General features: G+C 33.9%; 1 protein-coding gene and 1 long non-coding RNA gene across 2 annotated transcripts; both read left to right on the forward strand.

Moving 5' to 3' along the window:
* Nucleotides 1-25,069: 25,069 nt before the first annotated feature.
* LOC143228513 (general transcription factor II-I repeat domain-containing protein 2B-like) lies at nucleotides 25,070-36,255 on the forward strand. Its single transcript, XM_076459759.1, has 2 exons — nucleotides 25,070-25,111; nucleotides 35,623-36,255. The coding sequence occupies exons 1-2, from the start codon at nucleotides 25,070-25,072 to the stop codon at nucleotides 36,253-36,255; spliced, it is 675 nt and encodes a 224-aa protein (XP_076315874.1).
* A 13,146-nt stretch (nucleotides 36,256-49,401) lies between these two features.
* Nucleotides 49,402-52,617, forward strand: LOC143230383 (uncharacterized). Its single transcript, XR_013016425.1, has 3 exons — nucleotides 49,402-49,521; nucleotides 50,127-50,233; nucleotides 52,485-52,617. It is a non-coding gene; the product is annotated as an uncharacterized LOC143230383 (long non-coding RNA).
* Nucleotides 52,618-60,948: the final 8,331 nt, after the last annotated feature.

Below are 60,948 nucleotides of genomic sequence, written 5' to 3' on the forward strand. Positions count from 1 at the left end.
GTGGACTTCTATTCAACAAGTTTACGAAAATTTCAGTTACTTTATTGGTTTTCTGTTTTGCTTCACCTCTGAGCGTGACATCAAGTTTCAACTTGTGAAAATCTTTAATAATTATTCATGCAAACAATTACTGAACATTTATTTGACAAGAAATTCTGAAGTACCTATTACAAAATATGACACTGTAACGTTTTCTTGTTGAACCTAAAATTTTTATATTTCATATATTACGCACTTAAACAATAAAGCAACCAAATAACTTCTATCATTTACATCGTTAATACATATGTGCTTTCGTCATGAAAGAAAAATGAAAAAAGAAAAAAATTACTGTTATCATAACTTTTATATGCAGTATCTCAGCCAATTATATCGAACTACAACAAAGGAATTGTCAAGAGCACAAGAAAAACTAATATTTACAGATCGCTATTACTATTTGTCCGATAAATCTATATGGAAAGTTTAACTGTAAAGATATCACATTATAAAGTCGAATCCGTATCATTACTTCAAAAAGCACAAAGATTATCTATAGGATAGAAAAACGAATAAACCTCTGGTTCCAGTTAATGCACTACATGAATAGGTTTCAACATACGTTATAAATAGTCTTATAACGTTGTCTTTCATCTGTTTTACGTTTGTTATCATTTAATCCTGACAGAATGACTGCTAATACCGAATCAAACTTTCTCCTCTTTAACCGTATGATGGTACATTTTGGTCTACATCTTTTTACGCCTCAAGATTATGAAAATACTTATCGTTGTTGCAAAATAACTCTACTTAAAAAAATGTTAGTGTTATTCTATATTAATATTCTGGTTCCGCGACATGTTAGCAAAGCAGCTTTCCACATGTTTAAAAAAAACCACGGCATCTTCTGGAGAAGCATTTCAGATTGTTTGATATCTATGGCTGCAGCTATTACTTTGAACATTTTTGTGTCTCGTGAAAAAGAAATTATTGAACTCTTGAAAACTACTAAACAGGTCCTGGGAATCCATTGTCAGAAGGTTATAAAATCCTTGGGTAAAACATACAAATTTATAACTGTAGTCTTTTTCATTTATCTTCTCACTTTTCTTGCGATAGTCAGTTATCAAGTTTTAGTTGCTAAAGACATTAAAGATGTGTTTTACAATAATTATTATTCAAAACCTAACGAATTACCAGATGTTCTAATATATATATTTGTTACTTTCAACTATAACATGTACGTGGGCAGCAGGTATTGTGTACTAATGGTTATTATAGGGGTCTATCTTTCAGTGGTGATGATACTGGAACAGAGACTGGAAGTATGGTATGATGAGTTGACTTATTCTTTCGATCATTTTGTTTGTTCGGAAAAGTTTATGATACAAATGAAATACCATATCAAGATGTACAGTGACATAGCAACATTAGTGTCTCGGTTAAATTGTGTGTTCAGTCCAATGATGTTCATTTGGATTGTTTGGTTTGTACTTCTTGCTCTTTCAGAAATAACTTTCCGAGTGTTTACTGAACTAAAAGGTGTTTCGTGGGTTTTGTCTGCTGTTATTTCGTTAATAGCTCTCGCTATCCCAGTTGTGTTACTTATCTTTTTCTCATGTGTTGGTACCAGCTTCACAGAACGTCACGAGAAGTATCTACAAAGCTTAAGATTCTTGTTCATAAAACAAGGTGATGAGTTAGGATTAAAAAACCAGCTGCGAGTCAAAGCTTTAATCCTGAAAATGTTGGGAACTGACATCAGTTTAAGTGCATGGGGATTTTTTACGCTAGGAAAACCACTTCTACTTACTGTAGGAAGCAGCTTGTTCTCATATGGTATTACTTTGTATCAGTTGGCTGAGGCTGGCAAGTAGAAATGTTACCAAATTAGATGTTTTGTCTTGAATTTATAGTTGTGTGCTCTATATTAATAGCCCTAAGAAAAGAGGAATTAATGTAAAGTACACAGTGCTGTATGTATTAGTTAAATTAAAGAGTAAAAAAAACATTTTGAGACAAAATATACGTACAAAGAACAAGAAACTACCTCGAACATGCCCCCCAGTGGCTCAGCGGTATGTCTGCGGACTTACAACGCTAGAAACCGCGTTTCGATACCCGTGGTGGGCAAAGCACAGATAGCCCATTGTGTAGCTTTGTGCTTAATTCAAAACAACAAGAACAGGAAACTACTTCCGACATTTTCACATACAGGGTCAAAGAAGTCTGCATGTTCGCAGATCTCCAGGTGAGAAACTTCGAGAATCTCACATCAATCAGTTCGTAAAACATCCCTTGAAGAAAATGTTTTGGGGCTTTTTCAGCTACTATGGCTTACAAATCTTAGAAGGTATGATGCGAGGATCACAGTACATCAAAGCTTTGCAGAGAAGAGTCGTTCCATAATTGAAAAAGAGGTTTCCAGATGGATCTGACATTTTTCAGCAAGATTTGGCTCCGTGCCACACATCGAAACTTGTGAAAAAGTTTATGACTACAACACGAATAAAGCTGCTGGACTGGCGTGGAAACTCTCCGGAAAATCTTCCTTCGGGAAAATGACTGTACTACGAAAGATAAGCTAATTGAGGCCATTTTGTTTGTTTGTTTGTTTGGAAATTTCGCACAAAGCTACTCGAGGGCTATCTGTGCTAGCCGTCCCTAATTTAGCAGTGTAAGACTAGAGGGAAGGCAGCTAGTCATCACCACCCACCGCCAACTTCTACTCTTTACCAACGAATAGTGGGATTGACTGTCACATTATACACCCTCACGGCTGGGAGGGCGAGCATGTTTATGCGGGCGCGAACCCACGACCCTCGGATTACGAGTCGCACGCCTTACGCGCTAGGCCATTGAGGCCATAATTGAGGTGTGGTACCGCGATCCAAAAATTAGTAAAGATTGCAGTCAACTCGTGGGCTCGATGCCAAAGCGGATTAATGATCTTCTGAAAAATAACGGCGGTCATATCATGTGTTAATGTATGAGTAATTTTTGGATTCTCAGAAATAAAACGCAAAAATTGAAAAAATCGTAATTTTCCGTCTTGTTTCAATTAATTTGCACAAGGGTGTAACTATTACTATTCCGAATTGTGCATGTGAAGATAAGTAGTTGATAATCATATAATCTCCCGACTTGATTTATTCCCCCGAAATTTCTAAATTCTGTTAATAAACAATCATTACTTCACGATCACGTCTTTTTCTACAGAAAAATATTTGCTGGCGAGCTCAAAATGAACAGTAGAACACTAAAACTCACTTCTCCAGGCCACGATGATACCCACAACATTACACTTAAAAACATATCAATCAATCTACTATCACATCTACTCAACATCATGAATTTATCTTTCTTGTCAGACTATTACCAAGATTCCTGCTAGAAAAAACAATACTTACATTAATTTATAAATCAAATACCAATAGCTTCAATCCCGACAACTTTAGACCGATCAGTCTCATTAGCTGTCTGGGTAAACTTTTTAACGAATTATATCAAACAGCCTTCTTCTATATTGTGAAAACAACAATCTAATTCCTAACATCTAAAATTCATTCCGTAAAATCAGATAAACCAACATAATTAATCTACAGCGCATTTAAAAACAACTGAAGGATATTCAACTTTCCTCGTGATCGAAGGAGGATATTATTATCCCTGAACATTCCAGTTTAGAAAAATATAATTTTTTTCCTTTAAAAGCTAAATACATGCCACAATATTTTAACAAGTTAGCATCAAATAAGATTAAGTAAGAAAGAGATTTTAAAGGCCAAGTATTCTTGCCAAGAAAGCCATATAAATCATAGAATTTGATTCAATATGTAATTTATTGGTCACTTCTCTCTAAATAACATGCAACTTTATTAAAATTTTACTGAGATGTCACATTTTATAAACACAAGGTTTTATTTCTTACTCTCTTAAAACCGCTTCCATTGTTAATCATGAAAAGGTAAAGGGCATGATTACGTACTATCTATAGGATTTTGAGTCCGTCCTACTTCACCACATAGTAATGTAATTTATTTAGGTATGTGAATAATGTTATGTCATTTCGTTGAATTCATTATTCGATATTATACGGCGGACCATCTGTTTAATGATTCCATATACCTGTTAAGAATTTCTTTTCTTTTTCAACTGGGCCTGGCATGACCTAGCGCGTTAAGGCGTGCACTTCGTAATCTGAGGGTCGCGGGTTCGCGCCCGAGTCGCGCCAAAACATGCTCGCCGTGGGGGCGTTATAATGTGACAGTCAATCCCACTTTTCGTTGGTAAAAGAGTAGTTGGCGGTGGGGGGTGATGATTAGCTTCCTTCCCTCTAGTCTTACACTACTAAATTAGGGACGGCTAGCACAGATAGCCCTCGAGTAGCTTTGTGCGAAATTCCAAAACAAACAAACAAACGTTTTCAACTGAGGTTAGATTGAAAAAAGAATCTGTGACGTAAAGGTCTAATGCACTCTTTGATAAGTCGTACTCTCTGCTGTGGAATGTAGTTTGGCGTTGGTTCATCTTGGTACACTGAAATACTGTAAAAACGTATTGAAATATACAAAGAAAATGCTACAATTTATTTACATACATCAAAATTCTTCACCAAGTGTTTTATATTTAATATACTGTTGAAGGACAAGTTGCAGTTTGCAAATGTTATTGTGAGTTACTTGAACAGGATTTTTGAATGAACTAATAGTATGGTGTAATCATGATTCTAATTTTAGTGTGTTTTGTTTAGACGTCTACGGATAGTTAAAAATTGGCATCATTTATTCGGTGTTAAATTAAACAACTATTTCATTTAAATTTAAAATGAAAATTGTGATTAGATAGTTATAAAGCGCGATTATTAAATTAATTATTTTTAAAAGCGATAGTTACTGGAAGTTTGCTTACATAACTGTTTACGAATCATTTATTGTGTCGTTCAGTTGTAAATTTTCGTCATTTTTACTCAAACCTTCATTTTGCTCATTTCTTTAAGTGAGTATTGTTATTTCATACGTAGTTTCTAGAAACTTCTAGGCCTCAGTCGAGCAATATATAACAGACAATAAAGCTCGTGCAACTAAGTACGTTAGTGAAAGTGAGAGTAAAACAAAGTTAGTGAAAAATTGTGTTTTTGCGTTTAGCTGCAAAGAAAGCATAATAGTATTTTTCAAAGTGTAATAATCGCAGATTGTGTTGTTATAACACAGTAGAGAAAAATATTTTTTGTCAATTGGGTTCTAGAGTAACTGAACCAGTTCGAGTGGATTTATGAAGTAAAAGAGACGATTATTTAAAGCCCTTGATACAACAGAGATGATCAACTGTGTAACGAACATTTATATATATGTTTAACTTGTTTCAATTATATTATGTGTTCGTACTTCACTGCATGAAGAAGTATGTCTTCGAAGCTTCCCTTCCACCTATAATTTTTCTTATAACATTAATATTGGCAACTCTCAAAAATAAGTTGATATTTTATTTTCTCCTACCATGTATTCGTTAGAATCTTCAGGTAACTCCCATTTAGAGCTTACTAAAACATTTTAACAACAAGGATTTACACATAAGTTATTTATTTATGAAATAGCTACTGACTCTTTCAAAGTTTTGTAAATACATTATCAACATGGTGTCTTGTACTAATGTACAATGAATACTTGAGATAAAGGTTTAGTAACATTACAAGTTGACCAACTAGAAGAATAGAGAAAGGAATGGACTACACTTTATTTAATACTGAATTCCCAAATAGTGACTTACCTTCTATCCACCACTTATAATATCATTCAACACCTATAATCGATTAAAATGTGTACCATACATCGTAACTGTACACAGCAAATGATCAAAATATAGCAGTACCAAGAAATAAGCCAACAAACAGATAAACCTATTCAGTTCAAGTTATTTATTTAAATATTTGTTGGTAGCCTTTAAGGTATTGTAGCTTTCCGTGGAATTTCGCACTTACATTATACATATCTTCGACCTAAACTATCAGTTTCTGGCGAAAATTTGTCACCAATGAAGATTTTACTTTATGTAGATATCAGCACCGATGTATTGGTCAAACACCATGACTTACATTGAGCATCCTGCTTTCAAACCTTCTTATAAATTCTCTCTGATGTTTGGCCCCTCAGTGATACAGCGGAATGTCTGCGGAATGATACTACTATAATCCGGGTTTTGATACTCATGGGAAGCAAAGCATAGATAGACTTTTGTGTAGCTTTGTGCTTGGTAACAAACAACAGCAAAAACTCTATTAATTGAACTGTTCGATATTTGAAAACTTTTGAATCAAATATATAACTGCTAAACGTTTCTCCTGTAGTCCACTGCCATTCTTCTAGTTATGTAAATTGTTTTTGAATAGTGCAAATAACCTGTACAAATTACTTGATAATAACATCGTTGAAAACCTGTGACTAAGTGTAAGGTACACATTTGATTATCACCACAAATTCCTATCTAATATTGTATCTGTTTACTTCCCTTTTATTAACGCTCTGACCATGAATAATAATTTGAAATATTCTAACAAATACTTTTAACACGGCGAATAATGTGAAATATTCTAACACATACTTTGATAACAGCGAATAATTTGAAATATTCTAACAAATACTTTGAACACAGCGGATAGTATGTTTCATAATAAAATTGTGTGGAGCTTCTAAGTCGCTGTTTCTAATAACCGTCCTTGGGTCTTTACTTTCAACGTTTTTTGACAATCAGTAGTAAAAAATCAAAAGTTTCGGCGTGACCTTTCATTTCAGATACAACTGCAATATTTAAATTAAAACTGAAGATTCTCATGAGAATCTACTCCGCCAGTAGCACAGCGGAATGTCTGTTCAACTTACAACACTAGAAATCTGTTTTCGATGCACGTGGTGGGTTGTGCACAAATAGCACATTGTGGAGCTTAGGCTTAAAAAACTACAAACATATCTTATGAGAAAAAATATTTTAATCAGAGACGCTTGTTTGTTTGTTTTGAATTTTCGCGCAAAGCTACTCGAGGGCTATCTGTGCTAGCCGTCCCTAATTTAGCAGTGTAAGACTAGAGGGAAGGCAGCTAGTCATCACCACCCACCGCCAACTCTTGGGCTACTCTTTTACCAACGAATAGTGGGATTGACCGCACATTATAACGCCCCCACGGCTGAAAGGGCGAGCATGTTTGTAGTGACCAGGATTCGAACCCTCGACCTTCGGATTACGAGTCGAACGCCTTAACACACTTGGCCATGCCGGGCCAATCAGAGACGCAATCACGCATATATGTGAGTATTTTGTATTAGCAGCCATATTAATAACATTACTAGTTTAAATATTTGATTCCATGAGGATATTGTTTTAATATGTTTTCTTTCTACAGGTTCTGTGAATACCACACTATAACAGAGATCATCTGAAAGACTATATTATGCTGAGGTTGGATCGTCTAACAAATAACGCATAAGAATAAAAGACAAACCGAAAGACATTAAATACCGTTTAACAATGAATCATATGACATACCCTCTAGCAATGAAGAGCATAATAACACCGCTCTTAAACAAATAGGCCTGAAATGATGTTTAGGGCGCTTGACTTCCAATCTGAGGGTCGCAGGCTCGAATATCCCTCACACCAAACATGTTGCCCTTTTAGCCGAGAAGGCTTATAATGCGTCGGCTAATTCCACTATTAATTGCTACGAGAGTAGCCGAAGAGTTAGGAGGTGGCTGCCTTTCTTCTGGGCTTACACTGCAGTAAAAAAAAAACAAAAAAAACACGAGAATGCTGATTAAACACATGAAACAAAATTTAACTTACTTAATAATATATATATATATATGTGAGCGTGTGTGTGTGTGTAGCCGGAGTACCCGTTATGAAGTTATGATTAATGAAACGTAATCTCAGGACGTGAAAAGTTGCTTCCTTTATATGTAGTTGTAAAAACACCAAAATGACCATAAAAACTGCAAAACATAAAATCTGAGACCACGAATTTGTATATATCTCCCATAGACCAAATGAACATCCATGTCAAGTTTGTTGAAGAAGATACATCCACACCTTGCGAAGTAGTTACATGGTCATAAAACAGATAACTAACAGTACTATCACACAACCACATATATTTAGGCAATATAAACTAACATAAAACCGTTGAAACAAAACCTTAACCTAAACTGTATATATAAAAATGGAAACGTAAATATAATGAAATATATAAAAATATATGTATGTACTGTACTAATCATGAAATCATAATTATACAGCAATAGCTAGAGTGACACTCAATGGAGTGCATATTTCCACCACGCATTGATCATAATTAGTCTTCAAAACAAAAGAAATTATGTCCATTGTTATCATTGAACACAAGTCAATTTTGACAGCATAATGAGGAATAATATTCTTCATGTGTCCACCAAGTTGTATCAAAATCCGATAATGTTTCTAGAGTTATAGATTAAAAACATAGTGTAAAAAATTTGCCCCTGTGTCAACAGACCTTTTTTCCGATTTTTTAACTTTGCTGTGACTTTGATGTAGTGTCACAATATGCTTCTAGCTCTTGGACATTAAATCTACCAGTTCCATCTTTGGAGCCCGCATTTCATTTGCTTCACTGGACAATGTATCCTCATTTATTTGTTTTGATAACATGAAGATCATGTCAGACATGAAAGCAGAACTGAAAGCTCAACAGCATCTTTAAAAAAATGTTTTTATCTCTGGCTTCTTCCATGACTTCCTTGCGATCTTCACGAAGAAAGTGATGTCACCAGTTTCAGAGAAGGCCCGGCATGGCCAAGCGTGTTAAGGCGTGCGATTCGTAATCTGAGGGTCGCGGGTTCGCATCCCCGTCGCGCCAAATATGCTCGCCCTTTCAGCCGTAAGGGCGTTACAATGTGACGGTCAATCCCACTATTCGTTTGGTAAAAGAGTAGCCCAAGAGTTGGCGGTGGGTGGTGATGACTAGCTGCCTTCCCTCTAGTCTTACACTGCTAAATTAGGGACGGCTAGCACAGATAGCTCTTGAGTAGCTTTGTGCGAAATTCAAAAACAAACAAGTTTTAGAGAAACACCATTACTATTATGGGTATGTTTTGACATCTCATGGATTATCAGTAGAGCAGAGAATTACGCTTCTTAAGTAAAGTAGTTTTGGAATCTCGGATTTTATGGCGTGTTTTCGTTTATCTTGCAACTGTTTAAATACCACAAAAGGAAAAAAGAAAAGACATTAGAGTTCAAATAAAAATAACAAATGCTTAATTAGACAAAAGCTCAAATTAAAATGCATCTCAATTCACCACAAAGCTATATATGTATATATACAATAAGGCAAATGACCTGTGCTTGTATTGAACTGATCAAGTGATGATGACTTTAGTGAAAATCAGCATTTGTCAGTTCATGCGTTTACACTTTATAATTTAAAATGAAAACAAAATGCTTAAATATGTCGAAATCAAATTTAATATAAACTAATATAAAAACAAAACTTAACTCATCAATCTGGAATAGAAGTCCTTACCTCAAATTTCTTATATTTTGATGCTCTTATTAAGACGTTTCGCATATCTCTATTAAAAATAACATAAAACAACCTTTCGTGGGCTCCTGCATAAGAATTTTAATAACCCATAGTTCGGATAAAGCTGTTTAGAAAATAGTGCATGATTGCTTTCTTTAGATACAATAAAGTTCAAGTCTATTCATACTTTAATTGTGTATAAAAACCACGTATTTTATATACTATGTGTGAATTTTTTTCTTATAATAAAGCCACCTCGGAATAACTGTTGTGTTCACCGAAAGGGGAACCGAACCTTTGATTTTAATATTGTAAATTTCGAAACTTACCGCTGTCCCAAAGGAGAACATTATATACTTTATATATGCAGACTTTATTTACAGGAAAACTTCGTGAATAAAAGTTTTGTCAAAATAATATATTGAAAACAAAACAAAACTATTCCTACTTTGGAGGTAAAAATATAATATACCATAATTAGATATCTTACCTGTTTTTAACTAATAAAAGTAAATAATGTGAATTATGTAAATTTTTTTTCATTAGTCTCATGTAAGAAAAAAGTTTTAAAAATAATATACTCAATGTACTTGGGATATTAAACACGTTCATTGTTACACATCTTATGAAAGCTTCGAAAAATCATTTTTGAAACTTTTAACCTTAACATTTACACAGCCCATAATGGCTAAGCAGTGTGAAATTATGCAATGATTTATTGATGACGAGAAACCAACTTGAAATAAAAAGTGTATCTCAGAACGGCTGGTATGGGTATTAACATTTTTATTGATAAGTAGAAAACAACGTTTCTACCTTCCTAGGTCATATTTTCAATAAAAGTGTTAGTACCCATACCAGCCGTTCTGAGATGCATTTTTATTTTTTATTTTACAGGTTAATCTGAAGATGATCTATGAAAATCGAAACGTTGTTCTTTGCTTATCAATAAAAGTGTCAATACCCACACCAGTCATTCTCAGATATATATGCATTGATTTATCTGCACTGTACTAACTTCCGGTATGGAATCCAGAATTTTTACATTATAAGTCCTCATCAAACGTGCCGTTGAACCGCCAAAGGAAGTCCATTGTACATCTTTATGTTAAAACCAAACCAAATAAACATTTAATTAGAAAGTAATTATGAGCATGATAAAAGTTAAATAAAAAGTGAGGTAACAGAAAGCACTCAACATTATTGGAGAAAGAAATTGATAAGTAGTGGTTTTCTAACTCCTTTCTCGTTACAATCACACATTTCTGCTGAAAGACCTAAGAGAAAAAAGAAGACAAAATCTATACAGAACCTTTAACGTTATAAAATGTGTATTTGTTTCAGTTGAGTAATTAGAGGTAGGTCCAACATTGCATTAGAAATGCTACATCCATCAAATACAGCCTCTATTTATAAGTCTCACAAATTACATGTAAAGGATTTTATGGTTTATAAACAAATATCGATGCTTAAGCCAAAAACCTTTTAAAGTTTTCTTGTATATCACACTCTGTGTCCAGACTTACTGCTCAGTCACAAAGGACAGTTCATAAAAAAATGAACAGATATTTTATTAAGTTCTTTTTCTGGATTTTTCATTCTGAAAACTGAAGCCAAGTCTCGTTATACCTTATTTCCACATGCAGCAAAATATCAAATTTATTTGACAAAGGACCACTTTCACCCACATAGTTCAATGTCTCTTAATTGTAAAACATTTCTTTACTAGAAGTAAACAATAAATCTGAAACAGCGTTGGTTCTAGTAGCTTCTCTCACCAACTGTTCAAGATAGGTATCATGAGTAGTTTTTTTATGAACTGTCTCCTTTGTGTTTTGTCTCTAAAACTGTCCAATGTACATGCCTAAAAGAATAATATCTCACAATTATAATCTCGTTAATTGTTAAATTTTTACCTCATTGCAGAGTTCTTTCCTCAGGTCCATTATTTTCTTCTGGTGATGGAAGCACATTCTAACCAAATGACCTCTATCCTTATAACCACTAACACATTCGCCTTCATATCCTCAACTTGTATAGACTCATATTACATATAAAGCTACTTCTACACCTTCTGTTTCTAGTACAGTATCCCTATTAAACTGTACATGATATTGCATTCCAAAGAAATTCCTATTTAATGCTTTTACATTTAGTCAGGTTTTAGTTATTCCCATTAAATCAAATTCCTCTGTTTGAAGCAAAGTTTTAAATTCACTCATTTTGTTTCTTATCTCGAGCATTATAATAATAATAATTTAGACTAGCATTTAGGCTACTTCATCCCTTGTCCTCAAGTTATATCCATCTCTATCAAACTTCTACTGCAAACTTTTGAAAAGTTTTAATACAATAAATGAAAAATAACTTAAGCAGTTTGTTAAAATTACAATCTTAAAATCCTGTGTGACCAACCATCTAGTAACCCAAAATGAAAACACATGTACGGAAAGGGAGAGAAAAATGCTTTTAGCGTCATCTCTTATCGGTATTCACAATCATTTCATCAACAATTGGTGGTAGTTTATCCATACTGTTGTTTGTTGAATTTATTATATTCAAATAAGTTTTTTAGTACATACGTATATAGAAATATTGAATAGTTTATCATTTTTGATATGTCGTTTTACTTAGAAATATTAACATCTTGAAACGAGTTGATAATTGTTAAAAATAATTAAATAAAAATATTGAAACATAATAGCATTATCTAATTTCAGCAAAATCATTAATTTTTTTTAATACGTTGATTGTTAATAGGTAAAACATATTGGTGAAATTATCTGATTCGGAGACCATGAGTCTTAAATCCTTTCTAGGAACTTCATGGGTTTTAAATGAAATCTCTTTTTGGTAGTCCAGTCGCGTTTAGAAAGTATTATATCTCATGTTATTTAAATGTGTATGTAATTTCACAGCGGTTTAAACATATCGAAATTTATGGAATGCAGTCGAGAAACACTTTATGTCCTATTGACTTTTTTTTTTTTTATCTGATTTGACCCAAACAACGAACTACAGATGATGTTTCCATTATAAAATGAAACAAGGCATAACATAGGCAGCAGGAATGATATTATTATATTCAGTTTCTGTCACACTTTCAATGCGTATTCTACATACTATAGTTCAACCGATACGGTTAAACATAACATAGGCAGCAGGAATGATATTATTATATTCAGTTTCTGTCACACTTTCAATGCGTATTCTACATACTATAGTTCAACCGATACGGTTAAACATAACATAGGCAGCAGGAATGATATTATTATATTCAGTTTCTGTCACACTTTCAATGCGTATTCTACATACTATAGTTCAACCGATACGGTTAAACATAACATAGGCAGCAGGAATGATATTATTATATTCAGTTTCTGTCATACTTTCAATGCGTATTCTACATACTATAGTTTAACCAATACGATTAAAGTTTATTTTAAATAAATTCAAGTACAGGGTTTTAAAAAGAGAAATAGTATCATATATTTTCTGCCCTACATTTCTCTGTGCTAGGACGACAATGCTAATGAAAGTTTGTTTCGTTTTGACCCAAACCTACATCCACAACTGAATACTTGTGCTCTGTCCAACGCGGGAAATCGAAAGGCGAATTTTAGTTTGTAAGTCTATAAACTTATCACTGATCCATCTGGGCACACTTTGGTAGCGGCTTCGTAAAGACGGCTGTATTTCTTCAGCTTATGATAAAACATAGGTATCGGCAACAACAGGTCACCAAATTGGCTGCAGAAAAAATTATAGAAGACCATGTCAATCTTCTCAGCAAGATTATTCACAAAAGCTGTTGATAGCCTTTTGTCATCTCCTTTAAATATATATATATATTGGGAAGTTTTTGTTTACTTCTGTAATTGTAATATTTCCTTCTTTAAAGAATTATAATTTAATTATTTTATTTTCTGTGCTTTGAGTTCAATTTAGCCAAGTCATACTTTACTTAGGAGTTGATTTTATTGTACATGTTGATGTTAGCCTTTAGTTTAAGCTATAGTCATACATACAATCTTCATCTCCAGTTTCTTGTTGCTACTTACAAGTGATTTTAGGTATTACGAAAAGTTTTGTACTTCTGTTCTCATTTTCTTTTAGTGTAAAAAAATATTAAAATAACCATGAGAGCATTCCATGATGTTTAAACAAAGTCCGTTTCTGTAAGCGACACTACACATTGCTAAATATATCATATATTGGAGCCATTCATATAAAACTGTGCATGTATAATTGTCCACAAGACACATGAACTTTCAGCTGTTTGTATACAAATGTACATATAAAACGTTCATTTGTTCTTTATGGTATCCTTTATTCTGGATTTGTAAACTGTATTTTATTTTTGCACATTACCTAATTTAAGTCCTGTATTTATATGCATAGATTTTTATTTATGTTTTTAATCTGATTATTGTTATTAATTATTTAATTTCTTACTTAAATCCTATTACAATTATTTTAAGTTTAAACTGATTATTGAAGTTTGATTTGGATTATATTCAGTGGGTTACACTTAATGTAAAATTTACTTATTTAGCATCTTATCTAGTTTTGTATTGCATTTGTTAATATTTTTCAGCCAAGTTAATATTTACTTTCAATTTACTTAGCTGTTAAAGCCTTTATGTAAATAAAGTATTATTCTGTTTGTCCATGAGAAAATATTATGTACCCTCTGTATTTCTAAGAGATAATTATTAAAACCATTTATATATTAGACACTTAAATTTGGCATTTAAAGTTAACTATAAAAGTTTAAGCTTTAGCAATTCTTTCAATAAAGATGACATGAGCAGCAGATGACAATTCAAAATTTCCAGACTTTATTCTTCTCTAACACAAACATAAAATACATTTAATTAGAATTTTTCAACATTTTCAATGCAAATGTTCTACATTAACAGAAGGTATGTACTGTACACCAACTTAACATACAAAATAGGAGGTAGGTAAATAGTAACTTGTTGTTATCACCACCTTAAATCAAGAATACACTCTAAAGTGAGTTAAAGTAATATTATACTTACTGTGCCAATTTCAATTGTGCTACTTCCCTAAAATGTGGGCCACATTCACGTAAAAGGATAGTTTAGACATTTGTAAAAATTGAAAGTTATTCTCTCTTTGAATGTGTACTGGTCACCAAATTCAGTAACCAAGAATATGAGATATCATGTCTTCAATTAAAATCAGCATCATTTAGTATTCATCCTGTGAAAAGTTTTGCCCTCTTTCTGGTCAAGCATGTCACATTTTGAGCAATAATCCCACCACTAGTTAAAGCTTATAGTTGTATGAAAGAATGGATATTGCATAATGAACAATAAATATTTTATCTTTTAAATTACATTTGTCCATTTTACTTGTTATCCATTGCAACCATTTTGTTTTAGCCTCACATAACTGCAAAATCTAATATTTGCTCATGAGCCACAGTTTTACTTCTGAATACCACATACCAAAATAAAACATTTATTGGGTCTGTACATTGTCTTTCACAGCAAATACTGAACTTCCTAACTATATCTTTCAACATTAAATTTACTTATTTTCCCATTATTTTCTTTTTTTTACAAAACATTTCAAAATAAACTGGCTACTACTTGTAAACTTTAAAACTATTACACAACTTTCTGAAAAACAAAACTAACCCACAAAAAACCTGTATCATTTCAAATTTTCATTCTTGTCCATCCCCTTTTTTTGTAGTTGGTGGGGTGGAGTAACCTCATTCAAAATAAAATTCAGAAATTTATTTGTTTTTTTTAATCTACAATTAAACTACAAATTATTTTTCATTCTTTTGGATCATGTCATGTTTTGAACTAAAGAATTTTTGCCTACTTCTGTATCTTGATATCTTGATAGGTTGTCTGCCAATATAGAGCTGTTGAACACAAGGTCACCTATATCAATAAAACAATATACTAATTACATGTGCACTTTTATAAACCTATGGATTTCTAAAGTAGAATTGGTTTAAATCCTTATACATTTATCTGTATCACACTATAAAAAAGGTAATCTTCCTATTTCCATACATAATTTCAAAATGTAACCTTTCGGTCACCCACCCATGAGTTACAAGATATTTGATTGAGAACTCAAACAAGGTTTGTTCCTTTCAGCCATCTTCATTTTATTATATCCAATCATTTTTATTTTTATGCATAATTCTATTCACATTAATTCTCGGGAACGTAAAGAAATTGTGGGTACAGGTGTCACAGATAATACAAATGCCAGTTAGACAATAAACTGAAGTCCAATAGGGACAATATACACTGATAAATCAAAATGAAACAATTTACAATATAATATCCTTAAAATGATCTGATAGTTTGTTTCGAATAGTAGACTCAGAAACAGTACGTGGAAATATGTATACTTGCAGAGAGAATCTTATTTAAAATTGGACATATTTTTATTTATTTGTGGACTTCTATTCAACAAGTTTACGAAAATTTCAGTTACTTTATTGGTTTTCTGTTTTGCTTCACCTCTGAGCGTGACATCAAGTTTCAACTTGTGAAAATCTTTAATAATTATTCATGCAAACAATTACTGAACATTTATTTGACAAGAAATTCTGAAGTACCTATTACAAAATATGACACTGTAACGTTTTCTTGTTGAACCTAAAATTTTTATATTTCATATATTACGCACTTAAACAATAAAGCAACCAAATAACTTCTATCATTTACATCGTTAATACACATGTGCTTTCGTCATGAAAGAAAAATGAAAAAAGAAAAAAATTACTGTTATCATAACTTTTATATGCAGTATCTCAGCCAATTATATCGAACTACAACAAAGGAATTGTCAAGAGCACAAGAAAAACTAATATTTACAGATCGCTATTACTATTTGCCCGATAAATCTATATGGAAAGTTTAACTGTAAAGATATCACATTATAAAGTCAAATCCGTATCATTACTTCAAAAAGCACAAAGATTATCTATAGGATAGAAAAACGAATAAACCTCTGGTTCCAGTTAATGCACTACATGAATAGGTTTCAACATACGTTATAAATAGTCTTATAACGTTGTCTCTCATCAAATTGAGGCCCGGCATGGCCAAGCGTGTTAAGGCGTGCGACTCGTAATCTGAGAGTCGCGGGTTCACATCCCCGTCGCGCCAAACGTGCTCGCCCTCCCAGTCGTGGGGGCGTTATATGTGATTGTCAATCCCACTTTTCGTTGGTAAAAGAGTAGCCCAAGAGTTGGCGGTGGGTGGTGATGACTAGCTGCCTTCTCTCTAGTCTTACACTGCTAAATTAGGGACAGCTAGCACAGATAGCTTTGTGCGAAATTAAAAACAAACAGACTTTCATCTATTTTACGTTTGTTCTCATTTCATCCTGACGGAATGACTTCTAATATCGAATCAAACTTTCTCCTCTTTAACTGTATGATGGTACATTTCGGTCTACATCATTTTACGCCTCAAGATTATGAAAATACTTATCGTTGTTGCAAAAACCACGGCATCTTCTGGAGAAGCATTTCAGATTGTTTGATATCTGTGGCTGCAGCTATTACTTTGAACATTTTTGTGTCTCGTGAAAAAGAAATTATTGAACTCTTGAAAACTACTAAACAGGTCCTGGGAATCCATTGTCAGAAGGTTATAAAATCTTTGGGTAAAATACACAAGTTTATAACTGTAGTCTTTTTCATTTTTCTTCTCACTTTTCTCGTGAGGGTTACGAACTTAAGAAGAATCGGTATGATTACAATTCAGAAGACAGATGATGAATAAAAAACTATTAACACTACGATAGTACAAAGTTTATGAAATATAATGCTGCAAAAGGACCAAACATCTTCTTATCATCTGGTTTTCCTGCCACTAACAACTCTACATCTAATCTGAGTTGTGTAGGCTTTCTATAGGTATTTACATGCAATTTTCATAATTAAAAAAAAATGATTTTTTTTAAGGTAAACCAAAGCATAAGTCATTTCCATTAACATTATGAGAATGTATGACATGATTATTAATCAACCATAATGGAATTAATACTTCATACAGTCCTATCACAAGTGACAAGTTATTCAGTGATTGAAGACTAGTAATGAAAAATTTGAAGCAGAATTTATGAAAACACATAACTATTAATCAGCATATTGCATGTAAGAGTTGAAGAACACTTTTTTAACATGAAAAATGGATACCACACTAAATGTGTATGTCCCAAGTTTACTTTATCAAGTGGATATATTAACTTATATCACCCACTTTTTTCAGTGGCTTGATTATCAAAGTCTTCATAGAAATAGTTTGTTCCTCTAAGATTGTATAAATATACTATTCCAATACAAGTCAAAACAAAACTGCTTATAAATCTCAAATATCCAATCCATTGGATACTTTTTTTTAAGGTGGAAATATTCTTGATACTCTGATTAAGTTTGTAGACATGTTTATTACTTAGATCAATCAGTTAGAAAAAAAACCAATTAACTTAGATCTTCTTTATCTAAATCAACTGACTTTGCAGTGAAAGAATGTCCAGTGTCATTCACTGTTATTTCTTATCACCATTTTCCAATAGATTATTCAGTCCTTCTATGGAATGACATAGTCTCACATTCATCTAACTCTCATTCCCAACTGTTTCAGTGACTTTAGTGATGACAACAAAATAAACGAAGTAGACAGAGTAAAGTTTTGAGGAAACAATGTAAATAATGTGAAATAACTGTAAGCTAACTTTATATTCTAATATACCATACTCATTCTTTCATCTGTAATGTTCATACGTTTGTTTAAATTATGTCCTTCAAAACCAACAATAATTTCTTACATTTCAGCTCAGTTTTTTGTAGGACTTAGGTTAGAAAAACAAGGGTGTGATTTTTCAGGTGCTGATGTCACTTCTTTATCAGCAGTTCCATTACTCTGGTGGTGTTCCATTTGATACTGCAATTTTCCATCTATAACTCCAACACCTTCTTAGATCCGCTCAAAAAAAAAAAAGAGTTACCACTGGTAACTTCTGCTGAAACCTACACCTCAGAATTTGACTCTTCCATGAGTGGGTACCCTATTCTTGCTACATCCCTCCCAGAATTCTGTGGGTCACAAAACATCCTGATCCAAGAGTGATGAAAGGATTCTTTAGCTGTCATTCGTTCACTGAATAACAAGACAAAACTTAGTTTTATCATAAGCAATTAAGAGTTTTTAGAAGTACATCAATAGTGTGATCTTTAAAAACAATTAACAAAACTATAACATTAACTATTGTTTATTAGCTTTCCATCAATAACTCTCTGCTTCCAGCCTTGACACAAGATTTATAGCTAATAATAGCGTATTCTCATAAATATTTTTCTTAGTAATCTAATTTTCAGAGATGCCAACTATTTCAAATGACTGAGTGTAATTATTGTAGACAGAGCCCTTTATCATTTGCGACTACTAGTCCTGACCAATGTCTCTAAGCTGTTTATTATTATATAATTATTATAACTATTATTATTTATTACTGCTATAGATTGCTCATTTATGACTGTGTTTTGTGTATTTAATAAATAAATTAAAAAAATTCTTTTGAAATTATGTTTTTTATTTAGTTCAGAGTAACAAACATACTGGTAAAACAACATTGAACATGCACAAACAGTAAGCAGAAAAAGCCTTTGTGTAAGGACTATTTTATATCATGTTTATGACATTTATTGTAATAGTTTTGAAGCTGTTGCAGCCTTTGCCTTCATGAGAATATTTCTGGATGGTTGGGAGTTATAACAACATTGTCCATTTGACTGCATACACATCTTGTGTGTTATAATACTGCTCAAAACTGAGGTACTCAAGTTTGGTCTGAACTTGCTTTTGTTTTTAGTCACTAAACTAAATATCCTTTCACTGTTAGCATTAAAATAGAAGATTGTGAGAATTTCAAGTATAACCCTACACAGAACGTCATACTTCTGGTTGCCATTTCCATCCTTAACTGTAAACAGCTGAACCCAAAACTTGTCAACATTCAACTGAAGGACAGTTTCTGAGAAAATATCAATAGTTCAAATATTGCCCTTCCAACATGTCAATAGTGTCATGCTCATGTGTATTGACAAGGACAGTATACCTGTCTGTGAAGAAGCGTAGAGAAGAGAAATCTTTGCTGACTTTCAGTTTTGGATCAGCAACCTCTGCGTGAATCAGAAGTTCATCATGTAATTTGTAGCTGCAATATAGTATTTCTTGACACTGGTGTAGAAGCTGATCAGGTCCAGGATCTTTTCATATTTAACAATGTATTCCTTGGCAGCATTTCCAATACAAACTGCCTCATCAAATTTGTGTAACAATACATCCTTGTAGTCAAATTCAGTGATGTTGCCTTCAAGATATTCTGGCTTGATGTATCTGACAAGTATATTTTTAACTTGTGTAATCAGAGTTCTATGCATAATGTGTATGTAAGATTCTTCTCTTTGCAATATCAAGTTGCCTTGTTCAAATAGAGGAATTGCAGACTGAAGAAAAAGACAAAATAACAAGTTCATTTTGTTGTCCAAGAACACTGTTAACTTATCTAACTTGCTCTGTGCACAACTTTTCTTGGTTACTTCCTTACTAGCTTTATTTTTCTTCTCTTTTTTCATTTATTGTCTCTTCTTTAGTTCAAGGTCAAACTGCCTAAACATATATTGAGTTATATCAAATGTTTTTTTGTCTGCTTTTAGAGACTGCTGTCTTGTGTCCCTGTGTGGCTGAGAGGATGTCTTTACTGTGTCCCTGTGTGGCTGAGAGGATATCTTGAGTGTGTCTCTGTGTGGCTGAGAGGATATCCTGACTGTTAAAGTCTTGCTGCCTGACTGAGCTGCACGTTTAAATCCTTTTGAATCTAGTTTTTCCTTTTCAATGGCTTCCACATGTCCAATATTCTGTTGAGACACACCCCAAGTGGTAGCCATCTTATGTTAATAAGTTGTAGAATTTTTCTTGATTCTTTATCATACAATCCTTGAAACTCTTTGAAATGTTATTTTCTGCTAGCACTTTTGTCTAGAAAATAGTAGATGTCTATCAATATATCAGAAACTGGGCAGGGCAGTTCTCTGGAAGCTTTCTGGGCAGCAATATTCATGAGGTGACAGGCACAGCCCATGAAGTAAATGCTAGACTGTCATCTTGAGATGTGTCCCATCACACCTTTACTTATACCAGACATAACTGAGGCATTATCTGAAGAAAAACTAAGACAGTTTTCCCATGGAACTTTCCTCTTTGTCAGTCCGTAGTCCAAAAGCTTGAAAATATTCTCTACCGTTGAAGCTTCTTTCCATTTCACCATTGTCAAAAGAGAACAAACAATTTTTCCAAGCAAAGGGTCAAAATATCATACAACCACTGGATACAATTTTGAGTCATCAATGTCTGTGGAACCATATGTGGTTAAACTGTAAACACTGTTAGTAAGTATGCTTGAAATCATTTTGTCATTTTCACAACCCAACATTTGTACAATGGCTGTAGTTTTGGTTCTAGCACAGCCATATTTTTTCGCTATATCAGAGTCTGGGAACATTTTTCTGAATAGATGTCCTGCATGATCGGCTACAGCTAGGGGTAAATTATGAGCAATGACGAATTGCTTGAACATCACTTCTGCATTTATGGTTTAATATTCTGAATTCTTACTCATAAATGTCGTTATATGCATCGTTTTTTGTCTTCGCTTCAGCCTTTTGTTGGTGAGATACCGATTTTTTATGTCTGGAACAATCGTTTATCTCGCCATGCGCCGCAGAAAAATCTATGTGACAAACTGTACAAAACGCATGACTGTCACTGACTTTTGATGCAATGACCGGATATTTTGCACTATACTCTTTCCTAAATTTTTGATTCACAGTTTTAGTCCTTTTAGATTTGCCAGAAACAAGACAATCTGGTGAACGAGGCCTCTCTTTTTTTCCCATCTTGTGAACGATTGCATTGGTGTTTCTATGCCGCTAAGAAAACGAGAAATACCCATCTACGCGAGCGCTGATTGGCTGATAAGCACTGATGACGTAACTATGGATTTCCCCCACGTACCCAGTATCCGAGAAGCACCGCACTCAAACTATTAGCAGACGTCGGAAATACAAATATTTTTTATTATTTCAAACACAAACATCATTATCGCAAGTAGCCATTTGGACTATGTCTTTTATTTATTATCAAAATTTATTTGTATCTCACTAGAAATTTTCTTTTCACCCCTTTGAAGTCCTGGAGGACAAGTTATCATTTTATTGTATAGGCCTATATAATATATAATAATTTGGGAGTTGCAACAAGTCGTAATATTTCTGTATGAGCGTATAGTCGTAATGTATACACCAAAATCGTAATGATTACGCTCAAATCGTGATGGTTGGAATCTCTGGATTTTAAAGTTTTCTGGTCAAGGTACTAGTTCTTCGTTTTCTATTTTTTATATTAAGCTTGCATATATTAATCTTATCCAGGTAAATACAACATATAGCTTTTGTTGTTATACTCAAAATGAAGTTTGGGTTTTGTGTCTACGCCGTAGTTCTCAATCAAACTTCAATTTTTTTCACAGATAATATAAAGTTACTTTCCATCCTATGTGCAATTAGTTCTGTAAATGTCATACATACCTGTTCACATATATTTTAGTTTTAAATGTCTTAGCTTGGTTTTTTTCCTCAAACTTTATGCCTTTAGTGGTTGCCAATAATGACCCTGACCATTAAGTATGTGATCACTTCAAAACTGTAGCTATCATAAGAACTGGTCTCGCACACAAATTTTGATACCAGTGTCTTCCTTAGAGTTTATATCTGTCACATAAAGTGTTCAATAATAAAGCAAGATTAATATATGTATATATTCACAGATTAATATGGTGAATGACACAATGAGATGATTTGTTAAGAATTCATTTAGATACCAACATCAGTTGACATATATAAAGTTTACTTTGGTTTAGCGATCAATAAACTCTGGATGAAGTCTTTGGCATCATTTGAGACACCATCAAATAATTATTCTGGAAACTCCACAGTTCCACTTGTTATGTTTCAAAAAGTTTCTTGTTTTGTTTCACCATTAAAGGGTGTATGCCCTAACAGAAGAACGTAAGCCAAGGCACCTATACTCCTAAAAAGTAAAGAATAATTCAAAGTTTTATCCTACACCTTTACTTTCCTACAACGTTTACTATTTTATAGAATACTGACGTATTTATCACTACAATTATAGTAGCATATTTTATCTTATAGTATAAATAAATAACTTTAATGACTGAATATATGAAAGGAAAAACATAAAAATTAATGAAACACAGTCTCCTTATCTATATCAAATAAGAGCATTATATTATCTATGAAAGGATTTACATGAGACATTATCTCATGGTAACTGTTATTTACATTCTTATATTTAAATTATTTTACTTCACATTAAAAAACATAAGAGAAGATAAAATCTGCTGCAATAATTCAGAAATATCTAATGACAAACACAAATTATCTGACTCCTTAATTAAAAACATTTAAGGTAACAACCTTATTAAACCACTTTCTTAGATAATTACTTCTTAGGCTAAAACTAATTTATCTGATTAGTTTAAAACTCTACAACATGTTTCTTGAACTTTATAACTAACAAGCTAGATATAAATTATTTTTTCCACTTTTTTCTCCTTAAAACAACTTTATGACTGTTCACCTCAGTGTAAAGCTACACAATAGGCTATCTACACTTTGTCTCTCACAGAAACTGAATGCTAGATTTCAGTGATGTAGGTCTATAAGTGCAAAACTGACTGACAACAAATATTCATTATAACTAAATACTTGTATAAACCCTACTGAAATGCACTTTCTGGTTAAATTACAACAAAGCCTTTAACACTATACTTTCCAGTTTTAGATATAGTCTAACGACTGATATATTAATAACCCAATGAAGATGATTTTGAACTTCATTACATTTAAGAACATTTAATAACTTATTTAATAATGCCAGATAACACATTATTTAATTTCTACTCAACAAGCTGTCTGAAAGTCACATTAACTTTATAAAAAGATAATGATCACATTAATCATTACTGCACGTGATGTGACTTGTTATCCTGAAACCACCATAAACTCTTTCATTCCAACATCAAGTAACAGGTCATAGAGTTAATCACCTAACACAAGTCAATTTAATGTTATTTCTTCTGTTTCCTTTTTAAACCAATATACGACAGTGTAATAAACAATGAGCAGAAGTATCCTAAAAAGTAGTTTAAAGCTCACCACATGTCTGTAGCCAAAGAAACTGGTTTATACTGAAGAATCTTGGAGTTGAGAAAAACGAAGAATATCATCATAATTAGCAATGATAAAATAATGTGGACTTTTACAATGTTAAGTCATAGAATGATGTGTGACTTAATAAAAATTATATGTGAACAAAACTTTTTTAACATTCCTTATATGCAAAATAATTTAATTTAATTTTTAAGCTACCAAAACCTGGGATTTCTCACTAGTTTTTTTTCATCTTTTCTAAACAGTGGGAACAGTAAAACTTCATTACGTAAATATATTCAGGTTTTGTTTCAGAAGAGGGAACAGAAAATTTCCATATGTAAACATATTCAGGTTTTCCTTCTAGTGGAAACTGTAAATTTTCATTATTTTAAGATTAAGGTATTCTCAGCAGTGAGAGCTGTAAAACCTTAACATGCAAACATATTAAACTTTTCTCAATAATAGGGACTGTAAAACTTCAACGTACAAACATAATCAGGCGTTACAAGGGTCTCTCGGATCTTTCTTACTTTGGTAATGTGTCGAGAAATTTCACATCACACTGTGGAAAGCAGTAGGTTTTGTGGCTGTAAACAGACATGTACAACATTATAGTGAACAAAAAGTGCGCAAATACAAGAAATATTCGAAATGACTGGAAGTAATGCTACTTAACGTCACGTAACTGACTAAAAACTTTATACGATTATACTAAAACAGATAGAAAAACACAGAGATAGAGATGCGTTAATGATATAGCCATGCCGAATCCCTCTGTTCAAAATTTTGGAATGTAATACATAACGTTATTCAGGTTATTCATTTCTATCGACAACTTGAACCTACGTGTTTTTGTAATATTATGAATACATAACGTGGAATATTGTTTATATTCAAGAACATAATTGTAAAACTGCGAGAAAATAATAAAACATAGTAATCTGAAGTCTCAAACTGTTTCATTGTGTGAAAAAAACAACGTTTATGGTACAGGTCTGCTTGACAGCAAACAACTAACGTCAATTTTCATTGAACCCGCAGGTCCTCACACTTAAGATCTCATTCTAAAAATGCAGAATGGGGAAACGTGTCTTGTGATCCTCTTAATACGTTTCATATGACTGAAAAAAGAAACTAGGTCTTCATTGGCTATACACAGTATATGATTTGAAAAAAAGGGGAGAAAGCAAATCAGACTCCTTCCGTTGTTTTCGTTGTGCATTCTGTACCACATGGGAAAAAGTGACGTAGACCTGCAACGTGGTCTTCTTGAGGTAAGTCAGTACGCGCCAAAGTCCCTAATACTCATACAGTACTGCTAGAGCCTCATATGAGCATTTATACTCCTTGGTCTCATACGAGCTAAACAGACTAAACTCTAGTCTAGCATTTATTATTTTATTTTATTTTTTTACATTGCCATTAGTAATTTATTTGTAAACAATGTTAAAATCGTGACAGGTAGCGCATGAGTCGGAGCGGGAAGCACAGAATTGCTACTCCGGTAGTTTTTGAAACGTTTTTGTATATTGTGACCAACAGAGAAGTTTAAATTTGCGATACATATTATGCGAACACAGGCATAAGTCCAGTATTTCACTGGCGCCATGTGCGTATGAGATATTTGTCGGTGTTGCATCATTTAACAGAATCATATTAGTTTCGCTTAGAAATTTATAAAGTATTTTACCGTTAGAGTTTGTACATCTACAGTTGAAGGTGATATGTTTACTGCTTAAATCTATAGTTTCCACATTGGGGTTGTGGTTATATATGGAATGTAATAGATTGGCCCGTCTTACGTCTATTACTACTGATTCATTTAAGGAAGGTATTCTTACTTCCTGAACTTTAAGTTCAGTTTTATACAGTAATAAATTTCCTCTGTTTGAATTTCTCTTATCCATTCTATCTTGTCTAATGTTAGAATATCCTTTTATTTTAAATTCATGGTGGTTATAGAGGCCTGTTTCACTAATTACAAAGACATCTGGTTTTATGGTGTTGGTTATATCTTCAATCTCATGTTTCTTGGAAGCAATAGAACCTTGGATATTGATGTGTAGTACTATGAATTTATCTATGATTGATAGAGTTCATGATATATATGTTAAGATTTGTGGTAGGTATTTTTGGATTTTTTCATAAGTATTTTAATAACTGTCTATTAAACTGTTTACATTATTTGGATTACTGTATTCGACCATTATTTCAGAGAAAGTAGATGTAATGGCATTGGTCAGTGTATTTTCAATATTCATTGGTGTGGTTTTGTGTGTGTCTTCTGTAATTTTGGGTAAATCTTCACTAGTTATTTGTGGTTTCTCCTGACTGTGTAATGTTTTTTTGACTGTTGTAGCATATGAGTTTACTTGTGTGTTTGTGGTACATGTTATGTTTTCAGGTTTTTGGGTGGTAGTTGGTTTTGGTTGTTCTTGGATTGTGTGTGTCCTTGACTTGTGTGTCTTTTGATTGATTTATATTTTTGGCAACCTTTATAGTTTACTGTGTGTTCTTCCCCACAGTTGCAGCACTTTGATTTGGGGTTTTGTTTGGTACATTGAGATATGTGGTGGTTTTCTCCACATCCTACACAACGCGCAGTTGCTTGTCATGCTGCTGCTACATGTCCAAACCTTTGGCATTGGTAACACTGTGTTACTATCACTGATGAGGTTTTGGTTTGTTCTACAGTGTATTTTTGATACCACATTGTGATACCTTTATTGATTAGTTGTGTTATGTGTGTGAGTTGAGCCATTTTAAGTGGGAATAAATGTGTGGGTGTCCAAACTTTTTCCTCAGTTAGAATATGCATTTTTGCAGAATTACATTTACAGATCTTGAAAAGTCTTTTCTTCAGTTTTAATTGTTTAGTTATATTCCTATAATCTCTCAGTATTGTTAAAATTAAGATTAAATATCTATTCATCCAAAAAAATGTAACAAAAATACACAGGCTTTCATAGGGTGTCCTAACTTTTTCACATGACACAGCAAACCCGCCTGTTCTTGAAACTTGTCGAGAATTCTTGAAAGTGAGAGACAACAATATTTGTTTACGAAAACGCGCTTGATCATTGTTGATAATTCTAGAAGCTCGCGTGATTTGTATATAAATACCGACCAGCCGAGAGACAAATAGTATTATTATTACTCAACTATAGTCAGTACGCCATAAGACTCGAAAGCTACAATTGTGATTAACACCTATTAATAAAAAAATAACAGAAATGGACCAGGAACATTTATAGATTTCGAACATTACAAAGTATTCAACTTCAGTGAATTACTTCAGACGCTGTTATTTCTACTTAGATATTAAATAACACCCTTGGTAAGAAGTGAAATTGTAACCGGTGTGATGCCAATCGAACTAGCTAGCTTTAGCGAGGTATGTTACAATATCAACTCAGCATTAATTTGCTCGTCGTGAACCTGGATCCTCGATAAAATATTGTTCTACACAGGATATAAAACTCAGTATGCACCATACCTTCCATCTACAATGAAGGGGGATGTATTCCCCATCCCCCAGGATCCACACCCCTGCTATAGGCAATAACGTATTTAATTGAATTTATGTTTCTAATACACTATTAAGTTCAACATAATTAAAAGTGTTTTTCTCCTTATTTTCTTTTGTATTCAATGTCCGGTGCATCACGTTGCAGTGTCCAACAGTAGTCAGCAAGCATTGATGAATTCCAGTTGCCCTGATATCGTTTTTCCATTCTAGCAATGTTCTGGTGAAACCTTTTACCGTGTTCGTCACTGACAGCACCGAGATTTGCGGGGAAGAAGTCCAAGTATAAGTGGAGGAAGTGAATCTTGAGTGACATGTTGCACTTCATTGTTTTGTATGCTTTGAGAAGTTTGTCTACCAGTTGAATGTAATGTGGGGCTTTGTAATTGCCAAGAAAATTGTTAACAACGTTTTTGAAGGCTTTCCAGGCAATCTTTCCCGGCCCAACTAACAGATCTTTGAACCGCTTAACACTCATAACATGTCTGATCTGAGGACCAAAAAAAATGCCCTCTTTGATCTTGGCCTCAGTTATTCTTGGGAACACCTGTCTTAAATAACGAAAACCTTCACCTTCTTTGTTCATTGCTTTCAAGAATTTCTTCATAAGTCCCAATTTTATGTGAAGAGGAGGCAAACAAATCTTTGCCGGGTCGACAAGAGGTTCATGCGCCACATTTTTCTGTCCTGGAACTAACTTTTCATGAAGTGGCCTGCTCTGTCTAGAATAATGTGACTCTTTGGCACGACTGTCCCATTCACAGATGAAACAACAGTACTTTGTATAGCCGAGCTGCAGTCCCAGTAACAGAGCAACAGCTATCAGATCTCCACAGATATCACAGATATTCCAGTTGTACTTGCTGTACTGGATGTGCTTCAGCAACATTTCCATGTTGTCGTAGGTTTCTTTCATGTATACTGCATAACCAACAGGAATTAAAGGGTGAACGTTGTCATTGTGTAACAGAACAGCTTTGAGGCTTAACATTGATGAATCAATAAAGAGACGCCACTCTTGCGGGTCATGGTCACAACCCAAAGCAGAGAAAAATCCTTCGATGTCAACACATAAACAGAGATTATCAACTTGTGCAAAGAATTTGTTTATATCATCATGGCGGCTTCGAAAAACAGAAATTTTCGTACCTGGTGACAGCAAACACCATTCCTGCAGTCTCGAACCCAGCAATTCGGCTTTTGCTTTTGACAGACCCAAATCTTTGACGAGATCGTTTGATTATGTGTTATGAGATGTGGATTGCCTGAGGAGCACGGTTCAAAATCCGGATCAATGCCACTGCCAGTTTCCTGCATTGCAGTTTCTTCATCTGGTTCGTCTAAGGTCCATTCCTCTGGTGGTTTCGTAATTGGAAGACTGTCGTCATGTGGCACGGGTCTCATTGCTGAAGGCAGATTAAGGTATTCAATTGACTTCTTGTTTTTGGCAGAGATACCAGACACATTAATCAAACAGAAGTAACAGTCCGTCATATGGTCTTTCTGTTCTCGCCATATCATCGGGACAGCAAACGGCATTGTCTTTCAAGTGCCTCTGAGCCAAGCTGTCAGACAGACAGCACTTGTCGCACAACAAATGTGAGGCGCCCATTTCTTGTCTTGATCACCAATTTTACAGTCGAAGTACGGATAATATGCTTTCTTCACAAGAACAGTCATTGAGCGTCTCTGATGAACAAGTGTATACTCGCCACAAATATAGCAGAATGTATCGCGACTGTTACGACATTGACGAGACATACTGACCGACATCAGTCGTCCTGTAAAACATCTATAACATCTAACTTACTTGTTACAGTGCTGCTGAGGCAATGCTATATTCTGAAACAATACGTACACACTATTAGGTCTGTATTAATCCAATGAGCAGCATCTGTGTATGCAAGCCACTTTTATAGCCTGCTGAGACAGTGTCAAGTTGGCTCCGGCCTGTCCAGGCATGCCCGGGCTGCATACTTCCACAGAACAGCTTCCAACCTGGCCTGATTTCATGCCTGGACATGCCCAGACTGCACAAAACATTGTTCATAGGTCTCTTACAGAAACGAAAATTTTTGGACACGAATATAAGAAAAAGCATGACAAAACTGAAGATTTCGATGAAACAATACGTGATGGGCAAATTTGGATGTGATTTTCGTGATCAGCAGCCAAAAATCTATAAGAAACACCCAACAGTGTTCAAGAAGCAAAAACTTTGTTGTGCAGTGTAATTGGTCTTCTAAAAATATTTTTTCAATGCATTAGCTGTCATTTCAATACATTATTATTGATGTTTTTCACCTTTGGTAATAAGAGATTTGTAAAACTTGTCAAATACTTAAAAAGCACTTTTTTGAAAGGTCATACCTTCATGTGCTTGCACTTCATAAAATTCATTGCATTTGCCATGACAATTAAAAATTACAGTTTCACGAATTTGATATAATACAGAAAAATTACTTCGAAAACCAGTTTTATTTTATTTTGCCCAATTTAACTTAAGGCTTTAGTAACGAGAATATCTGGATATAACATGAAACTTTACATAAGTCAGAATTATAATCAAGGACCACTAAAAGAAATTATCCAATAAATATACGCAAAAAAGAAACGTCATTTTCGTGAAATACTAGAAAAGTAATAAACGATCTTTATCACCAAGTACGATAATGCATTGTTTGTAAGGTCGGGCTGATAAAAAATATGGCTCCTGCGTTCAATCTGTTACTATATGACACCAAGCTGACACAACTTTTCCGATGCAGTAATCATGCATTGCTTGAAAAAATCACCATCAGTGAACGGTCGGCCAGATTTCGCTATCATCAATGAAATATCGTAACTGACCTCACATGCTGCACCTAAATCTTCTGACTGCTTTGAGAAAACATTCTGCTGGTTATTCAGCGCTGTCACAGAGATTCAATTTGAGCTGTTCGTTCATCACCGACAACGTTGTGGAAATCTTTATGCTTCGACTCATAATGACGCTTTATATTGGATAACTTCGCCACTGCTACTGTCGAATGACATAGCAGACAAATTACGTTCTTCTGTTGTTAACAGAACAGTATTGTGCAGTCCAATCGCCAAGAAAATGCCGGTTTTCGTCGTCAACTTTTCTTTTACGATTAGCTGCCACTTTTGTTACGAAATAATATCAAAATAGGGCTCGTAAGTAAATCTCGAAGAACAATTGGAACGCGTGAGATTTCGTAATTACAAAAATATTACGTCATTGCGCCAATGATTAAATGCCTATGCATTAACGAGATTTCCTTATTACATTTTCTTTATTGCTCGACACAAATATGGAACCATCTAGTATCTAATCTAATGCATATTCTTCTATAGCACTTAATCTTCGCGCAGGCGCGAACTCTCTATGTTTAACTTTCCCGTTGGACATCGCGGGCCACTCGGCGACTCGTCGCGGGCCGGAGTTTGTGAACCACTGCTTTGAGGTGTCAACCACTATATTATGTATGAAGTAAATGAGTAAGAAACAAAACAACACATACTGTTAACGCTTGTTACAGACATTTATATGATACACTAACTTTCAGTCAGGGGAATAAACGTCACAAAACAAATAATAAAAACATTTTGCAAATATAAAATGATGTAAGGATGACAATGTCAAGAAAAAATTCAAACATAATTATACAAATGATAAATCTATACATTTTTAATGTCTTCATTTCTTACTGTAGGTTCTTCAACACTGAGTCCCAAAAAAGTCAAGATTATGAGCAGTCGTGACTAATAATCTATTATAGTCAACAGTGTAGTGTAACATTAATATCTAAGGTCATTTTATAGGTGCAAAGAAGAAACTGAGGAACCTGATGGTGATTAACAATATATATTACCATTGAATTATGAAAGTAAAAGAAATGTTTGTTCATCAACGTACTTCAGTGACATTGCTTAAAACAGAAGAAAAACAAGTAATAAAAACATTTTGCAAAAATTAAATTGATGTAGAGATTCCAATGCCAAATTGTACAGAAATAGAGTAGGGATAAACACACAAATATCACCATATGCAGTTATGGCATAAAGTGTTCGTATCCCTGCGTCGTGAATAGTTTTTCCTCATAACTTAAAAAGTATCATGATCAGGACAATGAAAGTAAAGTATATTCTAAATATTATACTGACACACATCTACATATTTTTTTATGTAAATTGAAGGAGAAATAAACTGTTTATAAACAAATAACCAAATATAGGAGGGGCAGAAAATGTTCGTGCGTCTATTTTAATGGTCAGTTGTGTAGCCTTTCAGGTGAATTACTTGGCGCAATCTCTCCTCATAGCCCTCCATGATCGCTTGACAGTACTCAATTGGTATTTTCTTCCATTCTTCTTTACAGAAGGCCTCCAACTCCTGCAGGTTTTTCGGATGACGCTGATGAACCCTGGTCTTCAACTCATGCCAAACGCTTTCACTTGGGTTGAGATCGGGTGACTGCGATGGTCACTCTGCAACCAGGATTGCACGTATTTCGATGTGTGCTTAGGGTCATTGTCGTGCTGGAAGATCCAACGACGTCCAAGCCGCAAGTTCCGAGCATCATTCTTTATATAAGTGCCTAATATATCAACGTACTCTTCTTTTTTCATGATTCCGTTGACGTAGTGAAGGCTGCCTACACCAAAAGAGCTGAAGGAACCTCACAGCATGATCGAGCCACTTCCGTGTTTAACTGTAGGGACGATGTTCTTTGGAAAATTTCGTTCCCCCTTTTTACAAAAAATATTGCGAACACCATTGTGGCCGAAAAGCTCGATTTTAGTCTTGTCTGACCAAAGAATACTCTTCCAACAGGTAAAGGGTTTATCTACATGCTTTCTTGCATACCTCAATCGTGCTTCTAAATGAACAGGCTTTAAATATGGAATTCTACGAGGACGGCATGCTTTGAACCCAGAAGAGCGTAACATGTTCGTAACTGTAGAGGTGCTTACTTCAACCCTACCTTCCCTTACTAGTTTTTGTATGTCATTACGTGTTAACTGAGGGTTCCTACTAACTTCTCTGAGAACCTTCCTCTTGGTTCTCTCTGGAATTTTGGTGGGGCGTCCGGAACGAGGGAGGTTAGCAGTTGATCCTGTAAGCTTCAACTTGGCAATTATGTTTTGAACCGTAAATTTCGGCACATTAAGTTGTGTAGCAATACCTGAAAGAGACACACGAGACTTGCATTTTACAATAATTCGGTTTTTAAATCACTGGACAGTTGTTTCCTGTTCGCCATGATGACCAAGTAGATAATGACGGAGACGGCGCTAAATTGCCGGAAGTAAATTCTTTGCTGGCTAAATTCCAATAATTATGAACCAGGTGTTTAATTCTGGAATGGTATAATGCAGTTTATTCGCCAAACGAAAGAAAATTTTTAGGGAATATCATTTTTTTCACACGTTCTGAACTGTACGAACACTTTCTGCTCCTCCTATTTTTTATTTGTTTATAAACAGTTTATTTGTCGTTTAACTTACATAAAAATTTATGTAGATGTGTGTTAATATAATATTTATAATATACTATACGTCTATTAGCCTAGTTGTGATAATTTGTTAAGTTATGAGCAAAAAACTACTCGGGACGCAGGGGTACGAACACTTTCTGTCGTAACTGTAAGTAGCCAAATTTGACCAAGAATGAATTTTATCTGAGCTTAATGTAGAATTTCTATCAGTTGTATGAATTCAAGTTTGTTTAAAAGCATAGAACCTAAATAATGCTATACAATCTTACAATGGCTAATTAATTAACTTTTTCACGTAATATGTTATAAGACAGTGTTACTATATACGAATGATGCTACTAAGGACAATGTTATCATAGTTCTTAAAATGATTGATTAATCACCAGTATTTTATCTTATTTGCATATCATAATTTTTATAATATTGTCTTGAAAATGTCATAAATATCATACATACAATCTTATTGTTTCACTTGGTTAGGTCCTTCACTAGTACAGCGGTAAGTATACGGCTTTACAACCCTAACAATAGGGGTTTGATTCCCTTTGGTAGACTCAGCAGATAACCTGATGTGGCTTTGCCATAAGAAAAACACACAAACACTAGTGGCCCGGCATGGCCAAGTGTGTTAAGGCGTTCGACTCCTAATCCGAGGGTCGCGGGTTCGAATCCCGGTCGCACCAAATTTGCTCGCCCTTTCAGCCGTGGAGGCGTTATAATATGACAGTCAATCCCATTATTCGGTGGTAAAAGAGTAGCTTAAGAGTTCGTGATGGGAAGTACATGTACAGGTTATTAAAAATTATATGACCATCACTGACCCAGCACAATGCTAAATGTTTAAAAACAACAAACTCGACTTGCGATCAAAAAAGTTTTTCCGGCCACTCAGTACAGAAGAAGCCCACTAGGTACTATCTATTGACATTATAAGAGTGTAGAGAAGTAAGCCTAATTTATATTCCTGACTTCCGCTATAATAAACGTCGAATTAACATGTATAAAGGAAGGGAAGTCGCTAAAAGTTAGAACAACGAAAAAGAAACTTAAAAAGATCAAAAATAGGGAAAACGAAAATGTAAAGAATATCAAGAAGAAATTCAAAGAAAATAAAATACAATGAAGAGATAAGAGAATCAAATTTAAGAAAGAAGTAAAAAAATATATCATATTTAAAAATGTAGTTATATCAGAGGATGAACTTTCCATAACAACAACAAAAAACAAAACAATGAGTGTACTGTAAAGAAGCATAATACACAAACCAAGATAAATAGATGGTGTAAGTAAAATAATAATATTACAAATAATTATTTGTATACAAACATTTTACAAACTTACAATCAATATTTACTCTTCTATCTGATCTGGAACTGAATATTTTATCGACGATACAGGTCCACAACGAACAAATTAATTTTATGTTGATACACCGATGTACCTTGACAGGAATGCGAGCTAACTCAATTCTTCACACGAGATTTTCCTACAACGATATCTAACAAACCCGTTGAAATACTAATATCCGAAATTAGTTCACTGAAGTTTGTGACGTTCGAAATCTATAAACGTTCTTTGTCAAATATCTGTTATGTATCGCCGTGAGGGATTTCGTTACTTGTTTTACGATAACACCTTCAGTAAAAGGAAAACACTTTTTTTTTATTACTCAATTTTTACCTTATGGATTCATCAGAAAATGATTATTACACGGTCTGAGGCACAAGATATATTTCTTTGACACATAATTTTCTTGGTTGAACAACAATTATTTCTCTATCCGAAAAACAAAGGTTCACCTTTCGATAGCGTTCGGTCTACAAGGTTTCTATCGTTTTGCATTAAGACGTGTTTTTCTGATACCATCAACAATTTTTCATTACTCATTACTGTTTTCGTACAACAGTTTTTTCCTCTATATACTACAACCAACAATTCCCAGAACAGCAAAAATACACACTGGATACAAAAAAATTAGTTTTTCCTTAGATAACAATTTAACAGTGATTTCAAAAATAGGAGACAGCTTTTATTTAGAGAATGGAATTTGGTTTAATTTTCGTTTGTGTTACTTACATGTTTATATATCCAGGGCTTTTCATTGAAGGACGCCATATTACAGATAACGAACAAGAGATTTCAATGAAAACTTGTATTGGAGAAGTGCGTTACGAAAATAATGGTGAAAGTAAATATTAATAATCGTCAGTTTAAATTTTGTTGTTGTTATAGATGAAAAGCTACACAATAGGCTATCTGTGCTCTGCCAAGCACGAATAACAAAACTCGGATTTTAGCAAAATCAGTAATGAAATTATATCTTCGAGACAGTGAGAAACTCAGTTGATAAAATCGGAGGTTTCAATAGTGACAGATGGCGTACCTGCAATGATTGAAAAAAATTAGGCTTTATTGGCTTTCTTAGGGAAAATGAAGTAACTTGTCCAATATTTCATTATGTTATTCATCAAGGAACTTCGTGTGGGAAATCAGTGAAACAAAATGAAGTTTTTAAACTAATTAACATGATAAACAAGAGGAAACAAAACTCTTTTACATCGGCAGCTGAAGCAGTTTTTGGAGAATATGAGGCAGAATATTCGGATTTGGCTCAGTGTCAGAAAGTGTCTTGAACGATTCTTTGGAATAAAGAAATAAATCCCTTCATTCCTCGATCAATTTGTTTCATCGGATGCAACACAACTGGAAGAAGAGCTCAAAAGTAAGAATTTTCTGAAACAGCTGGCTTTTCTCACAGACATCACCACACCTTAATGATCTCAACCTGAAGCTCCAAGGGCGGAACCACATGGTATCAGATTTAATGGGAAACATAAATGGGTTTCGAAGTATGTTAAGAATTTTCAAAGTTTGTTTAGAAAACAACGACTTGGCCCACTTTCCAATTTGTCAGCAATTAACAGAACAGTTCAAAGATGACGAGCCACTTGATTTTTCAGAATTTTGTGTAAATACTGAAGATATCATAGATGAGTTTAATACAAGATTCGAAGAATTTGAAATGCTAAAAAGCAGGATAGAGCTTTTCAATGATCCTCTTTGTGTTGACATAGAAAATCAACAAGCTGACGTTCAACCTGAATTACGTCATTTGCAAGCTGGCCCCTTTCTGCAAACCAGACAAGAGAAAGAACCAGATTTCATTAAACTACTTTCAAAAAATCGATTTCAAAATCTGCGTGATTTTGGACAAAAAATGACATCAATGTTTGGTAGCACATACATATGCGAAAGTGTGTTATCAACGATGAAATTCATTAAGAACCGCAACAGAAGTCGCCTCACTGATTTTTCTCTGTTTCACCTCCTGAGACTAGCAACGGCAGAACTCTATCTACATCGACATACCCGCTTTGGTCAGTGCTGCTGAGCAACCTCAAAGTTCACACTGAAAATTTTATGTCCTTACTACGTTAAATATCATAGATACGTTTGCTATTCTAGTTTCTTTTATATGCATTTTTTCATTAAATTTATTTACGTAATTCAACATGTTTAAATTATATTTTCCTTTTATTTTCACAATGGAATTCATTTTTTTCACAAATATGCTCGTCCAAATATCATGTAACGTAAAGTAAGTCACATTCAGATTAATTCCTTCTCCAGTCATAACTCATTCTACGATGTTGAAAGGACATAAATTAACCATACCATGGATCTATTTACTCTTTATTTTGCATTACGTAATACACCAACAAGCCCTAATTTGACATAAATATAATGCCACCCGCAACTAGACTCTTGAATATAGTTGTAACCCTCCTGCTCTAGTCTATCACTGCTGATGTAGGGACGATTGTAACTTTACACGAAATTTAGCAAACAACAAGCAGTAACAATAGTTAACAACTAATCTACTTACTGATAAAGTATAATTTAGTACAATTTTTAGCAAGTGAGATTAATCTATAAAATATGCACGACGTTTCGATCACTATTGCGATCGTTATCAGGTACATGAGTTTTCACACTAAAAAAATTTTTAGTATTTAAATCCTAGGATTGATTGCAGTTACTTATTCATATAAATATCAATCCGCGTAAATTTTACAGATTATTTATGTTTGGTTAAACAAAAAATAACCCAACAATGAATAAATATAAAATCTATGGAATATTATATGCAAAATATTTGCATAAGCCCAGAAATGTGTTGGGAAATAATAATCAAAAATATATATAGATTTGTCTGGATATTTGTTAGATGAATGAGGATAGATATTCCTTTGATATGAGTGTTATTCCTACCCCTAGTGGCACAGTGTGTATCTGCTGATTTACAGCGATTAAATAACTGTGTCATACTGATTTGTACGAGTATCTTCAAAAAAATGGTGAAGTTTTTGCCATGTGCGTGTGTGTGCGTTTTCTTACAGCAAAGCCACATCGTAAATCCGTAGACTAGCTGCACTAGCGAGGGGCAAGATTTTTGTCACAGTCTGATAACGTGTGTTTGGAAAATCAGTTGGTTTCTTGTTATATTGTCTACTAAGGTAAATGTCTTGATAAACCTAAGTGATTTCCTGTTAACTGATAGGGAATTGATGAAACTGTGTTTAGGTGACGAGTTTAATTGAGTAAGTGTGTCGTTAATATCAGTAAATAGGAGTTAAAGAAACAAGTTGGTTTCCTGCTGTATAATTTATAAAGATGATAATAGACTGAAGAAACTTGGTGGATATTTGTTGGTAGCAAGTTAACCTCACCAGAGAGCGTTTTGGGAGGCAGCCATGACGCCATACTTCCACAAAATGCCCTACAACGACACTATAACATCATCATCATCATCTTTGACAATTTAAAAGTCAGGTATAGTTGAAGAAATTACAATGCAACATATTTCAACAGTCACAAATCACTCAATAAAACACACAACTATAAATAAAGTATACATATGTTTGTTTCTTTTTTTCCACCTCTGGGCACAGGACAGGTAGAATATTCGGTGCCTGTCCTGTGAAAGTGGGCTTTCTCGGGGCACTCCCGTTTCTCCTCACAACAAATTCTAACGCTCTTATTTATAAATAACTCCGTGGCCCTGATCACGGGGCGTTTCTATAATTACCGCGTGGTTGGTCTGTGGCTTGCTTCATTTCTGCCGGAGGGATATGAACTAGGCCATTTCCTTTCTGCCGCCTTGGTCTCGCTCAGCATTCTCACTTGGCATTTTTATACTGTCCCACCTCACTTCATTGCCTCAAACACGCCAAATTAAAATACAAGAAAACTCCCAAGTATAGATAAATAATCTTCCATGACCAGGAACAAAGAGGAACTACATCGTTCCTGAATTCCTCAGACTTCTCTGTCTCTAAATTAAACCTCTGCCGAGGTTTCGTTCGAAGAAATTAGTTTGATACTTGTTTTATAGTTTTAAGAGGTAAAGGGTTGAAGAAACTAGACGGGTTTCTGTTCGATGGTCTCTTAAAGTAAGTAACTTAGGAACTAAAGAAACTAAATTCCGTTGAGTGGAATATGTCTACTAGAGAGGATCTCAAACAATACAACAGGCATTATTTTTCTATGCTAGTTATCTGTTTAAAGTGTAGAAATATATATATATACACACACACACATATAGTTGGCAAATTTTAAACGTTATTATCAATGATTAATATGAAAATGTATTATAAATGTAAGAAATATCGTATTTATTCAATTAAAATTTTTAAGATGTTAAATCAAGATCATTGTCGAGCTTAAAGAATTATACATTATTTATTATTATCATTAACTTACATTTGAAGTTTTTTCGGTTTTACGTAATGGATACAGTACGTAAAGTGATTTCAAAAACGCCTCTCTGTCTTAAAATCCAACTGAAGTAGTTCTCAAAGTTACGTTTCTCTGGGCTTCAAGACCTACAATTGTAAGATATTCTTGGTGGATGGAAGAGCTAGCACTCATTTCGATTCATCTTATTGCTTTGTTGTAGGTTACATGTTATCTTCCAGTTCGTGATGATTGAAGTATGTAGAACACAGGAATTAATCATCTGATCATATTGTGGTGGGAGAGCATCCGGTCTCAGTACTCAATTATCTTTTAACTGAACAGTACGAATGGGAGTTCAGTTATAGTGCTCCACATTTCAAAATGACAACCGTGTTCAGTGCCCCTTTGGTAGTTAACTTGTGAAAACACCAATGTAAACCTCGCAAGGTTGAATATGTTTACTTAACCTTACAAATAAGGCCAAAAGAAGCTTTCTGTTAAAGATAATACTACTCAAACTTCTATATGATGATTAAACAAATTTTCAGTTATATTTAATACTACTTACCAAACTTCTATATGATGATTTTTCAAGTATTTTTGTAGGTGTGTTTGCTTCTGACAAAACAATAAAAGAGCTAATCTTTGATAATATTGTGTTGATATAGAAAACTTAAAGAAAAAAATCACGTCTATATTTCTCATTTTGTTGTATGATATTGTTATTTATGTTCTTTCTTAAATGGTTCAATACGTTTTGGTTTCTGTATACACATTACTGTTAGACTGGTTGGTTGATTTAGTGTTTTATGGCACAAAGCAACTAGCCTACCTGCGTCAAACACATGGTAAAAAGTTAAAACGAAATTTAGTATAGTTCATAAAAGGAAATTAATGAAAAACAAAACAAAGTTTAAAAAATCATAAATAGAATAAGACCAATGTTTACATCTAGTCTACAATGTTAAGAGAAAAACTACAGTAATACAACTTATAAAGGACTGACATGAGATGTGAAAGTCATCGACATACAGCCCATTTGCAACAGTGAGAGGGAGTTATTCAGTAATGGCATTAAATTTACACTGAAAATTATGACACTCAAAACACACCCCTGAGGGACTCTAAATTCCTGTAGAAAAGTAGGGAAAGTGTCGAACCCACACAAACTCAGAATCTCCTGTCCATTAACATTTTTTAAAATAAATATGGGCAAATGGCCATGTAACCCGTATATATGGAGTCCTCGCAAAAGGCCATACCTCCATGTTGTATAATAAGCTTTTTCAATATCAAAGAATATTGATACAAGATGTTGTGGTTTGAGAAAGGCTTCTCTGATTGACATTTTCAAGTCAAATCAGGTGGTCCACGGTGGAGTGTTGTCGTCGGAACCCGCATTTGATAGGGAAGAGGAAGTTTGATTCTAGAAACCAAACAAGACCACCATTAACCATCCTTTCTAAGGTCTTACAGAGACAGGTCGTCAAAGCATTTGGACGGAAATTTGAAGGAATCTTGGGATCCTTCCCAGGCTAAAGAGAAAGGTAGGACAATAGCCTGGCGCCAGGCATCAGGAAAAACATTCTTCTGCCAGATCCAGTAAAAAATAATCAGAAGAATAGCAAGGGAAGCAGGAGATAGATGGCACAGCATTTCATAGTGTATATCATCAGGTCCAACTGATGTACTGCCAGACTGATGAAAAGCCAGTTTGAGTTCCACCAGTGTAAAGGGACGATTAGAGTCACAGAGACAATCAGCTTGTAAGGAAAGGTGGTGATCATTCTGCCTGAGTCTTGATGGCTAAGAAGGTGGAGGAAGAAGCACAAGGGCTAGATACCCGGCAAAAGCTTTCACCTAGAATATCGACAATGCTCTGGGTATCAGCTACTTCATGGCCATCAAACAGCAAAATCGAGAGAGAGAAAAAACAGTAATGGTATGACCCAAGGAAACACAGATGGCTACGGCCTCCAAGGGTGTGTCAAGTGGCAAAGACAGGGTGGGCACATGCTGATCAATCAACAGTGGTGCCCCTCATGCACTCGTCCATCACACAGCCTGTCACTTCTGTACAAAGAAAACCACTGAAATGTTGCTGTATCGGCAGGTTTCAGAAATGTTTCCTGTAAGAAAAGAAAAACAAGATGGTAGGAACCAATCAGTGTTTTGATGTCATCCAGATTAGACCTTAAACCTCGACAGTTCCATTGTATCAAGGTTGTATCAGTTTTATTAAGGCGTAGGCGAATTGGGTGGAGAACCATTCTGTTTACGACCATGTCTTTTTCTTTACTGTCCTTATTCAAAGGAGGTCTATCAACCTCCATGAATCCTGCCCTGGGTCGATTGGGCAGGTCTTTGCTGTTGGAAGGTGATTCAGTGACTGAGGACGTGAACGAATGATCGTTTTGCATCTTGAGATGGAAGGAGAAAATGTATCTGAGGAAATGCCTGTATTTGGAACCAAAGGAAGTGGATTATAGGATTTGTTGGTATGTATGTAAGGGACAGAGATCAGAGATGGGTGTTGATGTTGATTCAACTATTTTAACCAAGGAGGTAAAAAAACTTTACATTTGGTTTGAGAATGATTCTTCTGGAGACACAGAAAGATCTATCTGCAGTCCCACTGTAGTTGTGGAATGAAGTGCAGCAGTATACATCCGAGATGAAGTGGTGGATAGCAATATTCGAGCCTCAGGATAAGTGATGTTATGAATCGTTTTCAAACACTGCACCTCTTTTTCTTGCAACCATTTAGGGCAAGAATGAAAGTAGGACAAGTGAGAGCCATTGCAATTGATGCAATGAGGTTCCGTTTCACAATCACAGGCATCATGGTCCTTGCCACCACAAGAAGCCGCAACAACATCTCTGAGTGACCGAATACTGACACTGGAAATATCAGAGTGGGTTTGAAATGTATGGCCATATCCTGCAATTAAGATAACCTGCCTTGATGGTGACAGGTGGACGTTGTGATGTAAATGTCAGAACGAGAATACTGGTCAGCATTGTAATTCCATCTTTGCAAGCGGAGATATGCCTCACTGCAGAAACTCCTTGAGTGAAGAAAGCAGAGACAATCTCCGACTCGGGGATGTTCTTCAAATCCCTTTCAAGAATAACTCCTCATGATGAATTGAAAGTAGCATGAGGTGTAACCTCAATAAGAATATCCCCAATCACCTTTGAATGCAAGAGGAGTTTATTGTTTTGAGATGTGGATGTTTTCACCAATATTTCACCAAATCGAAGCTTCTTTACTGACTTTGGAAAGCCAGCAAGTCCCTCTAGTCCCTTCTGAATAAAAAAGGGAGATATTTGCCATAAAGGTTTGTCTGAAAGCAAATGTAGGATAAGAAAATGAGGTACAACAGGTGGTACAGATGTTGAAGATTGCCGCTCAGAATCTTGAATACGTGGGTCGTTTATCTATGAACAGTTTTTCACTATTTTATTTAGGGCCTGGCATGGCCTAGCGCGTAAGGCGTGCGACTCGTAATCCGAGGGTCGCGGGTTCGCGCCAAACATGCTCGCACTTTCGGCCGTGGGAGCGTTATAATGTTACGGTCAATACCAATGTTCATTGGTAAAAAAGTAGTCCAAGAGTTGGCGGTAGGTGGTGATGACTAGCTGCGTTCCCTCAAGTCTTACACAACTAAATTGGGAACGCCAAGCACAGATAACCCTCGTCTAGCGGTATACGGACTTTAAAAAACGAACAAACATCCAAAACGCATTTACTTATGGAACATTAGCTGATGAATCAAACCGTCGTCAAAAACAGCAAGTAAACTCTTGGATATGTAACAACTGATTTTTCTTTATTTTACATTGGTTCACGGTTTAAAAAAGACAAGCTTCTTGAATAAAAAATGTTAATCGAAACGAAATGTGGCGGTGGTGAAAATTTTCATTTTTTAAAAAAAATTGGATAAAATAAATTAAAAGTTCCGAGGCACGACAGTAACGTACATAGTAAAATAATAAATTCGTAAAAAACGAGTTTCATGCTCCTAAATACAGTTCACTCATTTCCGGAGAAAAACGCCGGCAAATCAAAATCCATTCAGTTTCTGTGAGCAGCTATGACATTATGTTACTTGAAATTACGATCCTACAGTCCGCACCAAAAGTTCTTATGAAACTTTCTCACTACAATTACTTGCATCCAGCCCTAACTCCTTTCTATAATCAAGTATGCTCCTATTCTTGAGTTAATAGGTTATAAATCAGTATAGCGAACTAACATATTCATATATTTATTTGTATATCGATTTAGTGCTTATACTTATATTAAGATCTTAACACAGAACGGATAGATATATATTTGTTTCAACTAAAAGAACAGGAACATGTCAGGAAGAGGTATACCCAAGGTCTTTGGGGCAATTTTAACAGCTGTACATTTTTCTTGCCCTAATTACAACTACTATAGCAGTGAGCGAGATATTGTGCAATTAATAATTTTCGACATAGCTCTGATGATAAATAAAATTACAATAAATGTTCCCGTAGCAATGAGTCTAATCTTAGTTTCGAACTTCTAGTCCGTCTTTCCGTCATTGCGACGAATTTTTCCACTTCACGTTACAAATGCTGTATTTTGTGTCTAATAGTGACAATGTATATAAAGTGATGGTAGCCAACGTTTGTTCGCAAAATCCAAAATACTCCTAATCAAGGATTTTCACGTTGAACTTGTTATCTATATTAGCTCCTCACAGGCAAAGTCATTTTTCCCTTTTACTTGATCGTAACAACTTTCAGGAAATTTAAAAACTTCTAGTTCTTGAGTAAAAGTAAAAGTCACGCATACCTTGCGTGCTGCATATGATGTTTGTGCTTAGTAGCAGAACTTATCAAGACAACTGGGTTTACAGTATACTAAACCTTAGTTAAAACGGTCTTTAGTCATTTAAAATATATAAATTGTTATGGTATATAAGGGATATTTATATCAACTCTTGAGCAGGATGAAAGCCATTGTCAGCTGCAGTATGTACGGTTTAAACGCTCTATATAGTTCTCATTAAAGACCTGAATAGAGCCAGTAAAGATATTCGAATATTTGATAAAAAGTATTATCATTTTTATTATACGTATCACTTTTTTACAGAGATTCAAACAGTAGAATCTTATTTGAGTTAATTGCTAAAACTTAAAACATTTTACTTATAGATCCTGGGAATAATAGGACTTACTACTTTCGAGTGCATGATTACATAAACACGCGCAAATCCCATGATATTGTATAATACGTGAACGATAAACGGCAGAAATGATAAAAAAGAAATAGGGATGGTTAGCGCTGATATTTCTCGTGTAGCTTTGTGCGAAATTCAAATAAACAAACCTCATGTCACTGTACAGATGTTAAAACATCTATTGCAACCTTTATGTTTTTGAGATCCTACAGAATACGTCATTCTTCAACACCAAATTTAGAAATTCAAATCATCATCTCAACATTCAAAGATTTTCAATATTCAAATAAACAAACCTCATGTCACTGTACAGATGTTAAAACATCTATTGCAACCTTTATATTTTTGAGATCCTACAGAATACGTCATTCTTCAACACCAAATTTAGAAATTCAAATCATCATCTCAATATTCAAAGATTTTCAATATTTCATTTGTAGTTAGGATAGGACTTTGGAATCAGAAGTAAACATGCACTCTCTGAGGTCACTAGGGACATTAAATCCGTAAGCCTACTCTAGGGTATAAGGGAACGGAATAGTTAATTGACTTGATTAATTATATTTGCATATTGATTAATTAAATTTACATATTACGTATACATTAATAATTAAATTAATTAACCAACCTTTAATTTAAAAAACATTAATTAGTTATTAATTTACATGGTATGTAATGATGGATAATTACAGGAAATGATGTCAATTATTGACAGTAATTATAGCGTTGATCCAGTTTTACATAAACTAACCATATCTCATTACAGTATGTTATGACATACATATTCTCATGACCTGACACCAATTATCGGCAATAATTACAGAAAGGTTCGAGTTTTGCATTAATCAGTCGTATTTAACATAGATTTTTGAAAATAAAATGTAAGAGTAACATGAAATGTATTATTTTTTTATAATTATGCAAAACAACATTAAATTTTATTGTTTGTTTTTTCAGCTGCAATCCCTGTTAAATATTAGATGTAACAGATTTTGAAAACTCAAAACTTGTATAAAGATGAAAGATTAGACAATAATTTGTGTAGTTTAAACAATGAACAGTGGCAGGTTGACATAACATATTTATCTAACTTATGTCACTATAACAATTAGTTGAATATTTGCTGACGTGTTTTTGTTAATATACAGAATATATAATTATTCTGTTCAAAAATAAGAAAGGAGGATACTAGTAAAATACTTCAAGAAAATTTTAAAACAAGATCGAACACACTGTAAACTTTTTAGTGACGATAGTACAAAACCTTTCTAATCATGTGTTCTAACATCACCCCGAGGAACAAGAAATCTACTTCTTTACTGCACATAAAATAAAGTGTTTATGGTTGAACGTTTTAAGAACACTCTTAAAATTAAAATATGTGCTGCTGTGTTATTCATTATGAAATATACAAATACATTACAGTATTGAAAAAATGTAGTCGGTCACGTTTCTTGTCGCGGAGGACTTTATTTTTCTCCATTCTCAGGAAGCAGATATGACGTCATAAACACTTCAAATGCGGAACGAGTACCATCTATAGCAGTGGTTCTTAACCCGGGTTCAATCGAACCCCAGGGGTCGGTGAGTCAGTCTCAGATGTTCGGCGGAGGTCAAGACACACACACTATGTGTGTGTCCATTCCGTTCACCCCACTCGTTTGAATCGTGACGTCGTGCTCCAGTTGGCCATCATTGGCTGCGGCTGAACACGTCACATCACTTCGTCTAAATATCTGTGCCGCAGGAAACTTCGTGCGCTTAGCAGTCGACTTGTGACTGTAGTAATCGTGCGTCATTTGTGAATTTTCCCCTAATCTTTCAATCCATTCATACTAACTATGTAGAGCAAAAACAGAAAGTGGTCGGACGAATACGTACAATATGGATTCACGTGTATAACGGAACATGATGGGAGTCAGCGTCCTCAATGCATGATTTGCAATGCCAAGTTGAGCAATTCTAGTCTAGCACCGGCAAAACTAAGAGGACACTCCCTTAAAGCTGCATGGAGATGGGAAATACAATAACACAGTGCTTGCTGAATTCAAGATAAAGAGAGCCAGGTTCGATGAAAAGGCTACTTTGCCTGTTCTCGGCTTTGTACCCATCGACAAACCGATCCTCACAGTATCGTACGAAGTTGCGTACTTCATCGCAAAGCAGGACAAACCACACACCATTGGTGAAGCACTCGTAAAACAAGCTGCATTGAAGATGGCGAATATCATGCTGGAAAAAGCTGCTGAAAATAAGTTATCCCAAATTCCTTTTTCAAATAACACCATGAGCAGCAAAATAGATGACATGAATGATGACATAATGGCTTAAGTAGTTGCAGATCTGATTTCAAGCCCAGCAAAATTCAAGCCTTCAACTCGACGAGACCACCGACGTTTCCAAAACCAAGCCAGCTTGGTGTATTCCTGTACTATGTGAAGAACGACGAGATAAAAGATTTTTTATTTTGCAAGCCTCTTACAACAACAACTAAGGCAGCCGACGAGAAGAAACTTGTGGATGACTTCTTCAGAAACAATGATCTTTCGTGGGATATGGTTTCTGCAGTTTGTTCGGACGGAGCTCCGGTTATGCTGGGACAAAACTCTAGTTTTGGTGTGCTGGTGAAAGTCGATGCAACACACATCATTGTAACGCACTGTGTCCTGCACAGGGATGCGTTGGCAACAAAAACCTTGCCTTCAAAACTGGCAGAAGTTTTAAAAATTGTAGTGGAATGTGTGAATGTTGTGCGAAATAGTGCTCTGAAGCACCGCATCTTCAACGAGCTGTGTAATGAAATGGGCTCTGAATTTGAGGTACTTCTGTACCATTCTAACGTTCAGTGGTTATCCCAGGGAAAGGTGCTGAATCATATTTTTGCCATGCATGTGGAATTAGCCCTGTTTTTGCGAGAGCACCAACATTATCATGCAGATTGCTTCAAAAAATCTGAGTTCATTTTCATTTTGGCGTACATGGCCGATATCTTCAATGTTCTCAATCATCTCATTCAACAGATGCAGGGCAGTGGAATCAACATCATCGAAGCAGAAGTAAACGTAAAGGTTTTTCAAAAAAAGCTACGGTTATGAAAATGACGAACAGAGAATGATAACTTCACAAACTTTCCCCTGCTGGACGACTGTGTAAGTAAGATCGAAGATGTGTCTGCTACCGGAGTCATTTCTGTACCTGGGGAACTGAAGCAAGCAATTACCATGCACTTAGATGAGATCGCAGTCTCTCTCGACGGATACTTCCCCATCAGAGAGTCATGTCCAGTATGGGTGAGACAGTCGTTCACGTTTAGTGTTGCGACAGCAGATGTCAATGATGAATACCTCGACGAAATCATTGAACTTCAGCAGAGCCATGTTCAACAGCAACTTTTCAGAACAACAACGCTCTCAACGTTTTGGTGTCACCAAATCGTAGTGTACCTTCTTATTGCTAAGAAAGCCCTTGAGATACTCATACCGTTTCTTACAACGTATCTTTGCGAGCAATCCTTCTCCCTTTCGAGGATGGTAGATATAAAAACAAAGAAAAGGAACACACTCTGTTGCGAAAATGATATGAGAGTGGCACTTGCCAAAGTGAAGCCGCGCATTTCTGAACTTGTCTCTGAAAGGTAACAGCAAAAGTCACATTGATTTGCAGTAAATATTCATTGAGTTATGTTTTTGTTTTTGTGTGAAGTTCATGTTTTGTTGGTTTTGTTCTTTGAACACAGTGATATTGTGTGCAACTGATGCATGGTTCATTTTGTGCACCAATAAAATATCTACTTATGTTTCGAATTTGAAAAAATCATATTTTATTTTTCCAATTACGAATGGTTCAGTGAATGCAAGTACGAAACTTCCGGGGTTCAGTACCTCCAACAAGGTTAAGAACCACTGATCTATAGAAACATAATAGTAATGTGTTTCGTGATGACGAGACACTCACTTGAAGTAAAAATGCTCAAGACGGCTGTATGGGTATTAAAATTTTATTTTAATTAAAGTTTTAATACTTACACTGGCCGTCTTGAGAATACAACAGTATTGTCTCTTGTATGTCCATGTAAATACTTCGTAAGATGTGGTATTAGTTAGTTATCGCCATCAGATTCCATCAAGGAACATAGGGCCGCAATCGCTTGTGGATTCTTCAACAGGTATTGAACTGAGTAGGTTGTTAGCCCGCTGCACCGAGCTGTCCCTAATTTAGTAGTGTTAGAGTAGAGGGAAGGCAGCTAGTCATCACCACCCACCGCCAACTATTGTACCAACGAATAGAGATTGACCGTCACATTATAACGCCCCCATGGCTAGGAGGGCGAGCATGTTTAGCGCGACGCAGGCGCGAACCCACGACCCTCGGATTACGAGTCGCACGCCTTACGCGCTTGGCCATACCAGGCCAAGATGTGGTATATTGAGTGTTTTTGCGTTGTATTTTTTTACCACTACTTCGCCTCTGTTGATGGATCTTCACCAAATTCACGGTTTCACATTTTGTGTTTTACCTTTTGTGTGGGCGTTTTCGGTTTTAAAAAAATATATATGTAACTTATAAATATATATAACTTTCATGTCCTAAAATAACCTTTTATTAATCATGAATTTACATAACTTCCATCCAGCTAGTTTCATTAAATGGATAGGTTGGTTTTTGGTTTTTAATTTTGTGCAAAGCTACACGAGGGCTATCTGCGCTAGCCGTCTGTAATTTAGCAGTGTAAGACAAGAAGAAAGGCAGATAGTCATCACCACCCACCATCAACTCTTGGGTTACTCTTTTACCAACAAATAGTGAGATTAATCATAACTTTATAACGCCCCGACGGCTGAAAGAAAGAGCAAGGTCTTTGAGACAGGGATTCGAATCCATCATCCTCATATTACGAGTCATAAGTATCATGAATTTTATACACATTGACATTAAATTAACTTCTGAAATAAAATTTCCCATTATTTCAAATTATAATACGGAACAATATATCACGTTAGGAAAGCTGTACAAGTTTGTATAAGTTTACTCTAATATTAGAACAATTAGAATTTATACATTGTTAGACGCACGTTACCATATACTCGAGAGATAGAATATTACAGGTAATGAATATTCTGACATCAAACATTTGTGTATATTAACCTAAATGAAGCAGTAAATGCGAAAGGTTTGTTAAATTTTAAAATATCTTCATATGTGTGAACATGTATATGTTCATGACGAACTTAGATCTCTAATATAAAGGTCGTTTTATTTTCTAAAGTTAAATAAATTTAAAGTTACTACTGTTCGCTTATTTGAAATTGGTAAACATCAGTAAACTAATATTGTTTAGATATGAAAGCAGTATCATAGCAAATTATTGCAATAAATATTGTCTACCCCATAACAATACTCTAATTATCTCTAAACAACAGATTTGTGTAGTGAGTTCAATTTGAGATATTTCGGAAGCTAGCGAGTAAAACTTTAACATGATCCCAAACGTTTCTTCCAACTCCAACATCTTTTTCAGAGTTATTCTGGTGTGTCTGTTGTCGTCGTTAAAACAGACATCCAGGACACTATATTACTGAAAAATGTTTTATCAAAAGCAACTACATATCATTTGAATGAGAAGAACAATAATCCAACTATTGCAAACACGCTAAGATATAATCATCGATGGCGCGGCTTTATATGTGAATTGAACAATACAGGTAAAACATGAATTCTTCCTATATTAAATCTATTAGGAACCATCTGTTTTAGCCAACCTGTCAATCAAAATCAATAATGACAATCTCGCATGATCTTAGTTTGGTCTATTTATAATACACATATATAACTGTCCCAGTGGAACAGAGGTGTCTTTGAAGACTTAACACTAGAAATCGGCTATCTATAAAAGTATTTATGCGAATAAATCGTAAAGTTTGGTGATACTATTATTTAGTTTCCCCACATATATATATCACCAAAGTAATTTATATAAAACGTCAATGCTACTGTTTCGTTGGCGATAGCATGAACTTTCAGTATTTTTGTTCGTTAATTCAAAAATATTAACTTATAAGATTTTAAAATGTCATTAGACTGATCATTGTTTGAGCGTTTTAATTATATATCGATATACTGAATAACTCAACTTCATTCGTACTAAATTAGGTAATTCATAACCAAAGAGTGCATTGTTATGGCTTCTAACGAAGTTGGTTTATCACTCAAACATTCTACAAAGGATGATGCGATACCTCCAACTGTAGATGTAGAATAAATTATGATACAAGAACTAATACATATTCTTGTTTTGATCTGTTTCCAGAAAAATTTGAATGTGACAGCGGAAAGACAGTTAACTGGTCAAAGCTGTATTTCTGGAATGATAAGGACTGGAAGTTCTGCATTTTTGGAAAATGTGTCAACAAGAAAGTTAGTAGACATAAGGATAACTATATTGTTAAAAGTATACCTTTATATATAATTTCACGTATAAACATGTGATCTCTTTATACATATATGAATTTATTAAGAGTAAAAAATGGCAACGGCGCATTTTGATATATTGAAAGACAAAATCTTTAATAGATATTTCAAACGACTATTTACCACTTGAAGTTGTGTTATTTTTGGAACTAACTAACTATTGTTTTCTTGTCATATGTAGGTGTACAAAACGTTCAATGTTAGTAAGTCAAACTATATTACAAATACACCACACTATTGATTAACAAATAGAAGTTATAGCTTGATGTTATTACAAGAAAATAACTTTTTTTTTTTTTTTCTCACTCAGTGTGTATGTCAAGGTGATATTACTGAAAACATCTGTCAAATAAGTGTTGGTTATCGTACTGTTTTGTTGGGCTTCCACATAAGGGGCACATTTCAGTGTTATTGTTACCCACAGCTATACAGCATGAATGTATCAAATTGATGAAATTAATATTCGCAATTAAGTTGAAAACCACAGTAAATGGAATAAACTGTCAAAAGTCTTTAAGCTCTGCAAGATCTACAATTATGACACTTTTTCTATTTACTCTAGTTTTTCATCAATTGCTACAAACTACATTGTGTTATTTTATTAGAACAATATTGACACATTTTAATCAACATTGAATTTTACAATGGATTGTAATATCGAATTGCCACAAAAAACTGTACACACCAATGCAACTCTACAGCACCATTTTTCCATTACAAAGCTTCAGATGAGACACCAGTAGGGAATGACCCATAATAAAAATAACCAAAGTTAACACAGGTTATTTACATTCTGGAACCAATTTCTAATTTCAAATGAAAACATGAGTTTTGTCAGTTTGAAAATTTTAGGTGGACAATAAATGCTGAAACTAAAAGGTAAAATAACATCTAGGTCAGCAGGTAGCCAATTGTGTCTATTTGCACTTAAACACAAACAAACATAGTTATCTATGAACTTCTTGTTCCAAAGTCTAATGCTTTGGACTTTTAGTCGAAATATCGAGACTTGTTCGTAATATGTTATGACATTGAGCAAGGCACTTTATCTCAGAGATTTCAGTCTACTCAGCTGTGGATATCACTGCTGTTTCTTATGTCTCACACTGGTACAGGATGACTTTTTGTTAATTTTTTCTTGGGCTGAAAAAAACCCTCAAAATATCCCTAAATCTTTCTTCAGCATCTGACATTTACAAAAAAACTACATGTGGAAGTATCTCAAGGCATTCTACGAAAATACTCAAATAAGTTTTTTACTTTAACTTTGTGCTATTTAAAAACAATTATCCAATAATCTTGATTTAACGAAGTTGGTTATTGTTGCTTCGGCATGAGGTGCCACTTAAATAGGGCGTATAGTTATACGTTTTACCTGTGAGTGGTTAATAGAGTTTGTGATATTTGAATGACTATTAAATAATGCAAATTCTTTAAAAAAAGAATTATTTTCAGATCTTAACTTTGAAATGAAAAGCCAAGGGACTAATGTGGAACTTCAATAACAATGATTGTGAGAAATAAATCAGTATTGATATGAGGTTGGCCAATGAACTGTGCAAAAAGAAAAAAGAAGAAAGTTTAACAATCTTCAAATATACTGTCTTTAAACGTTTTCTTGTCTCCATTATAATAAACCTTTAACTCATTTATTCATTCACCAACAATTATTAGTACAAGAAGGCTTTGCACACCAATATATACCTAGTCCAAAAGTATAAGTTGAGATATTCATCCACTTTCTGAATATCGAGGAGACTTAATCTGTACGTTTGCAAAAACTATTCAGTTTTAAGTGTTTAGAAAGAAGCTGTGTAGACAGTAGATACATAAACTCTTATGACGTTCATGCAGTAGTTTATTCAGCTGATTTGTATACAATATAGTTTAGATGCTTTTCTGGATATGGTTAAATCATTCAAGTGGAAAAGTCTAGATGATTTCAACAGTACAAAACTAACTTTTTAGAGATAATGCATTGAAGGTATTTTTTATAATAGCATTCTCATATACTTCCTATTTCATTAATTAAATGTGTTTTTTACAGAACGTAGTAGTTTCTCTGTGATTATACATTTTTCTTCAATGACTATCCATCCAGTTTAAAAGTTGTTTTTATATATAACATTATTTAACTAATTTGCCTTTATTAAAATTAAACATATGTGTGTATTAAAAATATTTTCATAAATCACAGAAAAACCTTCAGCAGTAACACTCCCTGAAACAGGACTTGATGAAGCCAAGCATAAGAAAAAATTATCCTCGAAGAAAGAAAGTAAGGAGGTTATGGCAAAAAAACCCTTAAACTCATATAAAGATATTTATTCTTTAATAAAACATGTTAAACAGTTATCCCCTGAAATAGAAATTGGTATGGCTACATATGAGAAGGAACTAGCCATGAAAAAAAATCAGATGATTGTTACAGAAAAACCCATAAACTTAAATAAAAACAATTACTATGCAGTACAAAATATTAAAACAATAGTACATGATAAGAGGCAAGAGAAAATAGACTATGATATTATTTTCAATGATGTAAGAGAAAAGGGAAGCATCATACTTGACAAAACAGGAAGTGCATCCTATGCTACATTTGCCACCCTTTTATTTGTTTTACTGTTTTTTCCATTTATTGTCGAATATTTGTAAATTATTACCACTTAATATTTTGAATGTTGTTGTATTAGTTTTATTATAATAAACGTTTGTGAAAGTCATTATACAGTTTAGGTGCATGAAAATTGTACATGACATAGAAGGATGTCACAGAGTGAGTGGTCTTCTTTCACACACACATATGTATGATCATCTAATGATTTATATTAAATAATAAACCATCCAGTGATGCCTGTTAAAGATAAATACAATTGCAAGACCAGAAAGGCTATGTCTATTCAAACTGGGGAGCGTAGAATTATGACCCCTAATAATACCTTCAGCAACATGCCCTTTGGTGCAAATTTACATCATCTTTTGTATTCCTTCGTTTCCCTAAAGCAGTTTTTTTTTGTCTATGATATAATAATCATATAACCCCTAGGCATCCTCTGTAAATTATGTAGCCCTCAGATGCCAGTATAACCTACAGATCACATAACAGTTATGTATCCTGGTGTCCTACCACTCATACAACATCCCTCGGGCACAATAACTATTGTTGTTTCCTTGAGCATAATATTTTACCCAAATTGTTTTTATCTAGCTGATATTCCAACGCTGACTCTTATGAACAGTATGGTTAAACAGTGAGGTATATTTCACATGTAGCATATATCCCAAACAAGAATACAAACCTACAAAGATTACTTGCATGGTCTATACCCAAAATTAATATAGAAGCCTATGTAAATTAAATACACATTTACTATATGTTCTCAGTTTTGAAAATTTCAGGTCAACATGAAATGTACACAATACTAAAGTATAAAGAACAGAGGAAACTAGCCTACAATAAATAAGTCGGAATGTAACATACACAAATTATATCAAGAAGCAAAAATAACTTTAAAGCTGAATGGACGAGGAGTTTAATTATTTTATCTAAAATTTGGTAATAAATTGTAATAACCCTTACTCTTGAATACATGTGTCTCAGTAGTAAACACTGGGGTTTAAAATGTTACAAACTGCAGCTTGGGTACAGGAAAGGTTACTCACAGTGTAGATCTGTGCTTCAACATGAACACGCAAACTTACGTGGGACCAGTGTGATCTAGTTCTTCTCACTCAACTACATAATAGGTCCTCTGAATGTAAAATTCAGTTAAAGTATTCCATCAACAGTAACAGTGATTCATTAAGTTCTACATCTGAATCTGAAAATACCTTGTTTGATAGTGAACATAGAAATAGAGTATGTAAAATCTGCAGGCAGCATTAGGAAGCAGATAAAGTGCCTCCAAACTTAACAATACAAGCAGGTAAAGATACTCCAGCAACCTCAATTCATGAGAAGTGGGGTCTCTATGATACACAACCATAGGAACAGGGCATTGTTCGTGAGCTATTCCAAATCCAAAAGAATATCAGACATATTTTGATAAGAAAAGAACGAGCCACAATTAAAAAAACAACAGAAATATGAGAATGAGAGACTGTAGAGCACATAAACTCCAAAGAAACTGGAAAACATTAAAAAGTTACAAATAAATAGAAATTCAACATATCACTTTAAGTGGAGTTGAATAATGATAATCTATGGATGTCAAAAGACCTTGTGAAGGATTAGAGAATATTGGTTCTGGCAGAATGAAAAATAGGTTTTGGGTTATTAACCAGAGTTGTTGATTGAAGATTATGTGGCAGTACAGTGTCAATGTTTGTTTTCTTTCATTTTTGGAAAGTTATATCAATAACACTGGTTATTTTTCTTATTTGTTCTTACCTTCAGAAATAGATATTATCGTACTTTTAATCTTTGCAATAACAAAGTATTTTCAAATTTATATAAGTAGTGCTAGTTTCAGCACTACAATATGAGGTGAATAAATTACATTTTCAACTATTCTGTGTCACAATTTTAAATCTTAAGCAGCTTTGTTAACAAAAAATAATTTTATTCCAAATACCTAGTAGGCCAAACAAAAACGTTAGCATACTATATTCTTGGATTTCTGTTTCATTACACAAAAATGTAAATTAACATAATGTTACTATTTTAACAAATGTATTCTAGGAAAGAGTTTTCTGTATTTGTTGTTAAGAGTATCAACTGTTAAGGTGAAAAAAAAATTTTGATCATGCATAAATGAATTAAACATTTTATATTAACTTGAAATATATCTCAAACATAATTTTTAATAAAACTAACATAATACAGTAGTTTGGGACAACATGAGACCTACTGATCCCTCTTGCTTGTCTCATCCTCTAAATTAAACTAAAACTATTTATAAATAAATTTTTAAAAAATCTTAAAGCCAGCCCTTATCATTCATATATTTATCAAGATTTATCATAAACTCACTTCAAATTATTGCTTCCACAACATCCACAGGCAACTCTTCCAATTAACTACACCATTAAGAAAGTGAAAATGACTGACTTTGCAGAAATTTACATTTATATCTCCTAATCCTACCATTCTCACCATGAAGTACGAAAAAAGATGTTGCATCAACACTATAAATTTCATTAGTATTGAACATCTCAATCAGATTCTCTCTTATTCTTCTCTTTTTTTCAAGAGAAAATAAATTTCAGAGATCTTAACCTAATCCCTTAAAATGATAACTATCACCAGCAGACTTCCAATCATCTGGTCCCTGCCTAATTTGCATATGCTGATCAAAAATAGTATCAAGTGGTTCACATATTCAGTTTCTATCCTCCATCAAATTCCTTGGCTAAATACTTTGTGGTATATTAGTCTTATCTTCAAATTGACTGATATGACAGAGATTTCCAAGATTATAGAAAATCAAGAAAGTTGGTGAAACAGGAAATTAAGATGTTGAAAAGGATGAAAGTGGAAGATTGGCTGAAAATATAAAAATAACATAAATACATTTAAATACATTAAGTGCAAACAAAATGCTAGGATGCAGTAGAACACTTAAAGGGTGATAAAGAAAGGCTCATATATGATGATTACAAAATGACTGGGTAATTAAATTTTGCTCTTTATTCAGTTTCTACTAATAAAGATTTAAGCAGTATTCAACATTTTCAAAATGGAAACAAGATGGCTGCATTAATTCTGAGCTAGTTAAGGAAGTTTAAAGAAAAATAAATCTCTTGGCTAAATAATATTTCTCCAAGGGTCTTGAAGATGGTTAAAGATTGTATATGTAAGCCACTTGCTACTATTTTTTTTCTCAGTCCTTGAATACTGACTATGTACCAGAAAATTGGAAGTTAGCTAATGATGCTCCTCTTTTTAAGGAAAGTGAAGAATATTGTTTCAGTAATTTTCAGTCCATTAGTCTTAAGTCAGTTATGTATAACTTTTTGGAAAGTCACACAAAGTTTAGTTTTATTGGATATTCAACATGATTTCACTGAGGGAAAGTACTGACTTACAAATCTTTTGACATTCTTGAAAACGGTTACTGTTGTAGAAGGGGACTGCTAACTATTCTTTAAAATATATAGTGTGCAAATCATTTTCAATTCCTCAGGGAAACTTGGAGGCATCTATTAATAATGCATTTTAGGTTAGGTACCTACTCGTCTTGTTTAAGACATATGGATAATAATGCTATAATGGATCTCAGAAGAAATCCCTTATAATTTCATACATTACTGTATCATTTTTGTAACAACCAACTTGGAAAGTGGATTCACCAATATCCTTAAAATCAGATATTGATAACTATTTGTATGCACAAAGCTACAAAGCATTATTTAGATGAACAGGAAAACAATTTTAACATCAAGGAATTGATACAAAACACAACAAATACTCATGAGGACAGATTATTTGTTTTTGGTTTTAAACTGGATCTGTCCATTGATCCACTCTTTAACTTGGTAAAACAGGAAAATTTATGTCTTCAAGCAATATTAAGTAAAACATTATGTAACACTATAAACGCCCTTGCCTTTGCAAATTTTTCGTCAATTTTAGAAATTGATCAGTCTAGAAACATCACCACTGATATGTGAAAAGCAGTGAACTTTATACAGATATATTCTCTATTTTCACACAAGATTTGTGTATGCAAAATATGCTGGGAATTGTGTTAGTCAGCAATCAGCTACCTAACTATATGGATATCAATAATATGGATCTAAATTATAAATGTGGAAGTCACTGGACCTGTATCTACTTTGTCAAAATAAAAAAGGAGAATATTCTGATTTCTTTACTCTGCTTTCACGTAACTACAAAAATTAACCAAATAGAACTATCTAGCATGCACTTACAATGTGAAGGTTGAGGACCTTATTAGACAGTGTGTGGTGAATATTGTATATGATCTGGCTGTTAAAGACATAGACATATATCCAAAGAAAATCTGTTATCAAAATTTGAATCTCAAAAAGTTATTGATATGTTTGTTCACAATTTTGTTACAAGGCAATTTAGTGTAAAAATTCTTTACTTGATATGCCTTTTCACGTAGTTCAAATGTCAATCTGATTATTATATGAAGATTAATAAAGGGTTTAAAATGAAAATACTATCAGAAAGCATAACATTAATCTATTTTATAAAGCAAATATTAATCTTAAATCATGATAGCCTTAGTTATAGATCATGTCATGATTTATACTCTAATTATCTAGAGTTATTGCTAATAAATGGCATTACATCATGAGAAGCTGTCACTACATGACATAATTAGATATGAGTTATTCATGCAAACCTATTATTATTGCTAATTATTTGCATCACTTCCTGTAATTATTTGTCATTTCATTCTAGCAAGTTAAAAATTAATATCTAATTAATGAGGTTAATAACTGTTCTAACCATTATGCCCTAGTGGGACTTCAGAGTTCAATTACTCTTATGCCCAATTAATTAAAGGTTGATTAATGTATACAAGATACGCAAGTTGGATTAAATAACTGTTACACTCTTTACAGCTTTATGTCCTTGGGTGGTGTGTTTACTTCTGGCTCCAGAGTCCCATACTAAACAATTCACTAGAAATCTGGTTTTGATAACTGTGGTGGGCAGAGCACACATAGCCCTTTCGTACTTAACTCCAAACATACAGAGTCACAGTCTAGGTATTAAACTATTGTCAATATTATAGCCCCATTTTAATGTGAAATAAAAAACATATTTCATAAAGAAATGCAAATTATTGATAAAATTTTATTTTGATGTTTCAAAATAGACTGAAAGATGAAGTTCACAGACATGGAGATTGCAAATGTTGAATAACTTATATTAAAACAATCTTGGATTGCCACCTCAATGTTACAGTACACATCGCTACATCTGCTCATACTATGTATGACAACTGTACATCTTGATAATAGCTGTGCAACATAGGGTGTATTAAAAACTCCATAATAAACTCTGCATGTTCAAAGCCCCCCATACCTCATCCCTTAGGCTCTCCACAATTCATCAGATGTATGATGACAATAACTTCCTAACCCCCATTTTAATAGGCAATTTTACCAGTGTGTCTTTATGTGGAGTGGCATGAATGTGCGTTTAATTTTCCAGCTGCTTCAGGTATGAGAATGTTGGAATGATATATTGTGGAATCAACTTGTCTATATGAGACTTGTGTCTCATTACTAGGGGGCGATCCGTCTCTATTATGTTACATGTGACTAGAACACTCAGACAGATTTTGCAACTGACCTTTGTGTTTGTGGATTATCCTAATCACTGCATTTTCTTGCCATGGTTGAGACACAACATATTGCAGTTAACTTTCTGTATCAATGTCATAAATAAGCTGAACTTATACATTAAAGTTTTTACTTCTATTAAATGTTATAGATAATTTTGAAAGGAGACTAAATCTTGCATTTTCCAAAATATATTAACTTCTTTCTGTAGCAATGAGAAGTTTTACTGCAGAACATGATCATTATTAACACAACTGTTTTGAGTAATTCGATAACAAAAATAAGCAAAACGATCCTGCATATTTATTTTGGGTAATTATTTTACTACCACCATGAGAATATGAGAGAAAAATAATGAGGGAAAAAAATGCAGTAAAATATGGCAAGAATGTTTAGTTTAATTACCTCTACACACAAATATGTACACACTAATTGTTTAGGTAGTGGGATCTAGGCAGTAAATTTCTTTGTTTGTTTGTTTTGTAAGTTCACAGGCATACGGCTATGCCACTAGAGGGCTTAGGCAGTAAATTTGTTTGTTTGTTTGTTTTGTAAGTTCACAGACATGCTGCTATGCCACTGGAGGGCCTAGGCAGTTAGAAAACTGAGATAAAGGACATACATTATTGCTACAGAAATGAAAAATATTCATATATATATATTTAGCCAGATGACCCTTAAATAGACTGAGTAAAGACACTGAATGCTCTTATAAATACAAGTAAAGTTGTAATGAATATTGGCAAAACATAAACCCCAATGAGTTACATGTTAAGAAATTGTAAACAATGTAAAACCAGAATCTTCTGTGTTGACAAGGGGTAAGAACCAGAACTAACTCTTAAAGAGGATGTGTTCAGGGCAAGGAATAACTTACAAAGACTATGCTTAAATTCTATGTATAAAATATGAAGAAGAAGAACAGGAATAAAAGATCTTATTGTAACAGAAATAGAGAGTATGTTAATATCTATTTATGTAACCAAAACTGTTATATCATCTAGTTAATGGCACCACAAACAAAAATAAATTCATATTTTGGATGTTCAAGGTTCAGGCAATTGGAAAATAACTGTGGTATGTTAAACAACCATTTCTTTATAATAGAAGGAACACAATTTTCAACACCCATACTTTCCTCATCAAGAATGCAACCTTCACTACGACTGTACTTGATGGTTTAACTATGTTTATTGATATAATTTTTAATGCAGTACTGAGAAACTGTAATTCTTAAAAAAAATATTATTTTTTCATTAAATAGTACCACTTTCAATACATGAAAACATTATAGTTGATGTCAGTATGTCTTAAGAGATTATTTAGCTCTGCACATTGAATCATTTTCATGGAGTGAGTTACATATGACTAAAAAGCACAATTGGAACACATTCTCCATGCAGTACTTTCTGAACAAATCCTTCTTTAGAAGATATTCACTTTTTTGAAATTATTTTAGTGAGATATGAATACTGTAATTAGACAAACAGCTGCCTGTAGGTCAATGTTTCTGAGTTAATAGTTATATATACACAGCAAGATTTCATCACTTACGACTAAGCTAACCTATCAAAAGTACATGTGAAGAAGTAATGAACAATATATAAACATTGCCTTCTAGATGGGCATTTTAATGAGTAGTAAACCAGAATGAAATTTCAACAATGACGCATTTCAATTCAAAGAGCAATAAACTGTAATCAGTGATGACTAGAAAACCCACTTGTAGAGAAAAATATATACGTAAAAACATCTAGTTTGGGTTGAGAAAATTTTTATGTAGAGGAGCGAACAAAGTTTCGACCTTCTTTGGTCATCGTCAGGTTCACAAAGAAAGAAAGAGGTAACTGATCAATAGCTTACCACATGTTTGAAAAGGGTTGTATAACTGAGAATAGGAATGTAGAGGGTGTGGTCAGATATTTGGTTATATTTATTAATACAGGTATAAAGGTGTTCCTTTGTATTGGTTTATTTTAGGCTTGAGTTGTTGTATAAGGCTTCTTTAATTTTGCATTTGTTTATGTTTGTTTCTTTATTTAGTATTTGGGTGTTTTCTATGGTTATGTTGTGTTTATTTGATTTGCAGCGTTCGAAAACGTGTGAAGATGACTTTTACTGTAACTAAACATTAATGTCTATATATACATGTGAAAGACAGGTAAACTATAACTGACCATAATATAACTAAATGTTATGTGTTAAGGAGCAAGTAACCATTATTAAACATTATAATTTAAGTAATAAAACATAAGGAGTAACAAACTAGTTCTAAATAATATATCACATGTGGATATGTGATATATCCATCACAACATCTGAACTGCAAGTCCTATGAGTTACAAATTCAGTATGAATAAACTATATCTAAACAATAACTTTTACATGTTAACTGA

Source organism: Tachypleus tridentatus, chromosome 10 (genome assembly GCF_004210375.1).
Source record: "Tachypleus tridentatus isolate NWPU-2018 chromosome 10, ASM421037v1, whole genome shotgun sequence".
NCBI lineage: Eukaryota > Metazoa > Arthropoda > Merostomata > Xiphosura > Limulidae > Tachypleus > Tachypleus tridentatus.

What these genes read in the sequence shown, in the direction of transcription:
- LOC143228513 (XM_076459759.1), top strand. Translation starts at nt 25,070, where the DNA reads ATGGGAAAAAGTGACGTAGACCTGCAACGTGGTCTTCTTGAG. An exon ending in TGCAACGTGGTCTTCTTGAG is followed by an intron (nt 25,112 to 35,622) that starts GTAAGTCAGTAC and finishes CTTTTCTCACAG; the next exon opens with ACATCACCACACCTTAATGA.